Source organism: Drosophila albomicans, chromosome 2L (genome assembly GCF_009650485.2).
Source record: "Drosophila albomicans strain 15112-1751.03 chromosome 2L, ASM965048v2, whole genome shotgun sequence".
NCBI lineage: Eukaryota > Metazoa > Arthropoda > Insecta > Diptera > Drosophilidae > Drosophila > Drosophila albomicans.
The window spans coordinates 2,943,228-3,015,316 of NC_047628.2; the positions used below are offsets into that span (position 1 = coordinate 2,943,228).

General features: G+C 38.9%; 1 protein-coding gene and 1 long non-coding RNA gene across 5 annotated transcripts; both read left to right on the forward strand.

Moving 5' to 3' along the window:
• Positions 1-21,440: 21,440 nt before the first annotated feature.
• Positions 21,441-33,756, forward strand: LOC117564779 (homeotic protein spalt-major). Of its 3 annotated transcripts, none has more exons than XM_034243679.2 (4): positions 21,441-22,235; positions 27,980-32,187; positions 32,293-32,373; positions 32,505-33,756. In XM_034243679.2, the coding sequence occupies exons 1-4, from the start codon at positions 22,097-22,099 to the stop codon at positions 32,532-32,534; spliced, it is 4,458 nt and encodes a 1,485-aa protein (XP_034099570.1). In that variant the 5' UTR covers positions 21,441-22,096; the 3' UTR covers positions 32,535-33,756. The 3 variants fall into 3 exon arrangements, with proteins under 3 accessions (XP_034099570.1, XP_034099571.1, XP_034099572.1); XM_034243680.2 differs by having other exon boundaries at positions 32,293-32,369; XM_034243681.2 differs by lacking the exon at positions 21,441-22,235 and adding an exon at positions 27,787-27,898.
• A 20,966-nt stretch (positions 33,757-54,722) lies between these two features.
• On the forward strand, positions 54,723-55,680 carry LOC127565048 (uncharacterized). Of its 2 annotated transcripts, none has more exons than XR_007954450.1 (3): positions 54,723-54,902; positions 54,948-55,060; positions 55,136-55,680. It is a non-coding gene; the product is annotated as an uncharacterized LOC127565048 (long non-coding RNA). The 2 variants fall into 2 exon arrangements; XR_007954449.1 differs by having other exon boundaries at positions 54,963-55,060; positions 55,136-55,679.
• Positions 55,681-72,089: the final 16,409 nt, after the last annotated feature.

The following is a 72,089-nucleotide window of genomic DNA, read 5'->3' on the forward strand; positions in this document are numbered from 1 at the left end:
GTTAATAATCAACAAGGGTCATAAAATTAAAAATACATTTACCAAATATTGAATTTCAATGTAAATAAATTCAATTCAAAATAAATAAATTAAATACAAACAACACAAAAATTCGCTTGAAATCATAAAAACAAAATTTTGATGGCTTCGTCTCAAGATGAAACACCAAAGATCCAAACGTGTGGCATCCACCGAATGAATGCTGTTGCTGTTGTAACCAATCTAAGGAATGACCGAGTGAAAGAAAAACTCGAATAATGATGAATTAATTGAGTATAAAATGTTGAAAGCAACGCACGACTATTAAAAAATAAAATACAAGCAGAATAAGAAACAAAGCAACAACACAAAACTGATCAAGAAACAACAATTTACCTTCGACAAGTCGGCTAGCTAATACCCTTGCTGAGTGATGGCTGTGTATCAATAAATATTTACTACATTTGAACTACATATTTTGAAAACTCTCTCAATGAACACTTCTCTTCAGCATCTTAATTATGAAAGGAATTTTCTAACGATAGTATAGATTATCTATTAACCAAGCCCCACTCTACAACTAAATAGTGAAATAGAATACATTTTCTTTAAGATATTCTTAAAACTCAAAAATTTGTTTAACATTGTGTTACACACTTCCCAACAGAATGTAAGAGCTCTTTGGGAGGGTATTACAACTCTCGCACAATATCATAAAAATTATACAGTAAGCGATTGAGATACTCAATCTGAGAGATACTCAACTTTCCCAAACCGACTCGTCTGTGCGTCTTTTAGTCTCAGCTGTAAATTGACGGAGAATCGAAAGAATCGGGAGATTCGGAATTCGTAGAATACGCATAAGAACTTTTATGGTAATGAGACAAGTGGCGGACCAGTACTAAATCTTGCTAATGGCCAGCCCACGACGCGGCGATCGTTACCCTCTTGTAACTGCCCCTCTATATAACATATAGTAAGAGCATGTTGTGCTCACCTCCTCCCTCCCCCCACAACTTCGTGCGCTACTCCCTTCATTCATTTAACAGATTAAATTGATTAATTCCATGTTGGCCAGTCGCGGGCATATTTTCGCTTAATTTCATTTCCGCTTCACAGCATACCATCGCCTCATACTCCGTATCCGTATCCGTACCTCTCACCCATCACCCCTTTATACCCCATCTCCTACCACATCCAGCACTTGTTTGTTCCGCTCGCCCTCGAGTAGCGCTTTTTTTTTGTTACGCCGTTTCGAATTCATTTTGCCAAAAGGGTTGCAAAAAACAGAAGCAAGCAAAAAACAAGCGGCAACTTTTACGCTTTATTTGGCTTTTTACTTGAACTGTCACCAATTTCACTTGGGGGTTGCATTCGTTGTGGCCTTATTGACGAACAAGTTATTGATCTAAATGCGAATGCTGTTGTGTTGTCAATCTGCTTTGATGCATCACATATGAAATACGAGTGCGAATTCAATGATGACTCCTGATTCGGCACTCGCCGAAAGGGTTTCCCATTTACCGCTTCGACACGGTACTACTTACTAGAACAAGGATATATATTGTAAGTTGGAGTACCTCAATATCTCCTTGGTCGATGAGTAAAATGCGTTGTCATTTCGCGATGAAAGCGAATTTTCGTGTCATCTGTCAAAGGATTTGATGTGCCTTTTTAGTTCTATACCGCAGACTCATCCTATCGATTTGATGAAATTTTTCACAGTGATTCGATCTTGTTATTGCTACTTGCTAATATTTTCCATTCATATCCGCTTCACTTGCAAATTAAAATGCTTGCTACTTTAAATATTCAAATATATTCTGCATGTGCAAATCAAAGATCTTTATTTGCTTTGTCTGACAATCTGATATACTTTGTACACAAGGGTATTTTTTAAATGTTACACTATTTCGATGTACCAAACTCATTCGGCATATTTTTGTATTTATGTTATACCCTCTACCAAGAGGTTAGGCGAGTATTATAAATTTGTGCCTGCAGGAAATGTGTGCAAAAGGCAGATGGAGACCTTATAAAGTATATATTTTCTTTATCAGTGTCAACAGCCATATTAATCTGTCCGTCCAGCCGATCTCAGAGGCTATGACCTGAGAGTTACACTATTTTTTCGGCAGCATTTATTATGTTTGCAAAACTGAAGTTGTGATTTTTGGTACATACAATAATAACTATGTATTAGATTTAAGATTCCTGATAGTTTGGCTGTGATCAGATAAATATTGTAATTGGCTGACAATGTAGTACATTTTGTATTCTATGGTATATTTTAAATGTAGTACTTTGCCAATATACCATTTATTGCCCTTGGTATATTTTAGTATTTTTGTGATATATTAATTTGATAAATTTAAAGAATACAACCGCAAAATTTTGCACTTATTAAAAAGTGATAATCGAGCACCATCGAAAATGGTTTTATTGAAAATGGGTAGCGTTTGAGCACACTTGACTGTAGGTTTCTTATTTATAAGATTTTAAGCTATTTGAATACCTATATTATCTGAGAAATAGTAATTTAATGGTTCTCTGGACATGTAATGCAGTTTCATTTTCAAGATGAAGTTGTTGATCTTCTTCATTTAATAACTACATTAATAAAATGTTTCTATGTATAAGTCAAATATAGTCTTAGGTTATGTTCTCACTGCAGTAGTTGTTCTTACATACAAAAAATGTCAGATGCAGTTGTGCATTCAAGTGATTTAGTTTGGCAATCAATTGACTGAAAGGCTCGGCAGACTTCTTTCAAAAGATTCATAAATTGCTGGCATCCACTTGAAGAACAGGCCAAGGCCTAGCAGAAGTAGAAGTAGAGACTCGCTCCTTCCCTTCCCCACCCCGCTTGCAGTCACTCATTAGTTTCCAGTTGTTTAGACTCAACACATTTGTAACAATATTTTGGAACTAATTTTAGAAATCAAAGTCACACACAAAGGAGATATTCTTCGAGGCTTCGGGGTCGATCCAAGCAAATTGACAGCTCAAATATTTCAGGACAGATTTTTGACGTGCGTCCGTGATTTGTCATTGACATCGTTATGGACAGATGGAAGGAGGGAGGAGGGCCGCCCTCTCTGCCTCTTTCCGTATGTGGCAGACAATCGGGCTGCAACACTTCACTAGGGAAGCGCAACGCAGACGATGCACTTCATTTGTGCTGCTTGGATAAACAGCAGAAGAATGGGGTGGAGGGAGGCTGCTGGTTGGCAGCTTATAGTCGGTGGATATGACGACTGTGACTTGGACTTCAACAACGATAGCGACTGCGACTGCGACTGCGGTTGCCACACAGCAGACGCCTCGTCATGCGCCATGCGTCGCCACATTTTCTAATTGATTTTAAAATGTTTCAGTTTGTATAAATAATTGCGTTTTTGACATTCTCATTCCAGCGTTTATTCCATATTTGCCGCCGTACAATCGAATGTAGGGGGCCTTGAATGGAAACGGTCCGAGGGTGACGGGGTTTCGTCTTCGGGGACTTTAGTTAATTGCGCAGCAGAAGCGCGAGCGACATTTTGGTTAATTTAAGAAGCTTACACAAAACTCAATATTACAATAATTTAATTTATGCTTGCCATTTATTATTTTCTAAATTGTTTTGGAACGTGCCGCAGCCAGTCCCCATCGTGCTTCCCCCCCTGCCTTCGGCCTGCTCGCCACTCATAAATTTCAGAACCTAATGATGACTATTTCTGTGCCCACTCTCCCAAATGTATCTCATAGATGCACTGTATCCACAATCGCCGCAATGTAATCCGCGCTAATGTTTCTCGCTCGCATGCAACACAACTTTGAGACTAATCCTTTGCCATTATTTCAAGTGGCTGTTCTACGTGATAAACTCATAATGATAGCTAATTAATTGAACTCTTACATGGAAATGTTAGCTTATGATGTGACTACATATGCAACGATCTCGTGGCTATAAAAATGACTAATGTTTGTATCTTAAAAATATTTTTAGTGGTTTCTAGGGGATTTTATGTAGCGTTAATGTTTGCAAATGGAAATGTGAATCAGTTTTTATACAATACTATACATAAACAACGCATCATAAATAAATACCAAAGTTGTATAATTATGCTCTAAAGACCTCACTCACATTGTATATTTCCATGACTTTTTTAAAAATGCAATTCTTATAATATATAATATTATACAAGTAAGAAAGCTAGAGTCGAGATAGATAGAAACCATAATAAAACAAGTAAGAAAGGTACAGTCGAGTGTACTCGACTGTGAGATACCTGCTACCCATTTTGAATAAAAGAAATATATTTTGTGATATTTTCTCAAAATATACTGAATATACTGCAAAAATACTAAAAATATACCAAATGGTATATTTGGTATATCGACATAGTACCGTATTCAAAATATACCATAGACGGCACAATATACCAGATTGTCAGCCAAAGCAACTAAGACCCGTAGTAAGTAGGCGTGTTTGCCCATACAAAAGTATTTCTTTAATAACTTCGACAATTTTCATCTGATCGCAACCAAATGTTCGGGAATCATAACTACTATATACATATATCAAAATTCGGAACTCTAGCTTTAAAATTACGCTTGTTATTCGATTTTTTTGATTTGTGGGGGCGGAAGTGGGCGTGGCAAAAATTTGAAACAAACTTGATCTGCGTGCAAACATAACAAATGCTGTCGAAAAAAATTATAGCTCTATCTCTTATAGTCTCTGAGATCCAGTGTTTCATACGGACGGACGGACAGACGGACAGACACACAGACGGACAGACGGACATGGCTATATCGTCTCGGCTGTTGACGCTGATCAAGAATATATATACTTTATAGGGTCGGAGATACCTCCTTCTACCTGTTACATACATTTCCTGCCGGCACAAAGTTATAATACCCTTCTACCCTATGGGTAGCGGGTATAAAAAACCGAAATAATATTCGAAAAATACTCAAAATATGCTAATGGTTATATTTGGTAGATCGATGAAGTACAACATTTAAAAAATTTTTTCCAGTACAAAATATACGATATTATCAGTCATAGCAACTAAGACCCGATTGCTTAAGTCATTTTTCCATACAAAAATATTTCTTAAATAATATTTGATTTTTTTTCGATATGCGGTGAAGTAAACTTGAACTTCGTGCAAAAATAACAATTGCTGTCGAAACGAAATTATAGTTCAAAAGTGTCCATACGGAAAGAGCATTTTTGATGCATGCAATAATAATAATGCTTTGGCAGACAATATGATATATTTTTTAATTTATGGTCAATTTAAAATGTAGTACTATATTTTCTGTATATTTAAGTATTCTTGCAATATGTCAAAAGATAACTTTCAACTTCTTTCCTGTTTTTCTTGTTATTTTATGACTATATAGATGATTATATTTTACATCAAATTTTAAACAAACTTGATTTGCGTGCAAACATAACAAGTGTTGTCGAACAAAATTTATTTGTAATAAATGCAAATGTACAAGTATATAAATTTGATATCATTTGACGTATTGCTTTGTTACACTGATTCGCTTTTATTTAAAAAGGAGTAGCGAGTGCTCTCGACTTTCGCGGATTAGCCAAGAAATTACTTTTATAATAATTTACATTAAATACTGAATAAATAAATTCTTTATTTTTGAAAAGTAAAGCTTATTAATATTGCTTTCAAAAATATCAAAACAAGCTGACTTTTAAAATATTTAATTTTTTTTAATTTATAGTCTAAGGTATAAGAACAAATAAGTAATCACTGTGCATATGTGTTTCGCTTTCCTTTTTGTATCAAATAAATTAATTGAAGTCCTCGCTGAATCCTCAAGCCTATGCATATTTCTTACGTCATGTATTCACACTCTTACCAACTGACGCTAATAGTTAAACATTCGTTTGACTTTCAGAGCTACAGGAATCGTAGGAATAACATTGTCGAGACATTGATTGGACTTGGACGACGAGTCATCTTAGGGGATGACTCTGGCTGGCAGGGAAGGGGGGCAAGTGTGACATCGAGTTTATTGACCCAGCGCCAGTTTCAGTTTCAACTTCAGCCCCAGCTTCGACTTTAGCTTACGTTTCAGTTTCAGTTTCAGATGCATCTCCTGCGTAGAGTGAAGGCATTTGAGAAGGCTCACTTGGCATCAGCGACATTTTACACTACGCTTCCTTGTTTACATGCCACAAGAGGGGGCAGGCATTATAGCATAGCCAGAGAGTCAGCGAGGGAGGTTTGACTGGAGCCTCGATGCAACGAAAGTGAAAGTAAAAGCACTTGAATAAAATGAATTCGAAATGAAAATGAAACGCCAGCAGATGCGTTACATATTGTCGCATTAGAAGGCACTCGTACTTGCCCCATGCTGCAACATGGCAAGCAGGGGCTGAAGAGAGATAACTTCACTTATGCTCGTTGTCCACATTTGGATTTTGGAGTCAGACTCAGAGGCGATCCTACGACAACTTTTGCACTCAATTTGATTTGTCGCCAGCACGCCGTGTGGCATGAGGCATGAGGCATAAGGCATGTGGCACTTGGGAGAGTGGGGGCAAGTTATTACATCCGCCTTACGAATCGACCATAAATCAGCGCTCAAAGGATTTCGCTTTCATAATTGTGCATTAATGTGTGAGCGAATCCTTTCCGCCAGGATTAGATCAAGGGCAGTGGTTGAGTCAATATTTACATTAGCCACGAAATCATTTCATTAAATCCTCTGCAACGCCCAGTGGCAGCGGGGCAAGTGCTTTATGTAAACATAACGCCTTCCTGCCACGTGCCGTCTCGTGGCGACGCCGTCTCGTGCCCTTCCTTGCTATCCTTATCCATTTGCTTATATAATGTAACATATTAATAATGAAATCGCTCATAAAATTATAGCAACACCAGTGGTGGCAATGTGTGGCAACGGCAACGACAGTGGCAGTGGCAGTGGCAGCGCAAACCGCTTGCGTGTTGCAAGTTGTTCATGCAACGGCGCCGTCTGTTCGCACATTGTTCATTGTGTGTCCTCAGTGTCTCGGTGCTCGGAGCGTGTGGCAGCCCCAGTAGTTATGAAATTATTTTCCATAATGAGCGTGTGTCGCCTTTCACCCCTCAGAAAGTCAACATATTGTTGTTACGCGCCACGATTTTGCTGACGATTTCGATTTCGATTTCGTTTCCAATTCGCTTCCAGTTTCCAAATGTGTTTCCGGAAAATGAGCGCCGCGTGTCGCTATTTAGCGTCTATTATCCTGTGAATATGTATTCCATCTATTCGTCTGTCTGTCAGTCTGTCTGTCTGTCTGTCTGTCCGCATTTCTGCTGCTCCATATCCTGTTTGCCTCTTATCCTGTCATCGCCAACCGAATCAGTCCTTGCTGACACAAAGATGATTTCATTTTCCGGAAACCCGTCATATCATACCAAACGTTTACACTAAATAATGACCCGATATCTAAACGGAAGCGTGTTTGTTTAACAGATCTACAGTGAGCGACTGACTGAATAATAAATTGATTTATTATTATTTTATTTATTTGTTTACTACGCAGATATGATACAAAAACAGTTTAAATCAATACTTAGATACAGAAAACGTCTATTCGATGTTTTTAAAAAAAAGTACAATCGTTTAGAAATTTCAGTATTGTGTTCACAATCTCGCTGCTGTTTACATAAAGATTTGATTTAATGTCACTACTTTTATTTGTTTGTTATGAAAATATAATATCAAACCAGTTCAAAAACGTTGATCACAAAATATTTAAGATATTGAATTTGTAAATACTTTACTAACAATTAATAAAAACATGAGTGAATATTTAGGACAATTTATAAATTAAAACAACTAGTTCGTGCGTGAGTAATGCTTTATGATCTCGTCTGGATATACTACAAATATCGACTAGATGCCGATATTATATAATAATATGCTTAAATTCAAATAATTTTTAATTGTATTTTCGACCAGATTTTCATGCATTCGAAATTATTTTCTTAAGTAAATACTATACCACGATTGGAATAAAAATAATTTGATTTGTTGTTAGGTATTTCGTAAGTAGAAGTCAACAATAGAATATAATAAATATAAATTTATAATATTGGACAATATTAATTGATACAAATAAAAAGAGTTGGTTAACCTTTGCTGCAAGTATCATATGAATTAGAATTTTGGGATTAGATAAATCAAGTATTTTCAAACGTAGGAGTAATAGGAGTAGTATTATAGATCAATAGATGCGTAAAAATCTATGCAAAAATGTCCTCGAACAATTAAAATTTAGCTGTTGACCTTGAGAGGAACTGTTCGACGCCTTTGCTTAACCAGTTCTGGAAACGAACTCGCAGGTTAACAGATTTCACGCTTCAATATTGAAAAATGATGTCTGTCAATATTTGCATATCATTCGGGAAAATAGCAAACAGTGACCGCTGAGGGGTGAAGCGTGTCGAAATTGATATTGTGTTGTAGAAAATTCCTGGGAAAATGTAGAAACGCAACGCCTACTGGCAAAATCCTTTGGCAACAAAAGGGTAATTTCTACAAATCCGTAACGCTACAAAATTTATATGCAAATGCCTGCAGTCTGAGCTCGAAACCTTGTCCTGGACCTGGATTCGGAGTCCGTCTTAAGCCGTGCTTAATTAGTACGCAAAATATTTGCCTTAATTGCAGCACAAACAAGACAACAACGTGACAGAGTGAAAGAGAGACTGAGAGAGAGAGACGAGAAGGCGGAAGGGGAGGACATAGGATCACTTTCAACAAGGAATTATAATCCCTTCCATCGGATTTTCCGGTCAGCGAGCGGTCAAACTGGGCGCACATCGACTACCTGGTAAAAATCTGCACTAATTTTCGTGCATGATCCGCAGTATTGGCAGTGTCTTGGCTGATTGATCCTGTTTGCGGGATATTTGCCAAGATGCGGTGAGGCGGCTCTAAAGGCAACAAAAGACTCCGCCCCGCTTTCTGCTTTATATGCACATTGTATAGTACGTCCTTTGTTCCTCTGTCGAAGCGGGTTAGATCCAGCTGTGTTTGAGCATAAGGATTAGCAGGAGTACTAGACTATTGTAGGCGTTGGTATTGAGACAGTTTACAGAATATTTAGCTCGGCTTTAGACATTATCCTGAGCTATCCTCAACTCAGCTACTTCGTCCGTCTCAACGTGTTTTTTCGCTTCGCATTTGTCGTTGTCCCATCAGCTGGATGCAAGATTGATTTGTCAAAAACCGCACTAAACGTTCAAGTATTTCATTGACCACCTTGACTACCTACCTGAACTCCCTGCAACTGCGGTAGTCCAGCAATGTGAGGAGTTGGACCCAAGACTAGTGGCTACAACGACTTTGAGCGACAACTTTGATGAAATAAATCAATCAATTAAATTTTTATAAACTGCTTTTGCAGTCAAATGCCGCATGGAAAATATTCGAGTCCTCTGCCAAAAAATGAAAGAAAAAACGTCCAGCCGGTAATTAAAATTTCAGCTAATATATCTCCTGGCGTCCACGTCCAGCTTGAAGTTTTTGTGGGGCGATTCGTTGAGCGTGCGACAAGCATATGACAGTTTGACAAACCGACGCTGACAAGTTGCCCCAACGAGTACATGGGAAGGGCACGAGAGGGGCAGGGACAAAGGCATAGCATTAAATGATGCGTTTTGGAATTTGGGGTATGTCCGTTGCTTGGGGACAAAAATCATATTAAGACGAGCACATTATAAAACAACATGAAACTTGCAGCATGAGGCTGAGGAGAGATTCCGAGGAGGCGGGGGAGCTGCACCGCACTGTGGCCAGCTTGGCGCATAACTTATTAAAACGCAACAATAAAACGGAAAGCAGAAAAAGCCCACAAACAAAAATTGGTCCTGAGAAATGCCCAAAATGGCATTCGGCAACCGTCTAAGCGCCACTTAAACAACGGGTCTGCTGCATGCCAAAGGAACGGTCGAAATATGGCAACATCGGAAGGGGGAATAAAGTTAGGGAAGCTGGATGGCGCCATTCATCATCCCTGACTGTTTCACATTGAGATCCGCAAGTCTGACCGGAATTGTCATTGAACTTTTGGCCAAAATTCTTCATTTTGATGTCACGATGAGCGGTTCATTCAGGCCAACTAAGTATGATCAGTCAAGTGCTCATTAAAGTGACGAAATAAGAGCAGATGGGGTTATCAAAATAACGAAACGAAGACCAAGAAGTAAGATGAAATCGCTTAAAGTTCCCTCGGAATTGTAATGTCATACTTCCCTTTGCATTAAGTTCCGCATGGTTAGGATAATCACTAATTGCATTCGCATTCAGCTCTGACGATTGCCACGATGCCACACAGTATTTTGACCTAAAACATATATACTAATATTCTTGACCAGCGTGAATACCCAAGACGATATAGAAATGTCCGTCTATCCTGCAGGAAATTTATGTAACAGATAGGACACATCTGAATACCCAAGACGATCTGTCAGATATCAAGATCATGAATCATTGGTTGCGGTCACATAAAAATGATTTCTTATGACAAAAAACGCCTACTGCAATGGGGTCTTACATGTTTTCGCTAACAATCTGTTATATGTTGTACTCTATGGTATATATATACTACATCAATCTCCACACTCGGCTGTAGCTTTCTTAGTTGTTTTTGTTTTTTATGATGGGTTGTTTATATATTGTACTTATTTTCTATAAAAGTAATAGTATATTTGACATAAAACAAACTAATTTTAACATCATAAAGTGACATAGAATTAAAAACAAATAATGAACAACGTTGAGAGCAAAATCGAGGAAGCGACCGATACATTTCAGTGATTAGGAAACCAGAAAACCCCAAAATTTAGTTAAAAATTTTTACCACCGATTGTTTTTTTTTTTTTGTTTTTAAGTGCTTTAATGTTTATATACACACATGTTTGAAATTAATTTAATTCGATTTTTTTGGCTTGGTGAACTTTTTTGGGAAATGCCCATATTTTAATAAATGGTATTTTGTAATAAGTATTTAATATGAATATCTATAGTCATAACAATACTGACTAAAATACCAGAATCATACTCGTTTTTGGAGTAGCGGGTGTTTTCCACACAAATGCCATAAATTTTGTGGTGGATCGGGCAGATGATGAGGACAGGAATGGGGATCGGATGACTGGGCAGAGCAATGCCACATTCTGTGGCACCGCAAGGCGAAGGGCAATAAAAATTTTCAAAAATATCATAATTTTTGATTCCGATTCCGATGAATAGCAGGCCACGTTTGGGCCATTAAAGGGTTCAAATGAAGCCGTAAAATGTAACAATAAATTATGCTAAAACCAACATCAATTACAAGTCGTAAAGCCCGCTCTGAAGCTGGACGCGACGCGACGGGACGGGGCAAGGTGAGGCATGGAACTGCAACTACATTTCCCCCCTCTAGTTGCAGCTAGATACAATAAAATCAGAAAGGAATACTCGAAATAGATCGAACTGGAGTGATCCGATAGATATGGTGAACTCACACAGAGTCGCCCCCAGTCTGAGGTCTCATCATCACTGTCATTGTTTCAATAGAAAACGCATAAAACTTGAGAAAATTGAAACAATGAAAATCTCGATGAAAAGCGTACGTATTTTATGGATATTTGTTTTTCGCTGGTAATAATGCCACCAGTTCCACAACAGAGACAGAGATAGAGACAGAGAGAGAAAGAGAGGCAACATGTGTTGTCATAGGGTTGCGTTTTTATGGCTTTTCAAATGTTTCCGCAACGAGGCCCGACAGACACACTGAAATTTCTATAACACGATCATAAAATTTTGATCTTTCCACAGAGAGTCGCGAGCTCATCCTTGGCCTTGGAACAGACACCGTACGATGGGCTGGGATGTTTACCAATAATAGAAGATAAATCGTCTGGTTTACATCTAGAGCAGACATCACAATGCGCGATCAGCGACCCAAAGACGAGCTCATAAACATCGCATTTATTGCACCTTTCTCCTTTTCTGTATCCTTTCGTCGAATGTGAATTGCAGGACTGCCAGGATGGCATTGGACTGGCGTTACCTGGTTGCGCCCATCAAGTTCAGTTTACCTCACTTCACACATCTCTCCTCGCCCCGTCTCCGCCTTGACACGCGCTCGTAAAACTCTCTCTCTCTCTCTCTATAGATCCATGACCTTATCGATATGCTACAATTAAAGCTAATTATAGAAACCAAAAAACCCTTCGCTTCCATCTCTTAGCTCAGCTTAGCGCCTTATCTTTGGCTCTTAAAATTTCTTTCTAATTGCAACTAATTGTCTCTCAATCTAGTTTCAAGTTTAATTACCTCAAGCCGTCTAACATATGCAAGCTACTGTCGAGTCAATAAAAGATAACAAAATTCGTCAGTTTATGACTATTTTTAATTATATTATTCTCGTATATTCTCTATATGAATTCTAAGAATACAATTTTTCTAATGTGTATAGTTTTGGAGATTCAAATTGTATTTAATTCATTTTATGTTGCTTTACCTCACCAAATGATTTTTACTCCAATGGTAATTTGTGGCTTAACCCTGTTGATAAGTAATCGCTGAGAGCTAATATTAAAAGTTCTATTTTTAGTTTGGTATTCCGAAAATCTCAAGGTTTTCAAACTTGTTCGTGCATTACCTTAAAATCATAAGTACCATAGTGGAATTCATATAATCAAATTATTATTTGGCAATTTTGGTTCATTAAACTGATATATTGTCATTATGAAGTTATCATTCATTTTATTTTGCAATGTATTTACTTCCCAATTAAATTAAATAATTAGGCTAACAAATTCTGTAATTATTGCAAATAATGTATCTATAATTAATTGCATTAACCTACACAATTGCATAATTGCCGAATCCAATAACAAATTTATAATTTTATTATCTAAATAATTCTAAAAGTTGTTGAATGTATTTACAAATATTTCTATCCGAAATAAATTAAAAAGGTAGTCTAACAAACAAATGTAATTGCAATTGTTGTAATTTATTTCATTAATTCAATTATTTATTTTAGAACCTAAGAGCTATTAAAACATTCACAAATGCATAATTTTATTATCCAAATGAAACTAATTTGTTTCGCCAAGTTAATGCGATGAAGTTGAAAAGACCAAATTCTCTTTCTTATTACATTATATTTTATATAATCATATATATAATACATTTGTAAATATGTTTTTCACGTTTTCTAATAAAGTGTTCAATCAAATAATGATTTATTTTTTCAATACAAGAATATGTTTGAATTCAGTGCCAAATCCATTTGAAGTTTGTTCTCCCTCTGAAATGTGTTTAATCTAATGAAAAGCACTTAACTCTGCCCTAAAGTTAATATTCAGCAATTTTTAAAGAGTGCAAATTGTGTATTCAGCGAGGGGAAGGGAAATTGTTAGTTGTTGCAGCCCCTAGGCCAACAATTTTTGAAGTGATTTGTGCGGCTCGCCACAAGGAAGAAGAAGCACTTGGAATCGGAATCGGAATGAGAATCGGAATCGTCATTAGAATCTGAATCAGAATCGGAAACAGAAACAGAAACAGAAACGCGTTGTCAATCAAAACTCGAGAGCTGACAGTTAAAAAAATTGTGCAAATATAATTTCACAGCAATTTTCAGCAAATAAATAAAAGCAGGGAGCGATTCGTCTGTGTGTGAGAGAGAGAGAGAGAGAGGGAAAGAGAGAGAAAGGGAGATTGGCAGAAAACGCGCTAAGTAAGTGCAATTGACAAAGGAAGCGAGCAATGATTGCGGTGATGAGTTGATTCGAGTTGAGGAGCACTTGAGAAATTATGCGTGCATGAGGAGCGGAGTCGGAGCGTGCAGATTCAAAGGAGGGGGCAGAGGGAGAGGGGGGAGGTTGCGAATGGCAACTGCGGTCGCCGTCCACTCGAGCAACATTTGATTTGCCAGCTAAATTGATTCGATTTGTAGAAAGCAAATTGAGCAAACGACATGCGACGGGACAAGGACAAGGACAAGGATTGGGTTAGGGACTTGGACTTGGACAGGATATAGGTGGCGCCACCTGTACTGCACAGACTGTACTGCCATGAGGCTATCAGGCTTATCGCCGTGTGAAGAGTGAGAGTTATGAGCAGAGCGGCGCCACACGAACATCAACTGAGATCCTGTGACTCTAACTTACCTGCGGCGAGAGTGTTGTGCAATTGTGCAGGACTCGATGCGATCCACATTGATCCTTAACGACACCATCATAATTTTTTTGTCAACTCTTGTTTGCATTCTCGTTCCCATTTTCATTGAGAGAGTCTAAAATCGGAGCAGGTAAACTAAAAACCACAGCGACGAGTTTTCCTTTTCTTTTCTTTTTCTTTCCTTTGTTTTTTATTGCCTCATTTTTCCCTTTGTTTCACGTTTTTGTGTGTGCTTCGTATTTTTTAATTATTATTGCTATTGCCCCGAGGGACAAAAAGAGCGGCAAAAAGAAATCCTTTTTTAATATCGCCCAAATTTCCGTCTCGCTCTCCTCAAATTTATAGCCAGTCTCAAAAGCTGTTGACATTTTTGTTATCTCCTTTCTGGCCCGTATCCCACACTTCATCAATGAAATATTGATCGACTCGAGTGCATGTGTATGTGTGTCTATGAAGATATCAATATGCATTTTCAGCTCTCCTTCCTCTCCCTGATTTATGCGTAATTATTCGGTCTCAGGTCCAACTGCGTTTACCTGTTCACCTCTCTTAATATTTAAATATCGCCCTATAATAAAATTCTTTATATCTCCCCCTGAGTTTCAGTTTCAGTTTCAGTTTCAAGTCAGTTTATTAAAGGACTCTTTGGAACTCCATAAAACTGTTCTTTTTTACAGCACTGCATAGTTGCCTTTGATTGACTGATTTATGTTTTGTGGTTTCTTTAAAAGCATTCGAAGGGCATTTGGTTGGGCTACTGATGAACCTCGCTGATTAATCAACATGATCCACAGAGGAAATGCTTGTTTTATGAACCTCAAATCAAGACTACATAAAAATAACAATCTTAACAAGTTTTTTCTTACAATATTTCTTCAAATTTACATTCATTTAAATGTTGTGGGAGCCAAACTGCAAGCTGAAATGTTTTTTAATCCTTTTTATTCACAGATGAAGATTTTTAAAGTTAAATTTAATTGACAACAAAATTTAGAGATGTATGCTTAACAAATTGTACATTCTTTATATAATTTTTATCAAAATTTCAGAGAAATATGTACTTTACTTTCCCAGTAGAATGTAAATAATTAAAAATCATTTTAAATTAAAACTCTTTTAAATATTTATCACTGTACACAACGAACGAAACCCAAATCATCTATATATAGTAATTAGTAATAAATTATTTTTACAAAGTGTCTACAAAACAAAAATATGTAAATATTTGAGCTATTATATGAGAAAAAAAACAAAAACAGAAAAAACAAACTTAAATAAAGTGTAGAAATTGTCAAATTTTGTTGAAGTGATCTTAAATCAAGTTTCCGCAAAAATTTAGATTTGTCATTCTCAAACTTCAAACATATATTTTTAATTCAACATTGTCAAGATTTAACACAGAAAGAGCAACAAAGCTACAGACGAATGTGCTTGATATACCCGCTATACATTAAAAAAAAATCAATTTAGTACAGTATTTTTCTTAAATTATACAGAATTTATGTACCTAAAAATATTAAAATATACAGAATGCTATATTTGGTATATTAATATAGTATTACATTCAAAATATACCATACAGTAAAAATACTATATTGACAGCCTAAGAAGCTAAGCCTCGATATATATATATATATATATATACATATAAATTTATCTATATATAACTTATTCTTAAATTCTACATACCAAAACTGTAGTTATAATAATGTGCACTAGCTTCTTGCTAATAATATTATATATATAATAATAATAATAATAATAATAAATATTTGATTAAGCGTGTTTAAATTCAGTAAAAAAAGAATTGTTTTTATATTTTGGTTTTAAAAACGAATATTAGAAATTCGTTTTAGAAAACATCAATGAAATATTTTTCAGAGAGTAAAGAGAACATATTCCACTATTTTCCTCCTCTTCACGGACACTTTCTCCCGCCCTTCGCATTGCCGATGAATATCTTTTGATCTTCGATAGGCCAGCGATGGCTGCACTCGAAAATTTGAAATGCATGTCGCACTTGGGTCGAGTTATCGCCGAATAAGTGGAGCCAACTGCTCTTTAATAAGCAATTCCGTTTATAGACAAAGCGTGAGAGGGGGAAGACTGAATGGATGGGTGAGGGGGGAGATAGAGGGGCGTTTGAAATGAGGTTCAGCAGCTCATAAAGCAAACATCAAACGCGTTTGTCAGCGATTTAAATGAGTTCGCGTTTTGATAGAAATTTGTGGACGCATGCATGGAATTACTAATAGATCTAGTTCCCTATGGTTTAGGCTTCAGTTTCGGTTCTTATTCTGGGTTTGCTTCTTGTTCTGGGTCGGGTCTTGGGCTGAGCTTGGGATGGGCTTGGACTCAGGAGAAGGCCAGAAGAAGGCGGCGAAAATGTTCGACATTAAAATCAAATAAAATTTGGTAAATGGTTAAAATTCTGAAACGATAGCAGCACGTCCATAAAAGCTGCTCCTCTTCTCCTCAGCTCTCCTCCCACGTCCCTCCCTGTCACGTCGCTGCGATTGAGGCACGAAACTGAAGCCAACGGATCCCGGGAAAATTACTTGTTGAATTTGCCATAATTTTTATGAGGCACAAGGGGCAGGGCAGGGCAAGTGTGAAAAACTCTAGCGCAAAAAGCGGGCAACAACAAACGATTTGGAGAGATCCTTTGGTCCGTGTATCGAGAATTGCCTCAGGTTTACTTAGGCCCAAGCCCGAAGCTGACCTATCATAAAAACACAAACCTGCCAATTGATATTCCCGACGCATTCCTCTCCTATCCAGTCATAACTTCTATTTATTTGTATTCTATTTTCTATCTCGTGTTTTCGATTTTCGGTTTGAGTTTTGTTTATTCCATTTGCGATCCTTTGAGGCAGGACCGCTAAACGTTCCGAAGCGGAAGCGATTCCGTTCATTTTTTTCTACTCTTCTAGTCTTTCCTTTTGTTTTACTTTCCATTACATACATTCTGTTTTTTTTTATTTTTAATTAGTTTACAAAGAGACCGAAAGATCATTTAAATTCAGAGATCTCTTAGCCTTGATAACAAATTGGGGAAGCTAAGAGAAGGGTTTCAAGAAATAAGGTGACAAAATCAGTCTGCGGTCTGCCATTTTGCTTATTGACTTCAATTTTAGAATAGAATGCGTTAAATGAAGGAAATGTTAGAAAAACAAAGAATTTTAAATGAAGAGTGCAAATATATACAGAATATTTGTATAATATAAATAAATTAAAATTTCATTTTATGCTTAAATGTGCAGAATAGATTAGGAAATAAATTAAAATCAAGGCACATATAGTTAATGTTTGTTGTTAATTTATTCAATTATTTTTTAGCATGAGGGATTTTGATATAGAGAATAAAATTACCAATTTCAAAAAGAGACACATTAAAAAATGTTGTTTTCATCCAATTAAAATTTTTTTATTGCCGCCATTTTTGGGTTTGAAGGCGAATAAAAAAAACACTATTGTTTATGGTTATGAGCTAATAGAATTAAAAAAATGGGCGTGCAAAAATACGAAAAAGGTTTTTTGTTTTTATTTTTTTGTTTTTTGAATTTGAATACCTTTTTGACTTATAAAAATTATTTTGTGAACACACACATAAGTAAATCACACACACACCAATACAATCAACAATAAAAAAAGAAGCGTTAACATGCCTGTGGTTAACAGTCTGCATTTAGCGGGGTAGTGCTGTTAAGTGCAAGCGTTGCTTAACATTTTCGAAATTGCGTGTTGCTAACAGTGTATAAGACTGACTGCTGCTAACAGCAACAGCGCATGATTCTGTGAGAGAGTGAGAGACAGTGACAGAAATAGCAGACATTTCGAAAATGAGCACGACTGAGGCTACTGCGCTGTTACGCCACAGCGAAAGCAGGCAACTTGAGAGTGCATGCGTGTATGTGTATGTGAAAGCGAGAGAGCGAGTCAGAGAGAGGCAAGCAACCTGTAAGAATCCAATGAGTGCGCGTACTACGTTGTTGTTTTCGTGTGTTGGTGTTGTTTTCGTTATGATTATGAGAGTCTATCAAAAACTTGATGCACATATGCGCGTGTATATGTGTGAGTGTGGCTCGTTACTGTATTGGCGTATCAGTTGGAATATGATGGCAGATATGAAAAGGGCAGATACATACGTCTCATACCGACACCCGAGCAAGCGACAGACACTCCCGCTCTTGACGTCTCTGTCGCTGCCGTTGGATGCGTAGCAGCGGTTGGTTATCGGCGGCGGCGCAAGATGAGCGAATATGAGCGTTATGAATTATGTATTTGCCTGGTACATAAACAAACCCTCACGCACACACACACACATACGAACACTTGGGAGAGAGACTTGAGTGGGTTGGAGGCGTATTGTATACATTTGGCTCTTCTCATTTGCTGTTGTTCTTGGTTTATGAGTGCGCCGTTTTCTGTTTTCTTTTGCTGTTTTCTTACTGGTGCGCAAGGTGGCGATTGGCTTTGGGCTTTGGCCTCGTATATTGTTGTTGTTGTTGTTGTGGCTGTTGCTTTTCTTCTTCATTTTATTTGTACTTTTTCTGCTGCTGCTGTCTAGCATTGCTTTTTTTCTTTTTTAAGATGTATTGGTTCTTCACTCCTCCAGTTAGTTTATTTCATTGGCGCTCTTTTCGCATTGCACGGTCTTCGCCCTCATTCCCCTTCTCCTTTTCGCATATTTATGACATCGAACCCTTCTCTCGCCTTTACCAAGAGACCTTTCAGGCAAACGGAACCATTTGACTCTTCATAGTAACAAGAGATGCAGCCTTATGAATATTTTCATAATAAAACTTTTTCTTAATGGTTGAATTAAATTGATCACTTTCCAACAGAATCTTTCATTCTGTGAGGAATTGAAAACGATGAGAAATGAATAAGGTGTCTTTATTTTTAATTTATATTTAAATGATATTTATAGATAACTGAACAATATTAAATTAAAAGTATAAATGTAAAGACCATAATTCAAGTAACAATCATTTTCATGTCTAAATTTACAACAGATTGAATTTTTATAAGCATTAAAATTGTCAATTTAAAGAATTTTGATATATGTATTGCAAATGTGTTCCATGTGATACAAATAACGAAATTGATACTCCGAAAAACACTTGTATTTCATTTTCGAATAATTTTTCACATATTTCGACAATCTGAATAAATGTCGCGGTTTTAAAGCGAAAACGGAACGGGTTTTGAGATTTGCTGAAATGAGTACGACAATTAATTTCGCTGCTGCCATATTTATAAATTACAAGTGAAATGAAACATAAAAATTGATTCATTTCGATTGTGAACAATTAGTGACTAAAATTATTCTTCAATTGTTGCAATAATTACTCAAAGCTCTTAGAAATTTCAATTAACTTTGAAAAGTCAAATTGATTATATTCAAAACGAAAAACAGAAGTTAAGAGTTATCGCCAGATGTTCAGAGCTGAGTCAGAGAACATTAAAGAAATATTTGTTGCTCGATCGATGGAACTTGGGGAAGAGGGAACTTAAAGTGGTCAGTGTGACCAGCTTTTAAAGTAAAAATAAAGTAAATCGATAAAGTAAGGAATGAGGAAGCGAGACAATGGGAGGGGAGAAAACATCAAATGTCTTATAACAATAAGAAAATGATAAAAGAAGTGGGAGTTGCCAAAAGTCACGATACTCGTTAAACAGCAACAACAACAGAAAAACGAGAAACCAAACATTTTGATGAATGGCTCATAATATTCAACGCACACACACACACACGCATACATATACGCAATCGAATTGACGAATAAGCGAAGCACCCAAAGCAGTCAAACGATGAAGGGAGGGGTGGGGGTGTGGGGAACAATAGCAAAGAACCGAAAATCTTATAAAAGCGAAATTAAAAAAGCAACAACACCAGCGGCGCTCATAACTGGCGGGAACGAGCGAGAGCTAGAGAGAGAGAGAGAGCGAGAGCAAACGAGCGTGAGTGTGCATATGTGTGTGTGTGTGTGTGTGTGTGTCTCAGCCAAAGTGAGAGCGAGAGAGAGACCGAGCACAAGATGTGGGAAGAGCAAGCGTAGCACTTAGCCGGGGCGCAGGCGTGCGTTGAAGGGAGACGGCAGCTGAAAAAGGGCCGTACGTTTTATATACGTTGACCGTGGAAGGGGGAGGAAGGCAGGGAGGGAGGGTTTCGCAACCAGTTGCCGGCGCATATGAATTATGATAAATTATTAATGAAGAGAGCGCAAGTGCGAGCGAGAGCGCACGATAACACCCGAGAGCGGCCGAAAGTGGCTGGTAAAAATGCCAAGAACACGGCTGCAACAAAAACAATGGCGCAAAAGGTGAGCGAGCCCGATAAGCCACCAAAGCGGAAGGAAGTAGCAGCAACGGCGCCGTCAACGGTGGCGTCGGCAGCGCAGTCGAGGCGAGAGTTGATACGAAGTGCGCTGCGTCTTTTATTTTGTTTTTTTTTTTTGTGTGAGTGTGTCTCATAATTTTTCGAACAAGTTTCATAAATGTCCGTGCAGCAAACAGGTAAGCAGCGACAGTAACAGCGACGCCAGCAGCAAAAGCAGCGACAGCGACAGCAACGTCGACAGCAGTGAGTGAGCATCCTGCACTCGTGAGCCCGAGTTTGAGATGGTGAGAGAGCGAGTGTGAGTGCGAGGGCTGCGGACTGTGAGCTGCGCTGTGGAGAGAGGTCGATGGCAACAGTAACAGTAACCGCAGTCATAAATGGCCAAGGGTGCAAGCAAGACAGCACGAGGCCGTCGACAGTCGGGAAAAATTTAATAAAAATTATGATGAGAGAGCGCGCGCGTGTGTGTGTGATTGTATTGAGAGAGAGGGTGTGCGTGCAAGTGGGAGCGAGAGCGTTTATATATATGAAAAATTATATGAAATGTGAGCGAGTGAGCGACTGTGTGTGCATGAGCGCGCCTTGGTGTGTGTGAGCATAAGGTGGGTTGGTTGACTGAATGTCAGGATATGCCAGTTGCTGTTGCTGTTGTTGTTTCTGCTGCTGCTGCTGGCAGTAATAATAAAAATGTTGCACACACACAAGCACACAAGCGTGTAAAAATATTGGTAGTAAACCGGTCGCGTCGTCGTTGTCGCTGCCCGAAGCAGCAACAGCAGAAACGACGCTGCGTTCGTTCGTGTCTGAGTGCGAGCGTGTGTGTGTGTGTGTATGAGAGTGCCTCTGCCGCTGTGTGCGTGCCTATGTGTGCCTGAAAGTATCTCAAAGATATTGTTTGTGTTTTGTGTCAGTGTTATTTTGACGCGCGTGCTGAACGTTCGTGCCGCACTGAGAGCAGCGATTCGACCACTCAGTTGATGCCACTCAGTTTACCGTTCACGATTACGATACGATTACGACGAATATGTTTCCCGTTCTGTGTGTTTGAAGCGAGTGCGCGACCGAATCCAAAATTCCAATTAGATTGCCTCTGAATCTATATATCAACACAAATACTTATGTATATATCTCCCTCTGTATATGTACATATATATATATGCTGTGCATCTGATCAATGTGATGAGTTTTTGAATTGAAATTATGATTGCGAATGCAACTCGTTGTTGTGGATAAACGCTGCTACGCCGACGGCAAAACACACGACGCGACGCGCCTGTGAAAAGTTCAATTTACTCTAAACCAATGCAAAAAGAAATCAAATCGAAAGCAATCAAATAAAAAGATCTAAAGTGCGAGATAAGGACAGTAGTGGAACATGGATCAATTCCTCCGCGCATGACAAATGTTCAAATTCCCTCGGCCAAGTGGCGCCAAGACAACGAACACTCAGATCCTCAACTCCCCATTCCCCCGCCACCAAATACACACACACATACACACACACCCATACACACAACAAGACACACACATGCGAAATAATGCAAACATTGTGCTAAAATTTCAACAATCAGTTTAAAGTTATTGATGACAAACGTTCTGTGTGCAATGCGTAGTGACTTTAAGGATAATCACCAGGAGACCATCAATAAAATGATACAATTTGGTACCGTCAAATATGGCATTGTCAAACAGCTGAAGGATCGCGCTAGAAGTGCCGACAAAGGTGAGTTAAATATACCAAAAAATTTGAAATAGTGAATTAGGTTTTGGAGCTTAAAGCATTTATGACTCGAGTCAAATAAAACCATTAAACTACTGTATTGGCTGGGGAAATTGGACTTGTAATTAATTCGAACAGATAGTGTAATACTGTGTCATAAAAATGAATTATCATTTATGGATGTTTCGAATTTCCAAATCACTTCCCTTTATAATTTTGCTTGGACAGTTACAAAATGGTCCGTTAAATCATAAAGAAGAGAGGTACATAAATAAATAAATGCAGAGGTGAGACCCAGAGACGAGCAACAGAAATTTAATTAATTAATTTGGTGTTAAATTGGATGGCAATATTCCGAAGCTAAACCGAATCGATTCAATACGTTTCGATCGTATTCAATTTTGTGGCTTTTTGGCGTATGCAAATGGCGCAGCTTTCAAAATCCATTAAAGAAACCGATTTGAAAAGGCCTCCAAACTGCTCTCAAATCATCTTCAAGCTTTACGATGGTCACTTCCATCATACACAGATACACACGCACACACACACACACACACACACACACACACACACACAAACATCTGCATATTAATATGTACACACTTAAATCATATCGATATTTGATTTGTCATAAAAATAACTCAATGGAGTCTCGCAACTGAGGCTGAGAGTTGTTATTAATGCATACTGAATAATCAAGATACTCGGCCCAACAAAAGGGTAAGACAGAGAGAGAGAGAGAAAGAGAGGGATAGAGATAGAGAGAGGGAGAGATACATGTAGAGAAGGAGATTGAAAGACTTTTAAAAGCTTCAAACTGGAAATGCAAAATCACAAAAACCGTAGGCGAAAAAATATAATTTATATTTGATTATAAAACTGGTGCACACATTTGAATAAATTAAAACTTCAAATAAGAAAAACACAAAACCAAAACCAAAAACAAAATATAAATAAAAAATGAAAAACCATTTTCTAAATGGCCGGCAACTTTTGATTTTCCATTTTTTCCCTGTTATCGTAACTTCAAAATACAGTTAAACTATTTTCAACAGACCCAAATCAATGTCACAGTTTTAATATAATATTTAACATAAATTTGTTTACTTTGGTGCGTTCGCTGCTATGGCAAAAATGACAAATTTGTTAATTAACCGAAATTGGTTCAAATTTTTATTCACTTTTAATTGAAAATCTTCTTAAGACTTTCTAATTTATAAATTGAAAACAGATTTATTTTCATAAAATACATATCCAGGAATATATCATTCATTTCCTAAATGTATTGAAACTGTAATTGTACAATTATTAAACTAATATAAATTATCTTTAAAGACTTCAAATAAAATTTGTTGCGTTCTGTAAAATATGAATTCGATAGAAAAATATGTATTCACAGGGATTTTATTTTATATATTCATGTGTATGTATGTGCGCATAAATACATTCATATTTGATTGTGAATAAGCTGACACAATACTCGTAAATTTCAATTTTTGAATATGGCTGGCCATAAGCTTTTAAAAGGCCATAAACATGATTATTTTTGCCGCTCATTTTTTGTTTGTTTTTTTTTTTTTGCTTTATTCATTTATTTTTGGGCGGTTTTGTGATACGCATACATGTGCAGACGAGTTGTATATATATATATATGTATATATATACTGTATAACTGTAGCATTTACTAAAATGAGCTGAGCATTAATAAATGTTCAGTCATTAGTGTGGCACAATAAATAAAATAAATATCGAAAAATTGGCAGCTGCGAAAAAATCACAAAAACAAAAAGCGAGAAAAGGTGGAAAAAATAATTATAATCATGAGCTTATTTCCATATGATTTATATGGATTAATTATACGTACATATACATAGCTAACCATATATAATTTTAATATGGATTTCGATTTGATTTTGTTAGTGTTATTTTAACCCTAACGAAGAAGCAGAAGTCAATGCGCATAACTTAATGACATTAATTATTTAATTATTTTTATTTATGCGCTTTGACTGTGATGTTATTTTTTCTTCTTTTTTCTTGATTTTGTATTTTTCCAGTTTTGTGTAGCTTAAAGTTCCTCAGGCCGATTCCAATTTTAATTTAAATGCATTAATTTCTGCGTCGTTACCCTTTAGTGAATAAATTCAAGTATATTGCTCAATATACTATTATAATACTATAGATACTATATTATACTATATAGTATTAAGTTGAGTTGAATTTACAGGGTAGCAGAGGGTCATTTATGCTCTTTCTTCGCAATTGATTTAGTTATGTATGCTTGAAAATAAAATCGTGTACATTCAATTTGGCCTGGGTGTCAATTTATGCCAAACTCGTGGAATTTGTATCGAAATCGAAATCGTCGATGGACTTGGATATTATTATAAAATTATGCGACAAGCTCGGTTTGGTTCGGTTCGATTCGGCTTTGCTCGGATCACGCAGTTGTTATTTTGTTGTCGTATTTTGCATTTTTCGATTCGCTGCACATTTATATTTTCACCTCCGCAAAAACGGGGAAAACATCGACCCCTCCTCCTTCCTCCTCACGCCTCACGCGTCACGCCTCCAAAAGCCAGAGTCTGAGCCTCAGCCTGATCCCAGGTAATGCCCCTCGATTTGCATATTGAATATGATGATGGAATAATTGAAACGCTCGCTGAACGCTGCCGAAAGGTAACTAGAGTCAAATGTATGCACCCAGCCCATTCTAAAAGTCATGACAACAACACAACGTCAGCAGACAGCAGAAAACTGAAGACGATGACAAAATATAACGAGTGGCAACTTTTTGCTTTACTTTAGTTTTGCATTAGCTAACAATCTGTATTAACATATGGAAATGAATATACACACTATGCAAGGCTAATCAAAAAATGTGGCGGTAAATCAATTAATTATTTGCCTCACAAATCCTTCTGATCTACAATTTGAGCGAGAGACATTAATTTATATACTTTTGCGTATTGTTCTAAATGGAAACTTATTAAATAATCGAATTATTGCATTGATTTGCACTAATTTATTTAGTCAAACGCAAACTGTTTCACATTTCACCAATCATTTTGCGGTGTTGCGGCGATAAAAAATTGATTTGCTGAAAGCTAAACGACCCAAATGGGCGCAACAAATAAAATTTACTAGCCAAAATATCCGAAAGATACGGCAAAAAACAACAACACAAAAATCAAAATCAGAAGCAAAAGCAAAAAATAAAAAAAAGATACACAAACAGCCAATGAGATATTTTTTTTTAACGTGTTAGTGCGTGTGGTGGAAGTGACAATTTAAATGCTGAAAAGTTTTATAAATTGTTGCAAACATAATTCAACAATGTGAAAAAGGGGCAGTTGGACACATGGACACATGGAAAGCTGCAAAATGTTTAAAATGTTGAAAATGTTTCATCATTTTGGATAATCTTTAATTGTACACTTTGTGCGGATTTATGAACTCAGTTTAGATACATTGGCGTATTATATACCTTAAACAATATATGCATATATGTATATGTATATGGCGATAATTCATTTGAATTTAGTGCTTGGGGTTCAAATGGATTTATGGCTTGACTTAATCCACCTTTAAACTTGTACAATTCAATTTACCCGAATATATTCTAGACATAACCGATTCCCGTACTCTCCCTTCTGATCTGCTCTACTGTTCGTTTTCTTTGCTTTGAATGGCAATGGGAAACATAATTTCCTGCCCGCAATTTCATATTTATTTATCTGTCAGTCTGTCAGTCTATCAGTCCATCCGTTTAGCACAACAAAATACAGTGCGAGACATAAGTCTTGCAACGGCACAGGTCAGTCACAGACATTTATCTTAAGATACTTTTGTTAGAGTTTTGTTTTGCTTTGTGCTTTATTTGTAGACCTAAAATAAAATATAACATACTATATATGAAACGTCAACTAAAAATAAACAAAAATTTGAGGAATGAGTTAAGAAAGAGAGTTTGATTTTAAGAGTGTTTTGTTGTTGTCGTGGCCAAGACAATAAACAAGATGCGTTTATTGTTATTGTAAATTTAACAAATTTATTAGCAATTACCAAATGACTTAACAATGTTCGATTCGATGCGATTCGATTCGATTCGATTTTATGGCCATCATAATTCGATTTGCTTTGCCGTGTTCTTTATGGTTGCCTTTCGTGGCAATTGGCAACTGGCAACTGGCAACTGGCGACAAGTACAAAGCGCACCGACTGAAAGCGTTGACGCGACGCCGAGTGCATTTAACGAGCCCTGGAGCACATTATACTTAATTTTAATTAATTAAAATAACATTGACTTATCAATTATAATTATTATGGGGCTGCCAAGAATTTTCAATGAACTCTCCGGCGACTGTGAGGGTATTAAATAACAATTGTAGCAGCCTCAACAAGTTCAATTGCGGCAAATCAAATGAAAAATAATTTCTCACAAAAATGTATTCTAATAATAACCAATAATAATGATACTTCTGAGATTTGCGAGACGTGGAACAGTGCTGCCAAATTCATTGTCATATTTGGCTTTAAAAATAATAATAATATTAATGCGATCGATATGCAAATGGCGCTGATAGCGCAGTCAACAGTCAACGTAGCAGCTAAAAGTATCTACAGCCTGTAGCACGAGTATCTTTCGCTTTGTATCTCTAGCGTTTGCCTTAGCTTTTGCTTTTGCTTTGTTTGCGCCAAAACTCGCTTGACTCGTTTCGATTTGTGCAGAAATATGCTTTATTATACTCACTAGGCAACAGTCAGTGACCAAGGGGAAACGAGAGACAGAGAGAAAGAGAGAGGGAGAGAGGCTAGATTTATCTCGCGTTGACTTATCATAAATTATGTTTTATGGCTGCGGCGCATGCGAACCAATTTGGTTGATTTTAAATACAAATATTCGAGTGCAGATACACACATATTTCGCAATCTTGTTCATTTTGCCGACGGACACACAAATGTCAGCTGTTTTTTGCGCTTTTTTGCTGGCAACAGGTGAGAATCAGCTGGTCAACAACAATTGCTAATTGCTGGCCAAACAAACCGCTGATTGACAGCTGCAGGCTGAAGCTGAATGTGTAGGGGGCATCATGTTCAACGTTGCCACAAGAAATGTAATTGCAACAGCAACTTGAACGAGCTGCAGCCTCAGCGGCAAACACAATTGGCGACGATTAAGTTATATGTGCGACAAGGCAATGGACAACTGGGAAGATCAAAAGGCAACTCAGTGCAGTGGGTGCATTGCGGGGAGCAAAGCTGGGAAGCCAGGGAACAGAGCAGCAGACTAGTTGCCATACATTGTCTATTTTGGACTTTGCTTCCAAGAAAAACAAGATGATGTTTTCTTGTTTCTTTTTTTCTCAGTTATTGTCATTGTCAAGTTGGCTCTGAGAGACACGTGCTTGCAAAATAATATTAAATAATAAAAAAGGCATGATTAATTCCCACTTAAGATTCATAGTTAAAGCATTGCATTTTCCGAATTTATTTCCATTTGATTAGCGATTGAAGAGAAATCAGTTAATGCACAATTATTTCAAATGCATTAAAATGAATAATCAATTCTAATTTTGAGACTGGATGACTAGTTTCATTAGTGCTGACTAACTTATAAATGGTTCAACTTGTTAAATATTTGGCTATTTACAAAGAATTGAAAAGTATTTTGCTAGATGACTCAAATCACAATTTATTGGCAGTGCTGTAATTGTAATTTTGCAAACTTTTTGATTCTTTTGCAGAGATAGCCAGTGATCAAGAGGATAATGGAGCCTGCTCGCCACTGACTACCGCAACGGCAAGCGCAAGTGCGGGCAACAGTCCCAGTCCCAGTCGGAGTCCGCCGCGGCAAAGCGAGGACGAGGCAGAGCGTGAGGTGGACACCTCAGAACCAGGGGCAGTGAGTAAACTGGAACAATTAGATAATTATAATGCCGATAAGGCCATTGAAGATCATAATCACAATCACAATAACAACAATAACAAAGTGATTATGACTAAACCGCCCGTGGAGAACGAGATAGAAGAACACAGTGGCAACTCCGATGCCTCTATGCCACATTCACCCACCGCGGCGACATCTGTGACAGAGGAGGCCGCTACGCAGCCGGCATCCACGGAAAAAAACGTGGACGTGGATGTGGAGATGCAGGAGGACGACGCGCCGATGGCGATTCCCTCATGTGATCAAACCTCGACGACGCAAACAGCGTCTCAGGTGGGCAGTGCTGGAGTTGCAGCTGGTGCTGGAGCAGCGCCTGTTACTCTCGAAGCGATACAAAACATGCAGATGGCCATTGCTCAATTCGCGGCAAAGACCATTGCAAACGGTTCTTCAGGAGCGGACAACGAGGCTGCCATGAAGCAGCTTGCCTTTTTGCAGCAGACGCTCTTCAATCTGCAGCAACAGCAACTCTTCCAAATTCAGCTGATTCAACAGTTGCAATCGCAGTTGGCCCTCAACCAGGTGAAGCCGAATGAAGAAGATGCTGAGGATGATCTCGAGCCTGAGGAACGGGAGGATGGAGAGACAGATACTTATGAGGAGGAGGAGCGAATTGCGGATATGGAGCTGCGTCAGAAGGCCGAGGCACGTATGGCTGAGTCCAAGGCGCGACAGCATCTCATCAATGCTGGTGTCCCACTACGTGAACACTCCCGAACTATTTCACCTCCAGCCTCAGGGGAAGCCCTCTCTGCGGATTCCTTGAAGCGCAAACGTGAGGAGGACTCCTGTGTGAAACCACTCAGCTCCAGCATCAAATTGAGTGGGGATCGTACCAGAGAAACGGATAGAAATGGGGAAAGTGCTAAGGATGCACTGTCCAAGCTTAAGGAAATGGAAAATATGCCGCTACCCTTCGGCTCTGACCTTGCTTCCAGCATCATCACCAACCACGATGATCTCCCCGAGCCAAACTCTTTGGATTTACTGCAGAAGCGAGCACAGGAAGTGTTGGACTCCGCTTCTCAGGGAATTTTGGCCAACAATATGGCCGATGACTTCGCCTTTGGCGATAAGTCCGGTGAGGGCAAGGGCCGCAACGAGCCTTTCTTCAAGCATCGCTGTCGGTATTGCGGCAAGGTATTTGGGTCCGACTCGGCTCTGCAAATTCACATACGATCCCATACTGGTGAACGTCCCTTCAAGTGTAATGTGTGCGGCAGTCGCTTCACGACCAAGGGCAACTTGAAGGTGCACTTCCAGCGACATGCGCAGAAGTTCCCACATGTGCCCATGAACGCCACGCCCATACCAGAGCACATGGACAAGTTCCATCCGCCGCTGTTGGATCAAATGTCGCCAGATAGTTCACCCACACATTCACCTGCTCCAGCACCAAGTCAGCCCGCGACTTCGACGTCAGCTTTGACACAGGCCCAGGCTCAGGCCCAAGCAGCGATGTCGATGACCTTTCCCTCGAGCCCAGCCTTTCCTGGTCTGCAGGGCCTCTACCGCCCTCCCATGGAGCTGCTGAAGTCGTTAGGCGCTGCTGCTGGCAGTTCCGCCGGACTACCCTTCTTTCCCCAAATGCCTGGACTGGGCGCTGCTCTGAAGCACAGTCAGCAGCAGAGTCAGGAGATGCCCACAGACCTGCGAAAGTCCTCAGGCCCCAACTCACCACATGACGAGGAGGAAGACCTGTCGACGGGTCGACTTCCCGTCAAGACAGAGCTGGTGGAGGAAGATAAGCCCGAAAACTTAATGCAGGAACAGACAGCAGAAGAAACCTCTGAGCTGGAGGTGGATACCGAGCCAGAGCCAGAACCACTGCCGCTTGAGGTGCGCATCAAAGAAGAGCGTATCGATGAGGAGCTTGAGCAGGATCAGCAGCGCGGATCACAGTCAGAAGGAATCTCTCGCCGTACGCCGTCGCCTTCAGCCTCGACTGCGGCGCAATCGCCACCTTTGATAGCACGTCAGCATCATCATAGCCACTCGGCGGCTATGCTAGGCTACCCACCGGTGGTGCAACCAATTCAACCAGCAGCCATCATGCATGCGCAGTGTTCGCCTGGCTCACAATCACATCTCGATCAACTGCCGACGCCGGGACAGCTGCCACCAACGATGTCGCATCGGGAGGACTTCTTCGCCGAGCGCTTTCCACTTAACTTTACTACCAAGACGCTATCGCCGGAGCATCACTCACCAATTCGTTCGCCGGCCAACCATGGCCACGCGCATGGTCACGTCCATACCCACGCCCACATTCCCCGATCGCCATTCTTCAACCCGATCAAGCATGAGATGGCAGCGCTACTGCCGCGTCCCCACAGCAACGATAACTCATGGGAGAACTTCATCGAAGTGTCCAACACGTCGGAAACGATGAAGCTAAAAGAGCTTATGAAGAATAAGAAGATCAGTGATCCCAACCAATGCGTCGTCTGCGATCGCGTCCTCTCATGTAAAAGCGCCCTCCAGATGCACTATCGCACCCATACGGGGGAGCGACCTTTCAAGTGCCGTATCTGCGGACGCGCCTTTACCACCAAAGGCAACCTCAAGACTCACATGGCGGTGCATAAGATCCGGCCGCCAATGCGCAACTTCCACCAGTGTCCAGTGTGCCACAAGAAGTACTCGAATGCGCTCGTGTTGCAGCAACACATTCGCCTGCACACAGGTGAACCCACCGATCTGACTCCGGAGCAGATTCAGGCTGCCGAGATCCGCGATCCGCCACCCTCGATGATGCCCGGTCACTTTATGAATCCCTTTGCCGCTGCCGCCTTTCACTTTGGCGCTATGCCCGGCGGCGGACCCGGTGGTCCACCAGGAGCACCGGGCATGCCCGGCGGTCCACACAATGGCACTTTAGGTTCGGAGTCGTCGCAGGGGGACTTGGACGATAATATGGACTGTGGCGATGCAGATGACTTTGATGATGCCTCCTCGGACCATTTGTCAAACAATAACGAATCGGCAAGCGATGATCGACCGCGCTCTGGCGATGACTTCAAGTCGCTACTCTTTGAGCAGAAGCTGCGCATTGATCCCACCGGTGTGGTCAACATTAATAGCCATCAGCGTCCTCGTTCCGCCGCCAGCAATGCCAACTCAATTGGTTCCGTCTCCGCCTCTGCTTCACCTTCCGCTCCCACCAGCCCCAGCTCACAACCCAAGCCCAGCTGCTCCCCTGTGCGCTCTCTTTCGGAAGCCTCTCAGGGTGCATTGGATCTGACGCCACGTGCGGCTCCCACGACGCTAGGCTCCAGCTCTAGCTCGAGGTCACCGCTTCCACTTGCTGCCGAGCGAAAGGAGAAGACCCTCAGCCCGCAAATAGACAGACAGCAACCGCCGCCACGAAGTCCCAATGGTCCGACTTCACTGCTCTCCTCCCCCCTGCCGCCCTCGGTGGGCATCGATTGCCTGCCTCCGGGATTGCAGCATCACCTCCAACAGCAGCACCAGCATCTGATGCAACAACAAGCCGCAGTGGCGGCTGCAGCTGCCGCCCAGCATCATCATCATCAAATGCAGCAACATGCCGCCGCTCTGCATCAGCATCAGGAGCAACTCCGTCGCGAAGCGCAGGAGGTGCAGCAGAAGGCGGCCGCAGCAGCAGCAGCTGCCGCAGCCGCTGTTCAACGCCAGACATCGCCTCAGCCATCGCCGCGAAGCAGTGAGCCAAGCGGTCCGAGTCCCGCTCAGCCCAATCCCTTGATGGCGGCACGTCCGCCATTCGGCATGTTTCCCAACCTTCCCATCTTCCCGCCGGCGACGACGCAGAACATGTGCAATGCCATGAACCAGATCGCGCAATCCGTGATGCCGGCGGCACCGTTCAATCCGCTTGCACTGAGCGGCGTTCGCGGCAGCACGACATGCGGCATCTGCTACAAGACATTCCCCTGCCACTCTGCTCTTGAGATTCACTACAGAAGCCACACCAAGGAGCGTCCCTTCAAGTGCAACATCTGCGATCGTGGATTCACTACTAAGGTAAGTTGTAATCATGAGTATGGGGAGCTTTGGGATTGGATCACATTCGGTTGGAAGAGCTTAAGACTAACTCTTTGCTTCCTTCTTTCCTTTCCTTACTTACAGGGCAACCTCAAGCAGCACATGCTGACTCACAAGATACGAGACATGGAGCAGGAGACCTTCAGAAATCGTGCAGTAAAGTATGTAAGTCTTCCAATCAAACACACAAATTTTCCATTGAATAACTTAATAAACTTTGCCCACACGAACCCGAAAACTGTTGTGTCTTCAAAAAGTACTTATCCAACACTATTTCTTTGATTTTATCTTTATAGATGAATGAGTGGAGCGATGACCGCGAATAATACCATTAGTTATCGATAACACGATAATAAACAACAATCCAAAAAACGGCCATCGGCCGTGCAAATAGACTCTCGCAACAATATGATCTCAAACAGTGTTGTAAAGCCCGAGTTGGAGCGAAAGAGCGAAGAAGCGAAAGAGCAATGAGAGGCGACTGTGCAGCTTTTGCCTGATGTGAGAGAGAAACCAAACTGCTGAAGGCAAGAGGCAGGACACGGAATAAAAGAGGGGCGACAATAACGTCGCAGACCTTCCACCCGGATGCACCACACCCATCCCCCCTACCAAAGGTAGTTCAAGAGCAAAATCAATGAAATCGCCCCATAAAAACAGCGAGGCGTATACAAACAGTTTTATATTTATAAATTGTTGCCCACAAAAATATTATTTGATTGTTGTTTTAAAAGTTTGCTGGCAAACAGCAACAGCCACGCAGATTTCTTTTCATGATTTCATTCATAAACAATTTTTTATGAGTCCAAAAAGCTACGAAATTATTGAAAATAGCAACAGGCAGAGATGAAATAAAATTGGCATGAAATGTATCCAAAGATGCATCAAAAGCAATTTTCCAGCTTGTGAATATGTTGGATTGCTTTGAAACGAGACTGATAGTGTTTCAGGCCAACTACCTAATATAGTAATTCACCCCATATATATAAAAAGAATATACAATATGCAATAGAATCCATTAAGCATGCAAAACGGAGGAACAGCAGAATTGCGAAGAAATCGATAATGAAATCAGTTGAAGATGAAGGCGTAGTAAAAATCAAAATTCGAATTTAAAAACATTAAACAAAAAAGAAATGCAAATGAAACAATTCTAAGGTATATGATAATCGAAAGCTAAATCGTTAGCTATTTAGTATACATATATATATATAGACATAAATATAATGCTTAAATATGCATGTGTGCATGTGTGCGTTCCACACATGTTACAATAATTATACGATATTTCAAAATGTGCAATAATCATATGACATGCTATAAATTTTAGTCGGACTTTTGTTTCCTATATTCGTAATTTCTGCTTTTATTTTTAAACTCTTTCTCTCTCACTCTCTGTCTCACTGTGTTTATCTCCGTGTAAATATGTTGCAATAAATCCAGGCACACACAATACACAAATCCATTTGCTTAGCTTCAAGAAATTATTTAACAAAAAAAAAAAAAACAAAAAAAAATTGAACATGAAAAAAATGTAAAAAAAGAAATTGTGATATTAAATGTAAAAAAAAAATATGAAAAAGTGTTTGAGAAGCAAGTAAAGCCAAGTCAATGTAGAATGCAAATGAAAAATGCTTTCCATATCACTTTTAACACAACTGGCAAATCATAGGGAAAAAAGAAACATTGAAAACAAATGAGAAATGGAATGGAAAATACACAAATATTATTGAACACATTGTACACTAAAGATATTTAACATTCATAGTTAATTTAGTTGTTAGAACTTGACGTGAGGGGATTGTCAAACAAATAAATACATAAACATACTTAGAGATATCCATATCTATACATAAAATATAAAATCGAATCTAATTATTTCAAGAAACACATTTAATTCATTATAACTTAGTACGTTGGTTAAGTTGGTATGACAGGCAACACATAAATTACGATCTAACATACGATATAATTGATGCAGATACAAATGTATCTCAATCGGTTTGTAAGCATAGTCTCATAATTTATTATACACAGAAAAACAAAAACAAAAGCAAAAGCAAAGCAAAAGTAAAAAAACAAGTAAGAATAATAAAGCAAAAGAAATGCAAATAAAAAGTATACAACTTAAAGAAAAAAAGAAAACAGAAAAATATATGTATTTAAGTTATGAAAAATTAATAAACCAACTTGTGTTTTCATTCTGTGGGTTTCTTCTACGCCTGCGCCGCTTATCAAGATCCCCGGGACGGGTGTTCTGGGAAAAAATTGAAGCGTTAAAATTTCGTGGTAAAAGGCCATGGACCTCCAGCTCCCATCACCATCGCCATCATCAGCATCGGCATTGGCATCAGCACCAGCTCCATGTCCATTCCAATAATGGGCCATGTCTGTGGCAGAGATCTTGTAATAAAAATGATTAGTCAAGTTTATTATCGTCATAATCTTTTAATTTGAAATCGAAACGAATATCGACAGCCAACATCAGTGCGACTAACAGCTGGCGAGCTGGCGAGTTGGAAAGCTGATCAGCAGATCTCTCTGAAATCTTCTCAAGCTGAAGCCAAGCACATCTGAAATATTTTTATTGCCTTTTAAATTGATATTTACCTTCAACAAATTTTTGCTGCCTGCTTAATTTTTATTTTTTATTATACTTTATTTTGTTTGCTTTTGGTCACAAACTTGTAGCTTATTTTTTATTGTTTTGTTCTTATTTTGTTCAGTTTTTTCTTCTTTTTTGGCTTAGTATTTTTTGTGTCTTGCCTCTGTACCAGTTTTGTGGACTTGGCTTGACTTGGCTAGCCGGTCACTTGAATTTGGCTCGCATGGCATTTGAGTCGTTAATCAAAAAATTTCTTGTTGACAATGCTTTGTCATCTTTATAACGACGAACACCCGCTGTGTGTGAGCTCTTATGTGTTTTAGCTGTGCCACTGGCACTGCTTTCAGAGACGTAAATTTGTTTTTCAGCTGGTCTCCAAATGTCACATGAGATATTATTATTGTTGAGTTTGCCTACTTGCGTTGACCTAATGGTTGAGTTATTAATGTCTTTAAACAATCGTCTTGCACTCTCAATGCAATTCAATTTTAAAAGTGTAACGTTAGTTACCCCAGAATTTATCTATAATTTAAATTTTTAACTAAACTGCTTACATAACTTTAGATGTTATTTGTAGACTTGAGAAATATTAGTAAATTACAATTTCAAAGTGAGAAAGTGTTAGCTTTTTTCACTTCAACTTCAACTTCAAAGCGAATATGTAAGCTATTTATGAGATGTGGAGATAAAGACTAATTATTATTATTGGCTATTCAGACATTTCTCGACTGTCCTCCAGTTGTCAACTTAACGAATAACATCCACGATGACAACATTCCAGAGACTTGTGATCTGTCATCGATCGCTTCTGTCCTTTATCCTTTCAGCGTATCCTGGCACGCCCTTATCTGTCAACGTTGTGATCGTCAGGAATATTTTCCTTTCAGGGTGCTATCTGAGAAGGGTTGCCAGAGCTGGAGTTAAGTTATTGCTGGTATCTGAAAGGGCAATGTTCATGTTAATTTGCTGCGTGTAATTGCCGTACTCATTCTTGCAGTTGTTTATTTATAAGTTCTCAACAGTTTTGTCACATTTCGAGGACTTTTTAGTTTTATTTGCGCTGTTTAATGGATTTACGACACGAGAACAACAACAGGATCGAGAGCCAGACCGGGAACTAAACAAACCCAAGTGGTTTGGGCAAATGTCTCATTTATGTTGCTTATAAAATGGCATAAAATTTTACTGCCAAATAAAGTTGGCTTAGTGCAACAACAACAGCAACAGCAACAACAATAACAACGGCTACAAGAACCGCCTGATAACTATTAAGATAACTACTGCTGCCATATTCAGGTTGGGGCTCCAGCAAATCCTTGAAACGTTTGCAATAAATGCAAAAATCCTTACAAATAATATGAGAATGGTTATGGTCGTTGTTTGAGCTTATCGCAGGCATAAAAGCATACACACACATACACCCGCACGTTCACACGCACACACACACACTCACAAAGTTGGCAGCAAAAACAATCTAAACAAGAAAAATTGCACAAATTGCCCGGCTTCGGTTTCGCTTCTAACCAGCGGCAGTAAACGACCACTCGATCCAACAGATACTCCGTATGGTATCGGTCCAACGTCATCATTGCCATTGCACAGTGGATTTTATACGAGTGCACGCGCTCAAATTGTTAAGAATGAAGTCTATAAGTGAAACTTCATATAGCGAACACATGCGTGTGCTTTGTAAGCAGTAAATACAATCAAGTTTCCCATGTCGAGGCATTTTGAACAAATTTTACTAGCGTTGAGTTTTTCTTTTTCTTTTTGTGTTGACTGGACACATTATATATTGAATGTTTTGCGTATGGGTCCCGACAAGGGAAAACTTTATTTGTAGACCTTTATTGGAATTAATATTCTTAATAATGTTATTAATAATAATTTTAATATATGTTCTTAATGTTATTGAAAAGAGTGTGAAATCGAATACGCAACAACTATACTACATACCAAAATAATCACTGAACCAATTTCGTAATCATTCAACTTCAATCTTCGGCACAATACACATGGATGAGAAAATTTAATTTGATTTTATAATGCAGCTAAAAAATTTTCTTGTCATTATAAAATCCTGTGTTGTTACGTATTATTATTGTTGAGCAACCAGGTTGCACACAAATTCTGACGCTTCGCGTGTCCAGTCAATATAGAGTTTGTACAGTATGTCGAAAACAATGAAACATAATTATATTGCTCTGATATTAAAATATTTTGTTAATATGCAGTAAGAATATAAATATAAATGAAATCACTTTTAGTTCATATGTTGAAATTTAGATTTATTGGTGATACAGCTTGTAATAATGTGTATGGTGTTCAGCAATATTTGCGAGAGTATGAAATGATGTGGTTCCACTGTGCGCATAGCCAACGCGCACAACAACAAGAGCAACAACATGCACACACACTTACAACTAAAACAGAAAACACTTCAATACGAAATCTAACGATTTGTTTGCATTTTTATTATTTCCTGCTGCTGAAATTGTCACAAAATAAAAATAACAACAATCGGGCACAACACTTACACCAACAGCAACAGCAACGTCAAGGGTTCGGAGGTTTGTATATGTATATGTGTGTGTATGCTATGCAGTTTGCGTGTCCCCGCCTGGGCCACCATTGGCTTCGTTGCCACCATGTCGCAGCCTCGTCAGCCGCCTTAATGGTGTTTGGGTATTCGTATCTGTGTATCTGCAAGTGTCAGTTTGGCACATCATTTGGCGGACACACAAAGGCAGCGGCTGCCTCCGTTTGAGCCACCGCCAGTTTGTGCTTGCATTTTGACGGCGGCAGATTCGGAGGCGCAGATGGATATGGATATGGATATGGACACTTATCGGCCTCACTCTGCTGCTGCCCCGCCTCTCTCCTTCCTCCTTCCTTGGGCGACTTTGTCTCTGCTGCTCTGGCGTTTGACATGCGCTCGCATTTAGGCAACATTATGCACAGGATTAGTTGACAGAGCAGCAGCAGCAGCAGCAGCAACCCAAGCATCGAAGTTGTGTTTGACCATGTCACTGCCTTAAACCTAGTTCAATTCCCTTTCTCCCTTCTTTGCCTCTGTCTCAAGTCAAATCCCAGTCCTTGTCTTGTTGGACACGTGCATGTTGCATGCTGCGTGCTAGGCCTCTTGATCTATGCTGCTGGGTGGGCGTGTTCCTAGCTTCTGTTTGTGCTTGTGTTTGGGTAATCGACACCATCATAATATTGCCCAGACAGATTAATTGTGATTGAGCATTGTTTGCCTTTATTTGTGGCATTCTCCGCCCTCTCCCCCCATTTATTGCTTGGCCATTTAAGCTGACAGATTGTGTGGCTGAAATATATTCCATCTAATTCCATTTAATAAGCTGTACTTTCCTTTTGATTGTACATCAGATAAAAGCGGCGATCATTGCAATATAATTTATTGTCTTTTCATTTCATCACTATCGTGAACAAAATGAAGTATAAAATCTAACATTTCGGCGAAAAGTTATAAGAATAGTTTAAAATAATCTACAGTTCCAACTTCCTTGCAAAAATCATTTTATAATTTTTAATTATAAACTCATGCTATAAAGCCTGGTTGTGAACTTAAATAGTAAAAATATATTCTCTGGGACTATATTTGACATTCCCTAATGTTGAATACGAACAAAAATATCTTTTGATTTTTGTATTTTGTTCTATATAGCCCTGGCCTGGATCTAGCGTAATCAACGTCAGGTACACATAGAGAAAAAATCTAGATTGAAAAGTGGATTGCAAATCTTTATTTTACAACTTTTCGATCTAAAACAATCTTAAAAAAATTATAGATTTAGTTTAAAAAAAATATTGAAACAATAATTTATGTAAAATCATTACTATTTCAAGAATATAAAAATCGTATAAAAGATTAAAATTTTGCCTCGAGAATGTTATTATTTGTACAGATGGGGAAAAAAATTAAAATCTGAACTATTCCTTTTTTTGTATAAAAGATTTGTTGCTGAATTAGCTCAGTTAGTAGAGATGCTGCAAATCATTGTGCCATGTGTGATCGTTGGTCATGGGTTGAAACTCTAGTTCGTTAATAAACGGGTAAGAGAAATAATTTGTAACTAATAATATTAAACAAATTTAACAACTACTATATATATGTAAATGCTCAAGATAATAAATTTTGGCTTCTATATTTTTTTATTCCTGAAACTAGAATATAATCTTGAATATCAAGAATGGGTAATATAGAATGTTTGATATTATATAATCGTGATTGAAGATTCTATTATTGATTTTAGCAAGTTTTTCAGTGTAGTGAAAAGGTTTTATTTATAGTCCTCCTTCTTATGTGCAAGCAATTTTATAACAGTTAATAATAGCTTTTAATTAATAAAAGATAAAACTGTGATAGCCCCATAATTAAACCGTTTCATTGGCTAACATAATCATAAATAACAGTCATATAGCACATGTGACTATCGTTTTGTCAAATATGAATTGTGTGGCACGATTTGGCTAATGGGCGTGGCACACAGCTAGATGGTTAACAGAAGCGACTGGCTGAGTGGACTCGAGTTCAGTTTGACTGGCAACAGGCTGTCAGGATAATTTGCGTTGCCGTTGCAAATGATGAAGCATTAATCGGTACGTTTAGGCCCTGCCCCGTGGGCGTTGACCAAATGAACGGACGTAGACTAACAGATTACAGTTACTTCTTGTCAGACCAAGACAACTCGGCAACCACTCCGTGGGGAGGAGGGAACTGTTGTGGCATTCATGGCCCCCGCTCGACCAACTGGGACTGGAAGTTGAGCTGCGACGCGATTTGCTGCTTGGTTGCACCGCCTTGCCATCTTGCCCCCCTTTAATGGAGACGGCAGCGATGCGATTACATGCGAAAAGAAACAACTAGGTGAGAACTTAAAGAGGTTGCTCAACTAAGAGATACTCTGTAGGGTGATATTATTATTTAGAGTTTTTATCGAATGTTACAGATATTCTAAAAACTCGATGTCAATCGGAATGATATTTTATTATAGAAATATGATTATAAATATATTATTAGAGAATGAAATACCAGCCAAAATGTTCTTCAGTTCGTCACCAATTTCTGCCGGACATAAAAAATTGTAAGACTTGTTTTGCTTTGCACAAGCTGTGGGTTCATCTTGAAATTGGTTGAACTGAGTCGAGTTGAGTTGAGTTTACAGTTTGCAGTTGGCGTCTCCAATAATACCCGCAATCCCAGCAGCAATTTTCAAAATTTCAATCCCCATTTGCGCTGCTCTCTCTCTCCGCTGCACTCTCCGCTTCCACTGTCTCCTCTCAATTACATTGCCAGTGATTTGTTTGCTGCATTTTGCCAACAATTGTTGTTCGAGCACTGCAATGCTGATGATGAGTACGCTATTGAGTCGATCTAATTTCTCATGTTGAAATCATCGATTCATCGTTTTGTGTTGCCCTCTAAATCAACTGCGGCGACACTGGCAGCGACAGGGGCAGGGACATAGAGAGAGGAGCTTAAACGGGAAAGAAGCGCTGCTGTAACTGCAAAAACCAGGAAGAGAGTATCAGTTGCAGTTGGACTCGGTTGGTGTTGGAGCCAGTTGTTGACGTGTCTGCCACCACCAGCAGAATGTGCCCCTTCCGTATTCCCAGCAGCTGCAGCAGCCCAATCAATCCAACTTCCATGCCACTCAGCCACCCACCGGTCGTGTTTTAATGCCAAATCTAAGCGGCTCAAATATATTTTCCCCCCGATTTGGGAGCAGAAACGCGGCATAATTGCCGTTTTGTTCGTTGCGAATGTGCGAGGGAGAGCGAGCAGGGGCACCACAGAGAGAGAGAGAGAGACAGAGAGATAGCTAGTTGGGGGCGGAGGCGAACAGCGATCAAAAGGGGCAGCGACAAACAGAAATTGCACAATTTCAACAACCAATATATGTGTGTATTTCCTCGATGTGTGCGTGTGTTTATATATATATTTATGTGCATGTGTAGCTGTTATTTTTTTTTTTTTAGAGCGAGTGTTTGGGTCAAATCAAAAAATCACAACAAAATTACTCGCCTGTCATGAAATTTGCCTCGATTTTTTCCTTTTTTCTCTTTTCTTCCGATTTTCTGCTGCTGTGGATGCAAAATGTTTTGCTATTTTACTCCATACCTTGCCGCAGACTTCCCGCCCCCTCCAGCTGAGTGCAAAGTGTTCATGTGCTTTGCCATTTTTTTTCTCTTCTTTTCGCTAACTTTTTTTATGTATAATTTGAATTTACAGTCACTGGGACGCCTTCCGCTATTTGAAATCATTGAAGTACACTGCTCTAAAAGTGATAAAATGTGTGTTCACCTTCTACATTTGTATGTATAGATAAATAAAACTCTCTTGTTATTTATTATTTTACTTTTAAATTCCGTTATTAAAGAAGTTAAATTCCAAAATATGTTTGTTTAATTTAATACATAAAAATATCTATGGATGTCGAGAAAATCAAAGTAAAACAAAATGGATTGCAATTAATTAATAATAATTCAACTTATTATAAGATAAATTAAGTTAAATTTAAAATAAAACAATTAATTCAAGTTTATTTCATATGGAAATTACGAATGAACTAACGGTAATAAAATATTTTACTTATTATTCCAAAAGTCATGGTCCCACTGTGCGCCTTTTCCAATCAACGTGACGTATGAGTGTTTGGTTGTTTGTCAGCTTCGAGTTTGTTGTGTGTCCAACTTGAATTGGGTTTGAGCTGAGTTTAATTTTGAGCTTAGGCAAGAGCAAAACAGAGACAGAGGGAGATAGTGAAAGAGAACGAAATAAGACTAGGTTTGAGTTTCAGTATGGGTTCGAGCTTGAGTCTGGGGGGAATGTGGCCTCAAAACAATCCCGGGTGGAATATGCAATTATGTATTTTTAAGTTCATGTTTTTACATTTGGCAACATTGTTGTTGTTGTTGTTGTTGCTGTTGTTGCTGTTGTTGTTGTTGTTCTTGTTACCTCTCTCTACAGCTCTTGTCCGTTGTGGTTGCTGTTGTTATCGGTCGTTGTTGTTGCTGCTCGCATTTGCGCCCAATTGCTGTAAATGTAAAATTGCAGCAATTTTCTATGACTTGGCTCAATTGGCGTCGACGACGAACCCCACTGACTGCCTGACTGTCTGACTGCCTGCCCTGTCTTCGTTGTCTGCCTGCCCGCCTAGCACCACTGTGAAGTTGGTGCTAAACCACTTTGGTGGTTTGGGCCTCGGCATGGATTTGATTGCGAGAAAGAGACTAACAACCACCCTGTGGGTGGTAGCGAGCCCAGTTATTATGAATTGCAGCAATTTGCGGGCTATGGCGATGGCAACAGCAATAGCAACGACAACGGCAACGGCAATAGCAAAATGGCGATATGTCTGTGATTCAACTTAAAGTTGCAGTTACACTCAGAGTTAATGTGGATGTTGCAGTAGTCTGCTGGCGATTATTAGGCAATTGTTTAGCCTTATGGAAGATGCCACATGAGTGTGCTGTTTGTATGTGTGTGCGTGTGTTTGCGCGGAAAATTTAATTGAGTTGGCGCAGGCACACCTCTTAATTGATGCCAGCTGAAGAAAGGCAAAGCAGCAAGAAGCGGGGTGGGGCGGCGCGGTGGATACCGTACATAGAAATAACCACACGAAATCAACAGTTAGCCAAAAATACATTGAAAGCTCGATGCAACAAATGTCCACTTGCTGCACCTCCTTCCTCTGCTGTTATTGCCTCGGACTTTAGTTGACTTCAACTTAGCTCAGCTGAGAGCAGTCTAAGTTGGCGCTGAGCAACAATGGGCAACTGCCACCGTAGTTGCAGGTGAGTGGTAAGTGGCAAGTGGCAAGTGGCTTGCGGTACGTGGTGCGCTGGCACTTTTCGAGTGTCAACTACAAAATAACAACAAAATGTTTCGCGCTCTCATGAATGTGCTGTTTTTTTGTTTTGTCAATTTGTTGTTGTTACTTTTGTATGCATAAAACGTGATTGTTGCTGTTGTATATGATGATGTAGAATTAGATTGTCGGATGTTAAGTGGATGGAACATTAACTAATTATTAGCTAATCGGTCAAATGGTATTCGTTTTGCGAGGAACTTTGTGTGAAGGCGACATCGGGGATCACAAAACCCATAAATATTGTTAATCAGCACCATCAACAAAGACGGAACTGCAGCGATTATGGATTCCAAAGAAAAGGCAAATACATTGTGTAGGTACAAAATATTTACCTGCAATTAAGAGACGTTCATTTGTATACTATGGAATCGATTAATGGGAATGGAAAAGGGAATGAGATGAATTCGATGAAATGCGTGAGTTACTGCAGAATCAATAGGCGTAATAAAAACAAACAAGAGTTTGCACGTTGCAATAAAAATCGGTTCGCGGATCAAGATCCATATGTGTATGTATGCGAGCATGTACAGATCCAAATTTAAATTGTATATTTGAATTGAGTTTTTGAGGTATGCACATGCACAACAGCGACGACAACAAGAATACCAACACTATTTCCCATTTTTGTAATCGATTATAATAAAATTGCCCAGAGTTGGAAGTTGTTGATGGGTTTATTGGCTGTCTGAAGGTTTTGCTTGATCGGAAGTTCAGCATGTTATACAAATGCACACAAATCTAATGCTCAATCGATGCTTTTGCATTTTTTGGTGAATGGAAACGCAAAAGTGGAAAATTTACTGAATTAAATTCCAGCCTGTTGACAAATCATGGATTTAAATGCACTTGTCGTAATTCTGATGCAAATTCTCAACTGCTTACTTCGAATTTCAAATTGAGAGCAAATAACTCAACAACCCAAAAATCAACTGCAATACGATCTTTACAGAACTTTCTGGCAACTAATACAACTGTTGGCGAGAGAACAACATTTTCTACTGGAGGTTTCTTCAAGCGCGTTTCCTACTGAGTATTTTTTATAGGCGAATCCATATTATGCTTGGCAATTTCACTCATAGGGCAAGCGAATGTCGCCCATTGAAGTAATGCTTCTGCAAATTTCGGAGCCGTGATTTACCTTTGATTTGCATGTATTTCAGCCCAAGCCGAGGCAATTAATAACTGTGTTTAAAACTAATAGGGATTTGAAGGTGTGCACAAAGCACAAATGTAAGTAAAAAATATGGAAGATTTAAAATTTTAAGATTTGTTAAATTAATCGAAGGAAAATAAAAATATTAGCTGACCCAATTATAATTTGTTGTTATCGAGTAGAGTACTACTCAAGGAAAAGCACACTACGTCACGGATTCGGTTTCAACAATAACTGATTCATATAATTCACCTTCTAATATTCTTATAATTTTTGTATTCTAATAAATTCAAATTGATGCTTTGTGTTAATCTATAAAGTTGTCGTCGTTGGACTCTCTTTTATGTTAGCTCTTTGTTTCTTTTTGTCTTGCGTGTTACTTTTTACAATGAATTGTAGAATAAATTGTACACTTTTTCAGTGCATTTCGCTGTTTTAATTCCGGCCGGTTGTTCGGAGTTTATTTGAAGGTAAATGAACGATAGAGGAGATTGGGACGGCGACTGTCGACGGCGTCGATAACAAATCGTAGATACATAATTAAATTACAGCGTTTTAATTTCTGTAATTAGTCACGACTTTTGTCGCAACGAGCACCGCCTGAAGCTCTGACAGAGCTGGTCCATAGTTGCAAGTTGTTACTGTGGAGCTGGCCAGACTTTGGAGTGAGCAGTGAGGTCGATGGCGGCGCCAAGAAGCCACCGCCACCGCCGCAGAGCAGAGCGAATTCAAATCAAAGCCCATTTGCATCTAGGCAATCGCATCTGTATCTCAAGCCACTACAAAACTTTGTATTCCCTCCTTTAGCCTTACTTCAAGTCACATTTGGTTCGATATGTGTGCGTTGGAATACAAGTTTAAGAGGGTCCCCCATAGCTCCAAAGGACAGACTAACAGTTGGCAATCGGATCAAGGAAATGATCTATTTAATTCGATCGCAGGCCATAAAGTGTAGCTGTTGAAGGCGAAATATGCAAAATATTTGGATTTTGTGCTTTGCGTGTCACAAAAACATCGAGTCTCTTTAAAGTCTGCATGAAGGAGCGAAAAAGAGAGGGCAACAGACTTTGTGGGTTTGGGGGTCTGGTCAGGGGGCTGACAACTGCGCGTGCGCATTCACATATAAATTAAAAAAACGTCGCACATTTCACACACGCCAACTGGCGACTTGATTCATGAAATATGTGAATTCAGCAGCAACAAGTCACAACAGTCTTTGGAAATGTGCCTCAAACACTTCTATATATCTATATCTATATCTATATCTATATCTATATCTATATCTATATCTATATCTATATCTATATCTATATCTATATCTATATCTATATCTATATCTATATCTATATCTATATCTATATCTATATCTATATCTATATCTATATCTATATCTATATCTATATCTATATCTATATCTATATCTATATCTATATCTATATCTATATCTATATCTATATCTATATCTATATCTATATCTATATCTATATCTATATCTATATCTATATCTATATCTATATCTATATCTATATCTATATCTATATCTATATCTATATCTATATCTATATCTATATCTATATCTATATCTATATCTATATCTATATCTATATCTATATCTATATCTATATCTATATCTATATCTATATCTATATCTATATCTATATCTATATCTATATCTATATCTATATCTATATCTATATCTATATCTATATCTATATCTATATCTATATCTATATCTATATCTATATCTATATCTATATCTATATCTATATCTATATCTATATCTATATCTATATCTATATCTATATCTATATCTATATCTATATCTATATCTATATCTATATCTATATCTATATCTATATCTATATCTATATCTATATCTATATCTATATCTATATCTATATCTATATCTATATCTATATCTATATCTATATCTATATCTATATCTATATCTATATCTATATCTATATATCTCTTAAAATTACTTAAAGTTTCCGAACGAAATTAGACAAATTTAATTCGGTATATAAAGAAAATTCACTATGTTCATTCACTATGTACATAGCACGTATAGAAAGTATTCCCTTACTATGTATCTTTACACTTTTATGTACTTTATATGTATGTATGAATGTACTATTAAAGTACACACGTATTTGTGTATTCGTTTGTATTAAGCATTTGTATTTGTGTTTGTGTTGAACATTGGAAGTTGGAGAACATAAAGGTCAAAAGTTTCTCGTTTGCAGTTGAAACTTTTTATGCAGTTTTTTCTTTATCAAGCGTGTTACTGCACACAGCACGAAAGGGCAAAAATACTCACACATACACACACATTTAGACTTGCACTAACAGAATGTATTTGTAGTTTGAGCTTTCGTCCTGGTTGTGCACTGCGCCTTGAGTGCGCCATATCCTTTGGTTCGTCGTTTTCGCCACGTTGCAGACTAAAAGGTAGTTTTCATATTTTTGGCGATAAGCAGGGATGTGTGTTTGTGTAGTTGTGTGTGTGTAAGTCGCACTTAACCATCGGATTGGAGGGCGGTACTTGCTCCAGGTGGACTCTCCACGTGAAGCGAAACAAAAAGTCGAAAACGAGCGGGATTCGCTGCAGCAAATGGCAAAGCATAAATTTATGTAAAAAGATCTGTGATTTATAGCGGCAGCCAGTTCAAAACTTTTATTTCGCCCCCAGTTGCGATGTCTGCCACCCCAAGCTGCACTGCAATGAAATAAAGTCTGTAAAATGTTGATTACATATTAACGAGAAAATATTTATAAATAACATAGACCAACTAATGTATTAAACATAAGTTTTCTGAATTTTAATCTAATCTATTTAAATTTTCTATTCTAAAAGTAACCGTTGTTGGAGAGACATTGATAAATAATTCAAGTTAGTAAACCCGAACCTTCGAAAGCGATGTTGCTATCGATAGTGTTATTTTTGTGTAGCTGTAACTCTAGTCCACTCTATTTTGAAATTATTTCAACTACTACTAGTTTTATTGCAGTGTACGCTTAATTTATGGAATTTTAGCTTCAACGCCGCCACAACTTTTCCTTCTCGTGTTTTACGCTCACCGTGAGCGTAAGCGCTTCATTCTTGCTGTAGTCGTCCTTGTCGATGTTGTTCATGATGTTTTTGTTGTTTTGCAACTGCGTACGTCTGTCACACGTGAGTGTGTGCGTTGTTGCCTCTTCTTTTCGTCTTCTTCTTTTTGGGGAGAGAAGGCGTGCAAAGTTGAAAGTTCCAAAAGCACATAAATCAGATGCACTTTCGGCATTTCCGGCTACCCAAAAACGACGATAAAGGAAGCCGAAACGCAGCTGGCCAAGGACTCGCAGAGCCCGGAAATTAGCCAACGATTTTGCAGGTCAGCGTCAGAAACTGCCCCACAGCACAGCACAGCACAGCACCGACGCGTCGGTAGTCCATTTGCAAGGTGGTGTGATGGATATGGAAATGGGGATGGGAATGGGAATGGAAAAATGCATCGATTGCAGTTATTGCAGCCATTTGTGAATCTGTAAAGGCTTTTCCTTGGGGTTCAACACTGACAAATTCGAGTCATTTGCGTTAAGTATCTTTTTTCGCTGCATGCGAACTGGGTCTAATGACTGACGACCAACGTCAAAATTCAATTAGTCGCTAGCCCCACTTTGTCTCGAACATTGGAATGGGGAGTGAGGGCCACTCATAAATGATGATGAAGTCGCTGAGGGCGCTGGAAATATAAAGCAATTTTGCTAATTGCCATTAGGAATTTTTCGGTCTACTCTTTGGGTTCCACCTTCCACTATTTGCCCCCCATTTAGTCCACCCACCAATCGGTGCGTGCTGTGCTAATTGAACGACTTGCTCATTAGAGAAGCATGCAGAGTTGGAGAGTGTGTCAGAGGTGGGCTGAGAGCGTCAGCCAAGCGATGCTATAAATTACGCACTTAAGCTAGACAGTCAGTCAGACAGTTATTCCGTGCGTGTATCTTGAAGATACTTTGACTCATATTTAGCTGGTCTAAGCTACGTCGAACAAAGCGAAGCGATGCCATCGAGGTAGAACCAATTTCGCGGCATTGAACCTTGTAAATCCCTTTTGATCCCCCATATGAATGTCATAAAAAATTAAGTGAGTCCTGGTGTCCTGGTGTAAAGGATTTTGGCTAAAGCCGCAGCTCCAGGAGTGCCGCATCTGGTCAAATATTTGCGCAGACTTCAGAAAAATCCACTTGGCATAATTTTATTTTCCATTCTCTCCGCAATTGTGTCTTCCCTAAGTGTCCATTTAATTTTGTTGAAGTATATTTATAAAAAAATATACTTACATAATAATACAAAAAAAATATACACAGTGAAGGACAACGATGGTGCAAACGGGAACGACACAAGGACAAGGACCTGCTGACAGCTTTTTGTTTGCCTTTGTCTATTCGACACGCGACAAGTGAGTCCTTTGCAGTTCGCACCCCTCGTCGCTTGAGAAGGGTCCTTGCCTGCGCCTGCGGTCGGGGTGCGTATTCAAACTGGGGGTGCGGCAGTAGCTTATGTTGTTGCAAATCACACTGACAAGATAATAAATAAATATCAAAATATGTCATAAAGAGATTTTCCACAACGCCAGCAAAGAATAATCAACTGGTTTCAGAACTCTCGATGTTAAAGTGTTTCATTGTTTGTTGAACGAGAATCTTTTATTCTGTAGCGTGGTGTGTGCTCTGAAATGTAACATAAGGTACTTCTGAGCTGGGTTCGATTTTCAATATGTAAATATTTGAATGCGACTTGGTTTTATTTGTGTGAATTGAGTGTTAGATATTTTGAAGAAAATATCAACTAAACAGTCGCAATTAGTGACTTTAAAATTACTAAGCCACTACGCTTTCTCTGTTGTAAAACATGAGATTCTACGCCCGGTCTTAAAGATTTGGAAAACTCCAGACAGAAGAAGTGTTAAATGGATTCTCCCCCTTCGTAGATGACAGTGTGCGTAAAAATCTCAAATGCCTCTCCGTCACTCAAATGGACATATATTCAGTCCAGATCCACGTGTGACTGTGGTTGGCAGCCCAAAAAAGGGGTTAAATGAAGGCTGGGCGAGGTAAAGGAAGACGTCAACAGACAACAACCCCATGGACTGCTGCCACAGCATGATCAAATTGGAAATGCTTGTCATATCCTTCATTTATCCATGGCTTCATACATGGATTTTTCATTTTTATACCATACACACTCGCACACATTTATTTCATAAATTATTTGTCACAATTAATGGCACTGTGTGTGCCTTTGGTTTGCTGCAGAACAGGTTGCCGTTTCGCTAGCAGAAGTGCTGTCCGCCCTTCTTGCAGATGTGATACATTTCCCCACACATTTTCAGTAGAGTTTGTAAAACTTTGTCACCACTAAATGTGCGGCCGGTGGGTGGGAGGACAATTGTCTGATACCGTGTAGCGCAGGGACACGACAAAAGGATGCGCCTCACACCCTGAGCGGGCTGACAAATAATATGATGAGATACGACATATGTGCAAACAACTTTTATGCGGAGCTTCATATAATTGAAAATCATACACATATTTATATACTTGTATACGCACATACACACATATAAATCTATATGTCTCTCCTTAGATGTATATAGCGACCATATTTTTGGCAATTCGGCTAAAGAGTGCGGGTGCAAGTGCGAGTGCGAGCTCAAGTCAAAGTGAGAGGGGGACCTTTATGTTTTGCGGGGCAATTTAGAGGCCAATATCCTGCTGTGAAATATGTGCAGATTTCCGGTTGTGCTTTTGGCCATTGTTCATCGTCCTTGGGTTGCATTAGGCGTTGGATTTAGCGCTCTGAAATGATTTATGATTATGACAAATTGTTAGCGGCGACTGAAATCAATGCTTGCCTCGCCCTTACAGCTGGATAAGAGTGCCTTACCCCCCAAAACGAAGTCAGCATTTGAAGTGGGCGGGCGAGAAGTCAGAGCTTTAAGAGGGTCTTATGGCAACTGTAATACGGTCTCTTTGTGTTTAGAAAATGTCCTCTTAAATTGACAATTTTATCAAAATAAAAAACAAAAATTGTAAGAAAAGACGTAGAAGATGATTTTGTAGCATGTTTTTATATCATCAAATTTGGTCGCTCCGGCCAGATACATAGAAAGTGGGAATTACCAAGATTACTTTAGATGTTGCATCTACCTAAACATATAATTTAACCAACATATTCATACATTTTTCAATTTACTTTATTTTTAAAATATAAATTGAATGTTTACTATTAACCAAAACAATCTGCTGTCTATAAATAAACATTTTATATTAATGTCGAAGACACTGAAAAACTAATAATTGCTTCCATATACGAGTATAACTGAAATTGTTTTTTTGTCATTTTCTCTCTGCTTGATGTTAATGTAATGTAAATACTCTGGATAATGATTAGATCAAATATACAGTTGAACACACTCGACTCTACTTGTTAGCTTTAGTACTATTGTATTGACTATATTTATGTCGTACAATTCGATCAATTTGATGGCCAACAAATTTCCATAGCAATATGAAATAAAAACTCAGGTTGCATTTCACGTAAGAGTCATATATCAATAGAAGAGATATCAATGGAACAATCAAACTAAGCATTTAAATATATTAGGTTAGGTTAGGTAGGACCGGCTGCCCCAGTACGGGGCAAAGCATAGACCAGTGGAGGTCCGTAGCTGAACCGGTAGCTTATCTACGTCTCAGAAATCGCGCAGTATGGATGCATTTTTGGCAAAAGCCAGCAGCATCCTAGGAGAGCATCCGTGAGACGTCCCGAAGATCGTTGTGGCACGGCGAATTAAGGTATTTCAACCGGAGTCGGGATAACGCTGGGCATCTACAGAGAAGATGCTCAAGTGTTTCCTTAACCCCGGGTTCGTTGCATTTCCTGCACTGATCACTGTTCGTGATGCCCATCTTTACAGCATGGACAGCTGACATACAGTGGCCAGTTAAAATGCCTAGCATTAGCCTGCAGTCTTTCCTTGAAAGCTGCATGACGAATTTGGTTAAGTTTTTGTTAGTAGAGGCACACATCAGCCTTGCAGTTTTGCACGAGTTGGCATTACGCCAGCTCGCGTCCCACTGAAGTCTAGAGCGCACCTCAATTTCACTGCCTAGAGTTCGCAGGGATATCGGAACATTGCACATGTTGCCAACATCGAGCCCCCACTCCCTCTTTGGCGAGAGTGTCTGCGATCTCGTTGCCATCGATGCCCTGGTGGCTTGGGATCCAATAGATTCGCACGACCGCAGATGCGTTCAGCGACTCTATTGCTCTTCTGCTGTCCAGGACAACTTTGGACTTGACCACATCAGAGTGCATTGATCTTATTGCAGCCTGGCTGTCAACAAAGATGTTAATAGAGGTGTGATCACGCTGTAAACCCCGAGCCAATTCGGCAGCCTTGCCAATGGCAAAAACTTCCGCCTGGAAGATGCTGCAATGGTCTGGGAGTTTATAGGATTGTTTGGAGACCGGGTCCGGGCAGTATACGGCCGCTCCGACACCATCATCCATCTTCGAACCGTCGGTGAAGAGGTTGAGGGCTTCGGGAATGCATAACCCTTCCCGCCAGCACTCCGGTTCCAAGAATATAGTGTTAATATGGTCAGTACTGGTAAGGGGATAGTATAGTCCAAGTCTCTACTAGTCTCCCTACCAATGGCGCTGTGACCATAGCCTAGCAGACCCAAATTGCCAGTTGCGGCAATCCGTAGGGACGATTTTGCGGCTATGGATTGCGCGTATAGGTGTAATGGTTCCACACCAGCTATTACCTCGAGGGCTTTAGTTGGCGTCGACCTGAGAGCGCCTGTGATACACAGTAGCGCTTGACGCTGTGTCCTTTCCATGATGGATAGGTACGTCCTTTTTTCAGTGGCCTGCCACCACACTAGAACACCGTAGGTGAGGATAGGGCGAACAACTGAGATGTATATCCACCGCATTAGATTAGGAGAGAGGCCCCAAGTGCAACTAAGCATCTTTTTCGCCATGTACAAGGCTCCGGTGGCCTTCTTCACCCTTTCTAACACATTGAGCTTCCATGTCAGTTTGCTGTCCAGGACCACACCTAGGTATTTTTACTGCTAGGCTCGGCTTTAGCATAGTGCAGCCTATTTTTGGGGGGGACCACGCAGGTACCTTATACCTCTTCGTGAAGAGGATAAGGTCCGTTTATCCGCGTTAATGCTGAGCCCGGCTGATTCGGCCCATGCTTTAACTTCCCGCAAAGTAAGTTCCATTACGGAACTAAGGGTGGTTGGGCATTTCCCAGTTATCAAAATGCTTATGTCGTCAGCATAGGCAATTAACTTGGGGGCCCGTCTAGTAAATTTTAGAAGTAGGCTATTTACGACCAAATTCCAAAGGAGAGGCGAGAGAACCCCACCCTGGGGAGTGCCACCTCGCACTACCTTTGTAATGGCCGCATCGCCCCACGTAGCCACCACCCGCCTGTCACAAAGAAGGCGGTTGACCCATCTGTGGATCGCTGGTGCCGTGTTAATTGAGGTAAGGGCCCTTCATAATAGCATCAGTGGTGACGTTATTGAAGGCGCCTGAAATGTCAAGAAATGCACCCAAGGCATATTCTTTATAGTGGTCCGCTTTTTCTATGGAGGCTACTAGAGCATGGAGAGCAGTCTCAATGGACTTGCCCTTTGTATACGCATGCTGATTTGGGGACAACAGATGCATTGAGTTGCTTCTGATGTGCAAATCAAGTAGCTTTTCCAATGTTTTTAGCAGGAAAGAGGTTAGGCTGATAGGCCGAAAGTCATTTGGGACCACATGACTGCATTTGCCTTGGGCAGGAAAATGACTTTCGAGGTCCTCCAAAGAGTGGGGATATGACCCCATGCGAGGCACGCCGAATAGATACCCGATAGCCACGGAACAATCGTGGGCTTGCTGGCTTGCAGCATTGCTGGCGAAAGTCCATCGAGACCGGGCGACCTGACCTTCGCAAAGGAGTCGATAGCCCAAATTATTTTGTTATCTGTAATTAGACTGGCAGGGAGTCTCATAACTGGGAGACTAGGAAAGAGCTGCCAGTCACTATTCTCTATTCCAATACATCCCGGGAAATGAGTTGAGAGCAGTGCTTCAAGAGTTTCAGCACTGCTCTCCGTCCACGCTCCATCGCCCGACTTGAGCAGACTAGGACTGGAAGCCTGCTTGGACAGCAGCTTCCTCAGTCTGGAGGTGTCTTTGATGTTATCCAGGTCCGAGCAGAAGGTTTAAATATATTATTTTCGTTTTATTTCTGAGATTCTATTCTTCGTGGTTGAAGATCTGATGAGGGATAGCCCGTCATCATTAAACTGCGCGGAGTACAAGAATGGTAAATAGTGAATACTGATTACTAAATAGTGAATAAGGAATGTTGAAATTAAAAAGTGGAAAATACAATCGAGCGAACTGAGCTGAACTGAACTGAACTGCAATTAATGCTGATAGTAATCAAATAATTAACTTTCTTAATTGAAAACAATGAAAAGAGGTTTATGTCTTTGTGCTTGAAATGTTTTGGTAACATTAACACTTTACCCAAGACTACGCAGTGCAACGCTATGATGTTCTAATACCTGGACTGAGATACAGATGGAAATGAGAGACGAACATGGATGGAGATGGAGTCTATTAACTTTGAGGTTCTTTAAAAATGCATTAAACGGCAACAAAGACAAAAGGGGCCAATGAAAAGGCCAGGGCGCATGCCTTAGGTTAGCTATTGTTTATTGCATTGGGCCAACGTCTCCTATCCTAATAATAAAATGGGAAAATAAATAATTTTATCCAAGGAAAAAGAATAAAAATCGATGCCATAAGGCGGCACTGCAATAAAAATGTGACAAGACATAAAGCAAATGTCCAAATATACACACACACACACACACAGACCTTGTTGCATGAACGACACATGCGGCACAGGATGGCAACGAGCAAAGGAAAGGGGATAGGGGATAGCAAGAGTCTTCGTTAGACTGTCAGCAGGGCGATGCGGTACACAAGGAAGCAGACACAAGCAGAAATACAATAAATTACTTGACGGAAAATATTGATAAGGTGACACACAAACGGGCCAAGACTGCGACTCAGACCCCGAGACATGAGACATGAGATGACACCCAGTTGATTCCAGTCCATCCCATGTCGCCATACAGCCTTTCTGTGGCCTTGCTGTTTTTTATAGCCCTCGTCACCTTCATCTCTTGTCCCTTTGCCGTTTATCTTGGCCTCTGTTTTCGTCTTCGTCTTCGTCTACGTCTCAACAGTGTCGCCAAACATGACGCATGTTCCGGTGCCGTTGCCGTTGGCGGTGGCCAAGTGGTCATCAGGCCCAAATGAAATGAGTTAAATGACGCAGGTAAGCCCGGCTGCATACGCTGATAAGAGCAACAGGAGAGGTTCATAAAAACTAGGCGAGTTTGACTAAATTGTTCACTTAATTCGTTGCTTGAGTATGATCGATTCTACCACTTTTTCTTATAAGCATTAGAAATAAAAACAATGGGAATAAAGATTTTTAATATATAAAGTGTTGATGGCGAATTCATATTGTTTGTAAGATATAACGATTTATTTTTAAAGATTTATAAAAGATTTATTTGATATTGTGTGAGCTTATTCGGATGGTTTGAGATTCTTTCTGATAGACGATAGATTCACGATTAACAACACCTTAACATCCGTATTAAAATGAATATTCAAATTGGACAAAATATAAATAAGTTATTAATTTTTTAAGACTCTGGTATATAAACAACATTATGGTCATTCAAATCTTTATCAGATCAAAGATGCCTTTGCTGGACTAATACATTAATTTTCGGTTGTCACAATATTTATATATCTTTGTAGACAATATGTATCTGGTATAATAACTAATAAATATTAAATACATACAGATATTGGAAATCTACATAGATAAATATCAGTTGAGTTTCCAGAACTATGAATATTCATTTTAATTGGAATAAATAATATGAATTGGTAATTATGTGAAACTGGTTTGAAAATGATAAACGAATTGAAGAGATTTAACCTCTTGAGGCTACAATTACAAACATTTAAAAATTCCTAACATTAAAAGATCCGTGAATGATAAAACAAATTAGCACCTGAATAAAATTGACTTGAGAACGACAGCTGTAAGTTTTTTTTTATTGTGGAGTTTGAGCGAGTTGTAATAAGCTCATAATTTATAAATTTAAATTGATATTCAGCTGGCATAAAAATGCAAAAATAATTCCCATGATCGAGTCGAGGCACAAATCACTCGGCAATGGCTCTGACGATGAGACTGTCTGTGAGTCGGACTCGAACTCGAAAGCGAAGCGAAGCGAGTCGAATCGAATCGAAGCCGAAAAATGCAAATGGAGTGACAATTTCCCAGCACGTTCAAACGGAGGCAAACTCATTAATTAAATCAGCGGTGGTGTTGGCTTTCCATCGGTATTTGCCATACAAATGTTTTAAACTAATGGTCATACTCGCAGAACTATCCGTCGTACTATGGCCCCGTCCAGAACAGGCGACAACTCCAGCAATTAACAAATTTATAATTTCCAAACGTTTGCGACGATGAGACAGCCGCCAGACGGGCAATTGGCGACGGCGGCGAATTAAAATTACAGACAACACAATGAATAAATAGAGATACATATAGACAGATAGATGGATGGATAGATGGATCGATATACCCCCGATAGAGTCTTGAACCGCACAAATAAATAAAGGTTCAATTTTACGTCATAAAAAAGCGTTAGAAACGTGATTGAAATCTGTGAGAAATGTACTCGTATTGGGAGAACGACAACTAACCAACTCGTCGAAGCGGAGGCGCCTCGAGGCGACACATATCGCACCACGAACGTGTCTGCCACGTCTGCGCATGCGCAGCCAACAGCCAACAACCACAGCAATAGCAACAGCAACAGCAACGGCAACGGCAACTGCTGCAGGAACAGCACTCTGAAAGCAGCGTGTGTATCTCGTATCTCATACACCGTTTAAGCTAATTGCCGTTCGCTGCGTTGCCTTCTTGTTGTTGCCTCGTGTATGTATGAGAATTGCTGTTGTTGTTTTCACTGTCGCTGTGGCTGCCGTTGCCATTAATGTTGTTATTGTTGTCGCTGTCGCTGACAGTTGAGCAATAATAATTGTCAAAGCTCTGACTTAACTTGACTTATCGCTTCTGCTACCTTCTTAAGGTGTTTCCTCGCCCATTCGGACTCAATTAAATTGTCAAAAGTTGCCGCTGCCTTCCCAACTATTGCCACACGGCGGTAGCTTGTCTTATGGTTTAATGGCGCCATAGTTCCCAAGGGGACAGTCGTCGTCAATATTAATTAGCAACGCTTCGAAAGTATATTCAACTTTCCGTAATTACAATATTTATACAGTCATAAAGTATTGACCTGACTCTCTTCTCTCTTGGTAGAATTTCTCAAAACCGTAATTAAATTGTTAATGTATGCGAAGGAATTTAAAACTTTCGCGTGCACATTGTCCATATTACTACTTGACTATAATTTAATTCCTTTAGGATTTAAACTGAAGTGAATCATGAAAACTTTTTGTTTCTAATATTTTAATTGATTTATAAACAAGCAGGAAATATGGAGTCGAGTGTACTCGGCTGTGAAATACGAGCACCGAAAAACAGTGCGATATAATCCTTAGAATATTCCGAATTAATATTTCGAAAAACTCCAATAATATACCGAACGTTATATTTTGTATATCTATATTTTGTATATATATACTGTTGCGGTCATAATATTCAAACTAAACAACAGACGGTTTTAGCCCTTATTGGTTTAAAAACTTTAATATTTCTCATTTATCGATATTAAACTTTTACAAACAGAAAGAAAAAAAAACATGCTTAAATTAGAATTATTTGATATCAAAATTGAAGTAACTAAGTTTATTCATAAATCAAAAATAAATCTAGATTGCATCATCTTGAAATTAAAAATTATAATCTTGTTTCAAGAATGGAAAAATCTTAAACCAAGAAGACAAAATTTTAAATCAAGATCAAATTATATAACATTTAGATTGTTTAAAATAAAATAAAAATATTATTGCGTGATTTTTTTGCACTTTTATGTATGTTGACTAATTTTTATATATCCGCTACACATAGGGTATTATAAATTAGTACCGGTAGGAAATGTATTCCCACGAATAACTGTGTAGTTTTGAAGCTAGAATTTTGGTAAATGCAATAATAACTATTGTCTTTGAGATTCCTGAAAATCAGATAAAAATTGTCGAAGTTATTAAAGAAATACTTTTGAAAGGGCAAAAACGCCTTTGGCTGACAATCCGGTATATTTTATACTTTTAAATATAGCACTATTCCGATATACAAAATATAGCTTGTCGTATATTTTAGTATATTTTTGGAATATTTTGAGTAGTTGATAGTACTTTACCCACATATCAAATCTGCCTTCGGTATATTTTTTAGTATTTTTGTGGTAGTTTTTAGGTATATTTTAAGAATAATACCGCGCTCTTTTGTATTCAAAATGCGTAGCGGGTATCGCACAGTCGAGCACACTCCAGCTTTCTTACTTGTTTTATCTGCTACTATTACTTTTAGTATTTTTAGTCAATATCATAAACTTCAGTAAAATATCCGATGTTAGGTTATATAATATTCAAATTAAAGTAAATATAATATTTTGTATTCTTAGTTTTAAAAAGAGATTAAATTTATAATGGGCGCCTCATAGGCTCTACGGGACATCAATTTCGGCTGCATATTGAAGATGCACGATATTTATGGTATTTACCTAGCGCTTAAGGCAATTGCGGAAAAATTTAATAACGTAAACAGAAGTAAAGGAGAAGGAAACGTAAAATGTGAAAACAACGGAACAGTAATAGAAGTTGTAGATGGCTGTACTTTCCATAGAATATTGTAAAAAATTATTGTTTACATAATATGTAAGAAATGTGCAGCCAGACAGGCGGACAAACGGACAGGCAGATAGACAGACATACCTGGCCAAGCAATGAAGTGACGAGAAAAGTGAGCTGGATATTGAGCTCTCGGCCCTGGTGCTGGGCAATAATTTGTTAACATCCATCGCGATGGCTGGCAGGCAGCTAGACATACATACATATAGATTAAATGTATGCTTGTAGGTGGGTGGGAATGGAATTGAAAGAGTAGTTGGAGTTGGAGATGGAGTTGGAGTTGTAGCTGACTGTGATATGGCGCAAATGAATTGTATTGGCAGCTGGCAGCCGTCGGAGCAGTGAAAAAAAGAGCTGAATATATTATAGATTGATGTGACTGCGGATGTGCAACGACACTAATTAATTGGGTATTTCATAAAATCAAAGAGTGTCTTGTGCTGCAACTCTAACTGCGATTAATATAGATACACAAGCAGTTGTATTTGCAGTTGAAGTGGTCGACGTAGTTGTATCTTTGGCTGTATCTGTATCTACTGCGTTAGCTACTGAACTGTTTGCTCATGTTTGCTGTCGTCAGCAGCTTCTGCTGCTGTTGGCTCGCGGCAATGTCTTACTTGGACTTCGTGTTCACGTCCGCGGATCGACTTGGCTCGGCTCAATGCGAGTGAGCGAGCCATCGATGCTTGATTGCTAATTGCAATCGGAGTTGTCAGGCGTCCCGTCCCGGTCTGTCTACCAGATTGCCAGCGACATAGGCGCGGGCACAGGCACAGGCGCAGGCACAGGCTCAGGCACTTGATCTGGCTCTGGCAGTGGAACAGACGAGTCCAGGGCCAGACTTGCAGAGATAGATACAACATACAACATAGAGCTTCGATTGCAGCTACAACTTTGGGCAGCGAGCCAGTTTTTCAGTGTTTCCGTTTTCATTTTTCACTCTTTTTCCCGGGCGGGCAGCTGACACAAGGAGAAAAAAATTTCTATGTAACAACAAGTAGATTTACAATTTGTGATACTTCCCGTACTTCAACAACTAAATAAATATCCATCTCTCGCTTCCACTTTTCTCTGTGTGTACGAGTTTGTGTATGCGTTAGGTGTCTATGTGTGTGCGTGTGTGTGTGTGGAGTTCGGCTGCGTTCAAGAAATCATGTCAGGCGTCAATATGAGAATCTTCAAGTGATTTGTTTACACGCGGCAGCGTCTATTAACGAATTTATGGTAAACAAAGGGAAGTCGTTTGTTCAGCCCTACCACCCCCACTTGGGCTCCCCATCCCCAACTGGTTCCCCTGCCTCCTGCCTCCTCCATTGGGCATTGGGCAGGTCTCTATAGAGACCATCGAGTATCTGTATCTGCAGTTCGAGTATCTCATGCGCCAACACCGACAGACAGAATCGGGCACACACAAAGATACACTTCATAAAATATTAATTGGCTGATTTATGTTTCTATTTTCCCTTTTATTGAAGCGCATGTGTCTGCAACAACAAGAAACTGAACAAGACCAGCAACCTGGTTACATTTTGTGCATTGTTTATGTTGCACTGTGCAACATCTAAGCAAGCGTAAACTTCTCGAAATCCGAATATACAGCATAAAATGCTTGTATGTGAAAACTGTGAAAACTGCATTTCTTCTTACAGTTGACACTTTACTTGATTTGGAATTGTATTAGCACTTCAAATCTGACTTACAGTTGAATTTTAACAACAAAACTTTAAAATTTCATTTTAATCAGATAACAATATTATAAAGTTATGATTTTTTGGAATTGAGTGCGTTTATTTTTTAAAGACATATTGATAACACACATTTAAGATGTTTGTTTTAAGCAATGCTTTTATATTACAAAAATTATCTACTGCATTCCAGTCTTAGTTGCTTTGGCTCACAATCTGGTATATTTTGTGCTCTATAGTATATTTTGATATAATATAGTGTAGATATACCAAATACAAAATTGTTCTTGCGGTATATTTCTGGTATACTTAAGAAAAATATCGATATATAAAATATATCAATCTGAATACTTATGTTTTTTTACGGTATATTTTTAGAATATAGTTTTATTAAAAATGGGTTATACTAAAAATGCTTAATTCCTGAAATGGAAAACTAGAAATTCAAAAACAGCCAAGGATATTCATCCTTACACGATTTTTTTAAATATAAATAAAGAGTTAATGATGTATCTTGAATGAAGTTTATGAAATGATGATAGAATTATGCGAGTTTCAATTACGAATGATTCTCACATAAATCGAACCGTTTAGCAGTGACGAGCGTATCCAACTGCCTTTGGAAATAATTCATTTGCCAAATTGCCAACGAATTACAAATTAATTTGGAGGCTCAGCACGGTGCGGCACAACGCGAAGGGCATTAAAATTCGGATTTAGCTGTGCAAATCGAGCGTAATTAAATATTCAAAATTCTAACAAAATAATAAATATCGTGGAACTAATTTAACTGCCGCTGTTCCGGGTCTCCATCTGAGTCAATATTTGCATAAATTAGCGACGCTTCGAAAGACTCACGTGCGACCGAGCGACGGAGCGTCAAATGCAGCCAATGGCAATCATCCCGCCTCACATCTCGCCCATCTTTCTGAGATCTTGCTGCCATGCATCCCTTGCCTTGCCTTACCTTAAACTAGCGATGGGTCTTGTTTGTTTGTTTAAGCCATTCACTGCTGCTGTCGTCTCGCTGTTGTTGTTGTTGTTGTTGTCGCAGTCCTCGCCAGGATGTAATCCTGCGGCAGCGTGACCAATTAATTTGATTGTAAAATGTGAAATTCGTATTAAAATCAAATACAACAAAAATGACAATGCGTATGACGGGAATATTAAAAAGTTGCCAAAGCCACCACCATCTCCATTGTGAACCACAGCTGCCTGGCACCAGCAGAAAAGGAAAGAGTGAAAAGCATCCCAAGCATATCTCCTCGCTTCTCTTCTCGTCTCATCTTCACTGACTTTAAAGTCACGCACGGAGTTTGCGCGATTTTTATGATAATTTCTCGCTGCGATTGGGCTGCTGTCGCCATTGCTGTGGATCCCTTTCCAACCAGAAAAACAGGCGGTCGCTACATTCGATTTTGGGGAAGGAGCAACAATCCAAAAGGGATATTTCATTTCCATTCCACTTTTCTTTTGCTTTTAATAACAATTCCAGTTCATAGGGTTTTTCTTTTTGATCGAATCGCTAAACTGTGAAAAAAGGTTGTTGCTCATTTCATTGTCTTTTCGCCCTTTTTATGCGCTGTCATCAGGCACCAGGTTTCTTTGTGAAAGTGGCAAAAGTTTACAGCCGAATATCTGATTTGCATATTCCTCAAAATTAACGATTGGAAAAATTGGCATAATGTTCAAAAAGAAATCAAAGGGTTGTTGCATTAGTCATGCCCAAAACGAATGTGGCAAATTAACATGTATTTATGAGCTGAATCATTCAAGTTCGACAACCATTCAAAAAGAAACACGTATATATTCTAAAATTAAATATAAAATGATCTTGAAAAGATTACAATGTATTTTAGATGTATAGGTATTATATATATGTACATATGTAGACTTATATTTTCAGCCAGTAATATAACCAAATTTAGTCACATTGATTCTTAAGAAATACGTCAATTTCTTCTTCACTTATAAATTCCTATCTACGACCTCGACTGTACTTAGCTCACATTGTTAGATGGTCTGTATTAAGTTGTAAATAAAGTATTACAGCGAGACATGTCTAAAAAACACCCTTCAAAAGTTATGGGCAATCTTTCTATTGCACAAGAGCTACAGCAACACGAACGAGCCATAAAATAAAATTCTCTTTATATGCAGTCCAATAATATTTCCATTTGGCGAATTGCCACGCAAGCTTTCAGTTGCTTCCATTTCAAATGTAGTGTGATTGTGATAACTCCCACGGGAGATTATCTAAGCTGAACTTGAAACATGATAAAATAACCAAAAGCGTCTTGGTTGAGGGTGCACGTCTGCATGATTCTCCGTACTCATCTTTATTTAATAATAATGTATATTTACATCAATAAATTTGGTCAATAAGGATGTAATACGAAGATAGAGACAATTTTATAGCCCTTTTTCGAATTGTCTAATTAAACTTGTGAATTATGCTAGTTATTATATGAACTCTTAAGCATGTTGCCTTCTTTTTTCCTAGGATAGAATCTATGTAGTCCCTGACTATGTATATCACAGGGTATAAACAAATCGTAGACAAAGTGTCATAGAAAAGCCACACGAACTGCACTTTTCGACTGTGGAAACATGTAATATGATTTTTATGAATGTGACACAGGACTGGAGAGACAAAATGAGAATACATGACAGAAAGGAGCAGGACAAAGCCAACGAAATCTGTGTTGTTTGCTCTTCAGGTAAATTGCCGGGAAATCGTTATGCGCAGTTCGTGCCTTTGAAGGACTCGTGAAATACTCAAAACACATTGACTATTTTAGGAACTTAAACTAAAGTTGCAAGAGAATTGCATAGCTCAACCCCTTTTGGGGCATAAACCCTTCACTCTTATTCGTACTCATTGTGTCTCAGGCAGGGTCATTAAATCATTCATTCCGAGTCATTTAATAATTTCAGCCAACATTGCATAAAGCACAGCGTCGGTCCAAATAATTCATTAGTGCCCAGGAATAGTAGCAGGAGCAGAAGTTCTCATAAATGCTGTGCAGGCGAAACAATAACTTTAACAGCCAGCAACTCCCACTCCAAATCTGACCCAAAATGTGGGCACTCGACGAGCTCGAGGTGTGCTGTAGTCCTACAGAGGAAAAATACAAGTTAAAGTAGAAGTTGTATTGAGAGGGGTTTCTCCATTGTGAATGGAACGAATGACCGAAACTGAGCAGAAGGTCAAAAATGATAAACGGATATGAGTAAAGGATATTTCTGTGCGTATTTCCTATTACGATTGTTACCAGAGCTGCCATTGTAGTTGAATAATTGCAGCGGACTCGCATTCGGACTCAGACTCATACTCGCGTTCGCTGACGACGTCCTATTCGATATAGTAAGGATGTGAGAGAGAGAGAGAGGGCTGAATACAATTGCAAGTAAATGGCAAAGAAATAAGGAAAAAGGAGAACGAGAACGAGAACAAGAACAAGAAGGAAAAAAGTTTAAGCTGTCAATATTTTGACTTTTCCTGCCTGCTTTTGTGAAGTGGGCGTATAATTAATGGATCGGGCGTTCGCAGCCCATCAATGGCAAAATATTGTGAATGTGAATGCGAAATGGGGCAAAAAGGGTTCAACATTCGAATCGATTGCTTTATTTATGGCGAAATAAATTGAAATGTCAACCGGGTGGGTGGAATATCATATTCCTTTCCAGCAAAAGCATAAAAGTATGAAAGCAGCGCATTGTGTAAGACGGCAATTGCAAATCTCAGTGAGTGGGCGATTGAGAGATGGGTGAGTGGTTCTTCGTTTGTTGCAGTCGCAAAAAAACTGTACACATACATATTTCTATACAAAGCGGGGCAAAGGTTCAATTACACTTTTGAACAGCATCGGCTTTCGCACCGTACCGCCCCTTCAACGTTCCAACAATGGGCCAAAGGGCGCATTGTCCTGCAGCCAAAGTGGCCTGACATTTGTCTAATGTAATCGAAACAGATTGAGATAGATAGAGGAAAACTCTTAGCCACACAGTAGCACTGAAAAACTATAAAAATAAAAGCTGAATGAGAAAACTTTAGTTCGATTACTGATGATATAATTTGCCGCACAATCTTACCAATTCAAAATAAAATCCAACACGAAATACTTTTTACAGTAGTGATCTTTGATCTTTGGTATTGCTCTTTAATATTGCTCCAACAAGCCTTCATAAAATATTTGTACCATACTTCTATTTCGAATACTTCCTAAATTTATTAGATGTTGTAGATGGGTGCGGTTTTTGATAGAATTTCGTTACACATCATTTGTGGGCCACAACATTAATTAATGCCTCAATAAATTATAGCCTCATTATATCGTATGAGTTACAGGTGCGGGCTGTCGTGTACTCGCGTACTCATAACACGACACATAAGAAGCCATAAAATCGAATTTCATATTTCATATTGATAGCAATCATGCGATTCGACTCACGTCGCTTCGGTAGCCTCGTCGCGCCCACATAAAGCACTCGGACGCTTGAGGAACACGCGGAATCGGTAGCTGTGGCCATAACATCATAATATTCATGCATTTAAATCATAAATTCGTGATTACTCGCAACACTCAAATTAAATTCCAGGCAGGCTCGAGCCACCGCTCCCTGCAGACATATTGCTTCGGACACGAACTGGAACTGGGGCTGAGAGTTGGACTTCAACTGACTTTGCTGATGTTCATGTTCATGTTGATGTTGATGTTGATGTAGAGGGGGTTTTGGCATTGAGTCCCATTGAGCACAATCATAACAATTTTTGATATATTATGCGACAGATACAAGAGCTCGTCTTGCAAGTTAAGCAGTCGTGGCAACGTCAATGTTTTGGCTTTCACTGAACTTGACCAATTCAGTTGTGATTGAAGGTGAGCGAAATAAACTGATAGCCAAAGGCTCAACAATTATAATTTGTTTGAAAATAAAGAAAATTTGGGGTTTAATTTTATTTTATTTTACCTCTCGGCACTCGTTTTATTGAAGGTATATTATCGTTCTAAGTAGAAAGTGTTTTAATAATATGCATACAATACGCAAAAGCTATGACTGCTGTGATAATTAGAGATCAAATGCATTTATGTATTCTATCTATATAACATATGTATATAACATATGAACGTAGAATATTCATTTGCACAATGCCATAAAAAAGAATCAACAATTTCAACTATTTTGCATTACAATGAACTGGACTGAAAGTAAAGCATATTCTGTTCATAATGGACACATAAATGCAAAATTTTCGATTTCACAATGCGGCTTTTATTATGGCCAGCAATATTTGCCACTAATATGCAGCCAACAACAAAAGCGTCGCCTCCACAATGCATATTTATGAGCTCTGCAATGTGCAACGCGATTGGAAATTTGCATTTGGCCAAGTGCCTAGCCTAGACACAATTCCTCATAATTCCCGCAATATTCGCACTACTGGGCCGAACTCTTTAGCTCTCTCTTTTTTATACTCTGTGCAAAAGCAATGAACATCAAGGGTATCTGCCTTCAACCAACAGATTTGCCATTTCTGTCTGCCTGTTATTGTGCATTTTTGGGTATATCTTAGTTCATCATTTATTTATGTTTCACTTCGCACTTGTTTTGCTTTTCTGCAATGCTAGCTGGGATTGTGACACTGTGGCTATTGTTGTTGCAGACTGCCACATGTTGCAGCACGTACTTGCCGCTTGGCAAAACTAAAAACAGAATCTGAATTGAAAATGAATTACGCTGAAATGAATGCAAAACTTTTATCACAAAGTGAAATCTATAAGCCAAACGGGCACGCACACATATTGTAGTCCTCAAAGCCCATATTTCCCTCTCTCTCTCTCTCTCTCTCTCTCTCTCTCTCTCTTTCGAACTCTCTCTACATAAATGAGACGTGCTTATAAAACAAGTTTTCATTAAAAAAAAAACACTACATGGTGAGCGGCAGTGAAAAAGTGTGTAAAGAAAATCAACCAAAATCTTTGGAGCTCCAGATACCCAACTGTGAAATATTAAATTTATATTAAATGTACTGGATTTATAATTATTTTTTTACTCATCATAATTATTGTTGATAAATGTAAAAATACTTGAAGATTTGTTTTACAAAACTATAAAATCAAATACGCCTACATGCTATTCTTCTTTAAACTTTATTTCGACCTTTTACCAAAACGAAACCTAACTTTAAGAGGAATCGATTAATTTTGGGCAGGAGTGTATTTATAACATTTATAATTATTATTTTGAAGTACATATAAATTATTATATATTTATATATTAGCTTTATTTAAGAAATGTAATGATACCTGAAGTTTGAATATAAAACAAGTAAGAAAGCTACAGTCGAGTGTACTCGACTGTGAGATACCCGCTACCCATTTTGAATAAAAGCAATATATTTTGCGGTATTATTCTCAAAATATACCTAATATACTGCAAAATACTAAAAATATACCAAATAGTATATGTGGTATATATCGATATAGTACCGCATTCAAAATATACCATAGATGGCACAATATACCAGATTGTCAGCCAAAGCAACTAAGACCCCTAGTAAGTGGGCGTTTTTGCCCATATAAAAGTATTTCTTTAATAGCTTCCAACATTTTTTTCTGATCGCAACCAAATTTTTAGGGATCATAACTACTATAGTAATTACTATATATATACCAAAATTCGTAACTCTAGCTTTAAAATTACGCTTGTTATTCGATTTTTTGATTTGCAGGGCGAAAGTGGGCGTGGCAAAAATTTGAAACAAACTTGATCTGCGTGCAAACATAACAAATGCAAAAAATTATAGCTCTATCTCTTATAGTCTCTGAGATCTAGGTGTTCATACGGACAGACGGGCGGACGGACGGACGGACAAACGGACATGGCTATATCGTCTCGGCTGTTGACGCTGATCAAAAATATATATACTTTATAGGGTCGGAGATGCCTCCTTCTACCTGTTACAACATTTCCTGCCGGCACAAAGTTATAATACCCTTCTAGTCTATGGGTAGCGGGTATAAAATAGCAAATTCTGCTTCTAAGCATCTTCCTCTGAAATTTTTAATTATACAATATAAGTGTAAAAATTGAAGCAATTTTTGAATTGAACAAATATTAAGATAGTTGGAATTTATGCAAGTCCCAATTAGACATTTACATATCTGCAGATTCTTGTTGCATGGGGAAAATGAATTTACCGCATGCAAAAATTTATATCTCGTAACTTTTCTCATTAAATTTTATAAAAGGAGGCATATTTTAAACTTTTTCGACAGTTTCGCTATTTTCTCACCTGCCTCTACTTCGACGGGAGAGAAGAGTGGAGAATGGAGAGTGGAGAGCTTGATAGAAATGGAGGTTGTTGGATGCTAGAGGCATTGCAGTAGTTTGGAGATGCGCTCAAGCGGCAACGAAACTTAATTTCTATTCATTTGCTAAAATTCATTCGCACACACACACACAGGTAGACTAATGTGGTACATACAAATGAGCAGGTGTGCGGTATATTCATGTGTGTGTGTGTGCAAGGAGTTTTGTTATCTGCAGTCATATTGGCAGCGGAAATTGAAGCGAAACTTTTGTCTTCAGACTCGTGAATATAATTCCACGACAGAATGGATGAAATTAAGAAAACTAAAGGTAAGCAGATTAAAGAATCTAGCCAGGGGATGGGTTGAGCAGAAAAGCATTGTTGTGGAAGGGGAAGGTGGTGGGGGGAGCAAGACGAACACTCAGTAGTGCAAGCAGACATCATGGCAAAGGGGCAAGGCGAGGGGGGCCTGGCAAAAAATAGTTTTCCAATTAAACTTTATCCTTTTGCTTTAATTTACTGGTTTCATGCCTTGTCGCCTCTTTTAACCGCAGGCAGCAGTAGAAGCAGCAGCAGCAACAGCAGCAACAAAATCCCATTTTAAAGTTTTCCATTTTCCGTTTTGCCTTTTAATTTTTCTGCAGCTCCTGGCAGCGATTTCTTCTCATTTTGTTTTTAGGGCATGGGGTAAGTGGCACCCTCGACTGACTTTGATTTTGAATGCAGCAACGGATAAGCAATACGAATACGAATGTGAATACTCAAAACCAACAACAAACTGTCGAAGCATTGCATTAAGTAGAGATAAAAACACACAAAGTCCAAAATAAACAAGAATCAATTCCCTATTCCGAAATGCTGAACTATGAAATACCCTATGTAACGAATCTTGACACTAGCGACACCAATTCGAAGGTATTCTAGATGAATTTGATTATTAAATTATACATATTTTTTATTAATTCAGACGAAAAAAGCTTAATAAATAATAAATTTAATTAAATTTTGGGTTGATTTCTTATATGTCGACAAGTTCTTAATTACAAAATTATTCATTTATTAAATTCAAGCCAATAACTCAATAATCCAAAATAATTTGAAAGCTTTCATAAACTTTGAGGTTGTGTATAAAAATGTATAACCACTTTAGTGCCTGTTTATTGGGTATTAAGCATAACAACGAAACAGAAAATCGAACAAACTAAAAAACCCCTCAAGAGGACAAAACGTCGAGAAGAACGAGAAAAATGTGAACATTTTTCTCCCAGAATTGTTTCATGTATTCCAATATTAATTTGGTCAATTTATATTTTATTTGGAATTTTTAAATTGGTAACGTTTTTGAGCCGAAAAACATATCGCGCTGACCCATCGGAAGTCAGCTCTGTGTGTGCGTGTGTGTGTGTCGGTTAAGTGGCTTAAATGGATCGACTGCTCGCAAGCAAAGATCGACATAAGGATGATGCGGGAATAAGACAGAGTAGAGCAAGGGATAACTCTTTTGCACTTAGAGACTTTAGAGATTACTAAGACTATTAACAACTTTTTAATTTAATTTTATTAAATAATTGCACTAAAAAAATATAAACAATTACACAGTGTATATTTAATATTTTAAATGTTATGAAAATAAGTTTTATAATAACAGTTACATTATTCTTACATAATTAGATTAATTATAATATGAAAATATATATCAAAATATACGGAAGGTTAAATTTATTATATGGGTATACCATAGAGTACAAAATATACCAAATTGTCAGCCAAAGCAACTAGGACCCGATTGCTATAGCCGTTTTTGCCATACAGAAGTATTTGTTAAATTCAACTTTCAGAGACCCGCTACCCATTTTCAATAAATCCATATTCCAAAAAATACCCAATTTGTATACCAAAAATATACTGAAATATGCCAAAAGCTATATTTTGCATATCGGAATAGTACTGTACTTAAAATATAAAGTAAAAAATATACCAGATTGTCAACCAAAGCAACTAAGATGAAATTGGAGTAGAAATTCAAAGGTATTTCTAGAATAAATTCTAAATTTTTTATCCGATATCAACTAAATTTATATTTCTCTGAAATTTGCGAAAATATTTCTTTCAGTGTTTTCGTGACATTCTCCCACACTGTGCGTTAGATGCAGCCGATCTGCTTCTGAACGCGTCCCATTGTCTCGAATATGGTTATGATATTGTTGCCGCCTTGCCTCCCGAATACTCTGGCAGGCTAAATTCGCATATGAATCCATCCGTCTAAAAAGAGTTCATGCTGCCACACTGTCCGTTCGTTCATTTATCCTTGCCACAAAGTGCAGAAGCAACGAGAGTGCCAGAGCTCTCATCTGTGCTGCGCACAGTAGCATGCCAGATAAATCAATGTGTCAACACCTCTTTTTGTGCTGTCAGTTTTTTATGGTTTTCGATGATATTTCGCCTATTGTCAGGTCGACGCACGCGGCCAGTTGTCGGTTGCCGGTTGCATGTTGCCCGCTGTCCCCAGTCCGATGTCCGATGTCCGCAGTCCGCTGTCCGCTGCCCCTTGTTGCCATTGGGGCCATGTTTACCCATTTGGTTAAATCGCACTTGGTCGGCGGATTCTCGCTTCGACTCGGAATCGAAATCGGAATCAGACTCAGACTCATGCTGCTGACATGGCCATCGCTCAGCGCTTTTTGCCATTGCTTGAGCGCTGCTCTCTGGCTTTTTAGCAGAAGAATTATGGCCTCCCCTGGTCGCCACAGTCGACAGTATGCCCCTTGCTCCAGCAACGAAACGTTGCGAGCGATGCGAGGCATTTGCAGCCGCTGCAAAACTGCTGCAACTGGATCAATTTCAGTGGCAAACGTGTCGTCGTCAACGTCATTCCTCCCTCCCTTCCTCCTTGCTTCCTTCCAACCTAGCTTCAGTCTGGAGAGTCAGAAGAAGCAACGTTGCTGCGTTTTGTTTTTGCCAGCGCTTGTGAAATTTGAATTGCCTGCTTTTTTAAGAAGATTTATGGCAACCTCGTTAAATTTTAATATAAAATAAAAGTTTTTAGAAAATCAAGAGTGTGGCTCAGCTATAGCTTTGGCCTTCATTGAACTGCTCCTTAGTTCGATTGACATGCAAAGCGAATTAGTTGGCCATAAATCTGTAAATCAGCCCAAGCCAAGCTCCTAGTGAGCCTGAGATCGCAGTAAAATTATTATTATACAAGTCCAACTCGTAAAATGTGCATTTAGTGTAAAAACAATTTCCATAGGAAGTACTTACGGGGGATTAATAAACATTTAATAAAGGATTGTGGTCTGCAGCTTCCTTTAGACACAAGCGCTTTTATGGAAATCATTTGCAATAAATCCAGATAGGTAGATAGATGAGTGGACACGAGACTCGAACAGAAGAGTGCTGAATACATTTGGTGAGTAACAGCAATTAAGAAACGATTTCCACATTCATAAGATCAACAGCAGTGTCCCAAAATTGTACTTCTATGTGTGAGAGACAGGGTCATCTTGTGGGACAGGGGAGCGCTGTAAGCGGTGCGGCGGCAACTTCCGTTTGTAGTTGGATGTTGGGCAAGATGTGCGAGTGGCGATTAGCCGAGACAGCTGGAGCTGGGGTTTATAATAATTTCAAATATGTTAAACAAAAAAAGCAGCAACATTAAAAACGAACATGGAAATTATTGTTGGCCCGGGCCAACACTTGAGGCCGATAAAAGTTTTTCGATAGGGGCAGTGAAAATGCCACAAACAGCTCATTACAAGCGTCAAAACAAATTTATGCAAATAGCAGGCAGCAACAGCAGCAGCAGCGGTAGCAACAACAAGCTGTACAAAGAGAGTGACCATAGACCAAGATCTCAGCTCCAAGCTTAAGCTCAATTTGAAGCTTTAGCTGAAGTTGAGATCTCTGGCTGTTTGGAGGTTGAAGTCGTGGCAATTAACATTGCGCCGTGCGTTGAGCATTAATCATTTTAATCGCAATTTATGTGTCGTCGACGTCGTCAACACCAACTCGACACGATAACGGAGGCAACAACAACAAAAACAGCAACACCAACAACAACAACAGCAGCCTCAACAACAACAAGAATTTCCACTACAGCCTCGCCTCGCCATTTTGGCCACAAATGAGCACTAAACGAGCAACGGCCTCGCAGATTGGCATCGAAGTGAAGAAAGCCAATTTTTAAATTGAGTTTTTCGGGCCACACTCGGGCGGTCTTTCAAAAGCCAAAAGCCAAAGCCGCACGCATTTTATATATTTTTTCTTTTTTTTATGTTTATCACATTTATTCTTGCCAACCATCTCCTCCCCCTACACGACCTCCTCGCACCACACATCATTCGTTTATCTCTGGACATCTCTCGTCGGTGTGTTGACACCGAGGCATTTGCCCCGATCAAATTATGTTTCATAAACGATCGCATTTATGGTGTTGACAACGGCAATGATTTGTTACAGTTCCCGAGTTATTTGAACTTTTTTGAGATTTCACTGGGTGATTGCTTGCTCTGTTCGGTCTGTTCGCTCTTTGATGGCTTTCGCGCTAAATGGCAAATTATTGTTTAAGAAACAGGGACGAATCAGTCACAAAGTTGCTTAATTGGCTTTGGCTTCGAGTATATTCGAATGTCTTGCCATGTCATGACTAACATTGAATGTGCTCAAACGGGAATTCAAGGAATTGAGAATACGAGTATTTTAATGCAATTAGTATTAGAGTAGTATTGTATGTAGAAAGAAACACCAATTAAATATGTGGATAAAGTAGCTCAGCTTGAACTCTTCATCTGCTTGTAACGCTGACCCAATAAATTAAGCATACGAAACAATGCATATTAAATCGACTCACATCTTGTCATTTTGACATAAAACATAAAACATTTAGGCATTCAGCTGGAACTTAAAAAAAGGCCTCCCTAAAATCTAATTTCATTGTTATGCAAATTGTATTTATTTCTTATTGTTTATGGCTGGTATTTGATTATTCTCTCTACACACATACATACATACATACATAGGTACGATATATATATATGTATGTATGCATCTAACTACTATAAAGATACAAATGCCGAACTTTTGGGCGTGATCATTCTGATTGCTCAATACCCCAGCCAAGCTGAACAATTGGTGGCACAAAGAAAACCAATCGAATTGCTGCTGCTATTTTCGATTTTTATATTTAATTTAGTATTTCCGATATTAAAATCGAAAATCAAGCAAAGCACCAACAACAAATTG

Excerpts from the sequence above, each read along its gene's own strand:
- LOC117564779 (XM_034243679.2), top strand. The coding sequence starts at position 22,097 with ATGACAAACGTTCTGTGTGCAATGCGTAGTGACTTTAAGGATAATCAC. Across the intron at positions 22,236-27,979 it reads CGCTAGAAGTGCCGACAAAG|AGATAGCCAGTGATCAAGAG; the intron begins GTGAGTTAAATA and ends ATTCTTTTGCAG. Across the intron at positions 32,374-32,504 it reads GAAATCGTGCAGTAAAGTAT|ATGAATGAGTGGAGCGATGA; the intron begins GTAAGTCTTCCA and ends TTATCTTTATAG.